Raw genomic sequence first — 72,089 nt, 5'->3', positions numbered from 1 at the left:
CCCCTTATGGGATTGTATCATTGCTTCCCTGTAATTACCTTAAGATATTAAAAGACACTTAGAATCTTGTTTCAATATTATACTACAGTCATTAACCCCTTAGGGCTCATGCAAACATTTGTGTTGCATCCTTGTGTCTGTTTTAACATCTTAAGTTGCTTTCACAACATGTTTTTCACGTCAGTTAAACGGATCCGTTATTTTAATAAAAAAATTGATGCAAACTGATGTCAATTCAGGCATCAAAAAGACTGATCCGTTAACGGATGTGCATCTATTTGCATCAGTTATTTGCTAAAAAAATCGGATCAGTTTTTTACGTTTACCTTGTGAAACACTAAATAAAGTTTGTTGATAAAAGATGGTGGATGTGGGTTTGGGAGTTTTGACATTTTGTCCGCTATGGTGTTTACCGTATAGAAAAAATATTTTTATAGATTTGTAGAGCGGGCGTTTTCAGACACAGGGATACCTAATGTGTGGGTGTTTCATAGTATTTAAGAACTTTTATACGTGTTCTAGGGAAAGGGGGGTGATTTGAATTTTTAATACTTTTTATTTTTAAAATTTTTATTTTTTGCATTTATTAGACCCCCCTAAGGGTCTTGAACCCCAGGGAGTCTGATCACTCATGCAATGCAGTATAATACTAATGCATTGCAAAAATCCGGCATTTCTATTGCAGGCTACATAGTAGCCTGCAATAGAAAGCATAGAATCACCGGTTGGAGCCTTCACAAGGCTTCCGGCAGTCATAGCAATGGGACGCAGGACCCGGAGCTTGCTTAGGGTGCCTGCGATCGCTGGTAAAATGGTGGTACCGGTAAAATGGTGCCTCGGTCAGCTTTGACCGATGCACCACAGGGGTTAATGCCTGCAATTAGTGCAGGCATTAGTGCATGGTGTCACTGGGGGCAGCTATGTGAAGAATGTATGTGTGGGGGGGGGGGGGTAGAGGAGCTGTCCCCCAAGCACTACAAGTCACAGCACAAATAACAAAAAAAATTGTGATTGGGGGACAGCTCCTATGCCACCCCCCACATGTGCTTAGCCATTAGGGGTAGCACATGTGGAGGAGGAGCAGTAATGGCTGCTACCCCTTCCCCCACCCCTGGTCCCAGCACTAGAAATTCTGCCATTGTGATCCCCTTAAAGTTAATGTCTGCCCTTCCCTTACCTTGTCCCAGTAGGAATCACTCTGCCATTTGTGACATCTCCATGGTATGGTTTCTTTTATCTACTGCTCCGAGTGCTGCCCCAGACCGGGTTCAGGGACTAGCAGCTGATAAAAGAAACAATACCATCGAGATGTCACAAATGGCAGAGTGATTCCTACTGGGACAAGGTAAGGGAGTGGCAGACATTATTCCCTAGGGATCACAATGGCAGAATCTCTAGTGCTGTGACCAGGGAAGGAAGGAGAGGATAGAGGAGGAGGAGTTCGTGCTTACCTTTTGAAAAGTTCCTCTCCTTCTCCTCCGGCTTCTCATTCTTTTTCCAACCATGCACAAAGGGCAGAGTTGTAGTTAATGGGGCGGGCTCGCTCTTCAGAGGAATAAATGGACTGTATAACAGGATGCATAAGCAGCTACAGATGTCTGGCAGCCGTTCACATAGAGAAGTGAAGGAGAATGAGAACGTTCCGTCACGGATCTGTTGTGGGTCAGGGCTCATTCACATCTGCGCCGGACTCCATTCTGCAGGTTTCTGTTTCCTGCTCAAAACTGGGCAGGAGACGGAGACCTGCTGGCATCTTTCAAACCCATTCATTTGAGCCATGAGCGCCAGTGAGCGTTTTATGCTCTCCGCGGCAAAACTGTTTTTTTTTTAACCGGACACAGAGTCGGACATGCAGTACTCTGTCCGGTTTAAAAAAAAATAACGGTTTCACCGCGGAGAGCATAAAACGCTCACTGGCGCTCACAGCCGGAATCGGCATGACAGGTTTCCGTCTTCTGCATGCAGAAGACGGAAACCTAATAACGGAGACCGGACGCTGGTGTGAACCCAGCGTCAGGGCTCATTCACATCTGCACCCGGGAGTCCGTTCTGCAGGTTTCCGTTTCCTGCTCAAAACTGGGCAGGGGACGGAAACCTGCTGGAATCTTTCCAAACCCATTCATTTGAATGGGTTTGAAAAGTGTCCGGCCGTGAAAGCAGGTAGCGTTTTATGCTCTCCGTGGCGAAACCGTTTTTTTAAAACCGGACACAGAGTCGGACATGCAGTACTCTGTGTCCGATTTTTAAAAAAATGGTTTTGCCGCGGAGAGGATAAAACGCTCACCGGCGCTCACGGCCGGACTCGGCATGACAGGTTTCCGTCTTCTGCATGCAGAAGACGGAAACCTGATAACGGAGTCCAGACGCTGGTGTGAATCCAGCGTAAAGGACAGAAAAGCGTAGTCGTATTTTTTTTTCATTGGAGTCAATGGGTCCGCTGAGTGACACGTTTTTATAAGGTAAACAGCTGTAAAAACGTGTCAGTCAGGCGGACCTACAAAACATGATGTGAAAGCAGCCTTTCACGTGTTTTTTACTGATCTACTAAGACTACACAGACCGTTTTGAGGGGAATAAAAATGGACATTGTATGACCTAATGTATTTCCATTGTATCTGATCCATGTGTCTGAATTGTGTTGTGTATTCTCTGCTTTATTTTACATCACCTAGCAATGAAACTGTGAAAAATGGATGAAGCAAGGACAGCACGGCACACGGATGGCATCCATTAGTAGTTGTATAATATCCAGAAATATCACTAGTGGAGAAGAAAGGGTTAGGATATTGATATGCAGCTTCATACCATAATCATGTCATAATCCCTACTCTAATCTAAACACCCTCCCTCGACTACTTTCCAAATGACATAATTTACAACAATGTATATTTACCCATATTCCTGGGGCAGTCATTTGACCGCCTCGGGGACATTTGCTGGTTATCCGGTGATGATCCGTTTCCCCATTTACGGAAATGGAACGTCCCTACTGCTCCCCCAATCCACTCCATTATACTTACCTCTCTCTCTTCCAGCAGGACAGCTCCTCCCGCTTTCCTGACTGCCAACGCGCTATAGTCCCAGTGCTGCTCTGTAGCTGATAATCCACCTATACTGTACAGACTTGCGAGCAGCTCTCATGCATGCGCAGTAGAGGGATGGGCCGTCCCGCAGGAGGAAGGCTGGAAGGAAGAGATGTCAGTATAATGGGGTCGGGGATTGGACTGATTAGGTCGTGAAGGGCTAGTAGTGGGCCAGATAGCTAGAGAAACAGGGAGGGGGTGTATGAGAGGGAGGGAGAGAGGAAGGAGGGAGTGAGGTGAGAGGGAGGTAGTGTGGAAGTTACATAGTAGGAAGCTGAACCAGGTAAACAAATGCAGAAGATCCCAGAGACACCCAGAGATCACTCAAAACACTGCTAAAGGTATTTTGCTTTTTATTCAAATGTTTATCAGAGGCAAAATATCAGCAATGCATAAAACAGCCACCATACCAATGAATGGCGGACAAGCTCGGGGACCAATAGGCTCCCAGCTGTCACGGGACATTCATTCTTTAGGTGCCTCAGTCAAACGTGACCAAGTAAATCAATTACCCATCAACATGTTTGTGACAATTGCTGTCCCCCGGAAAGCGATCTTGGGGATCTAAAACGATGCATCCGTGAATGATGATCAAGCAGTATTTTTTTTTTTTTTTTGGATCAAGCAGTATACTTATTTTTAACAACCAAATAGAAAACTATAGTAGCATGAAGTGCCCTTTGGCTTGTGGCCACGTAGATGCCACAACATGGCTGCATTACATCTGGTCTTATTCTTACCATCATCTGATACATAGTAACATAGTGAATAACAGTGGTGGAACTATACTGCAGAGGCTACCACAAGGCCCGTAACCATAAAGGCGGCATGGTGGGCCCCTGCTGCTTTTTTTTTTTTAAATAGGCAAGGTAATGGGCCTTATTTATTTATCGATCCCCGCTACTAACCACGACTACTTCCCATTCAGTGCTCCAGCGTTCCCTGTGTGTCCCACATCACGTCTGTGATGTCAATGACAGCGAAGCAGGAAGGAAAGGGAAGCGGAGGCTGCCATGGGCAGGAGCAGGGATCGGTAACTAGGTTAGTGGGCAAGGTTCACCTAGCAACTTTGTTTGGACCGAATGGGATCCGAAACTGCTATTATAATCTGGGGTCTCTTCAGACCCAAAGTACAATGATCTGAGGCCCACAGTAGGTTAAAAATATAAAAAAGACAATGTTACTCACCTCTCCTGGGTTCCAGCACAAAGCCCTGATGCCTTTGGGCCTTTTAAATGACATCAGACTGTCATGGGTCAAGCCAGCATCCTGATGCATAATGATCCTGGTGTAACCCATGTCTGTGAAGTCATTGAAGAGGGCTGAAGATATCAGGGAGTCACGCTGGAAATATACAGCATGGAGGACGCTATGGGACATTATACTGTGTGGAGGGGCTACTATTGGACATGATACTGTGAGGAGGGGCCACTATGGCACACTATACTGTGTATTGGCCACTTTGGGAGATTACTGTGTGTAAATGGGGCATTACACCACACAAACACGAGTTAATACAATGTTAAGATACACAACCAGTGCTTTAGCTATAGAACCCCTAAGATATAAGTGCCGTATAAAATATACCATTAGGGAGGTAGGGGACCCATCACAGATTTTGCTTCAAGTTACGCCCCTGGCAAAACTCTGCAAGACTACCATTTATCTGAAATGTTAAAGCTTTGATGAAAGAAACCATAAATCTTAAAACAACCGTTCACTTAACCAATTATTTACTCCAGATGACATGCTGCTCTAGGCTCAAGGCTCTGTTTTTGATTTGCTGTCAACCCTACTGAGGAATCCAGCAGTGCTTGTACTTTTTGTAGATGTTTTTTCTAGTCCTCTCTAAAAATGATAATATAGTCCAGATATACAGAGGTATACTGATGATAGGACTAAGAACCTTATTAGAGATGAGCGACTACTATTCGAAGCAAGGAAAATGTTTGTTCTCGTACCGTGTTAGCCAGTGGGTATGAAATATAAAAAACAAAAGACTTGCGAGTCTTCAGTTGTTGATACCTTTTTTAATGGCTAACTCATAATGATGACAGAATATAACATTTCGAAGCTCCCGTCTTCTTCTTCAGATAGATCTAAAAACACTTTCTAAAGGCTGCATATTTATGTATAACTGGACACATAGGGGTAGGATTTCAGGAGGGAGGGGGAAGAGGCTTATCCCAGGTATCTTTATGGCTGTCTTAGTTCAGTGATTTGTATAGAATGACATGAACCCATGTGAAAGGTTCATTCCATTATCCAGAGTGTTAAATAGGGTCATGCACCTGTACTCATAAATCCGTCTCTGTTTCCTTGATTTAAAATTCCCTCAAAATCAAAATTTTCATGTCATTGATGATGTTATGATCTTCCTGGCAGAAATGTTTTGGCACGGGAAGGTCCATTCTTTGTTGTTTAATTGTATGGTGATGTGAATTAATTCTCATTCTGAGCTTCTGTCCGGTCTCTCCAACATACAGACTTTCGGTGGAAAATTTGGTGCAAATTTTTAAATACACTACATTAGGTGTGTTACAGGTGAACGTACCTGGGATTTGATATTCCCTGTTAGAGTTTGGTATCTCTATCCTGTCAGTGGTCAGTATGTGAGGGCAGGTTTTGCACCTTTTCTGTCAGCATGGAAATGTTCCTGTGTTAGTTGGAGGTGACAGTGAGCTGCTAATAACCATATTCCTGAGGTTTGGTGGCTGTCTGTAGCACAGGAGAGGGGGGGTCTGGAAATATGGATTTTAGACAGTTGCCTTTTTGTAGTAGTGGATGTAATTTGCGTGTGATTCCTCTCAGTGTCTCCAGATGGGGGTTATATGTGACGACCAGGGGCACCCGATTGTTTTCCTGTTTGGTATTGTATTTTAATAATTCTGATCTTGGTATTCTGGTGGCCCTGGTGATTTGGTTTTCAACTGTTCTTGGATGGTAACCCTGCCTCAAGAATGTGTTTTTGAGGCCTCCAAGGTGTTTGTCTCTATCTGTAGGGTTTGAACATATGCGATGATATCTGATGGCCTGGCTGTACACAATGGAGTTCTTTACGTGTTTCGGATGAAAGCTATCCCATCTTAGGTAGGTAAGGTGGTCAAATGGTTTCCGATACAGTGATGTCTCAATTTTGTTGTCCTGTATCTTGATGACTGCATCCAGGAAGTTTATTTCAGAGAAGGAGTGATTGAGCGTCAGGTTGATGGACGAAATTTTGATCTGGATAATTACATAGACTGTTTCAGACACATGGTCAAATCAACTATACTGGGTACAAACAAAAGACTGCCGTCTAACATCAGTGCCCAGATATGAAGGGTCATACAATCCCTGAGAAATAACAAAGACATCATCATTAAGCCAGCCGACAAAGGTGGTGCAATAGTCATGATGAACACATCAGACTACTGAAGACTCGCAAGTCTTTTGTTTTTTATATTTCATACTATTCGAAATGGCAGTTTCGAATAGCACGCACCCATAGCATTGAATGGAGCCGGCCGGCACGCGGGGGGTTAAGCGGCAGGACACCGGCTCCATTCATTCCTATGGGTGTGTGCTATTCGAAACTACCATTTCGATTAGTACTTGCTCATCTCTAAACCTTATCCATCAGGAACTGGAGCCCCATGCAACCCAAAAGACATACTGCAGTTTCGATTTGTGCCAGGAGAAGCAGTGGAGTCCATTGACAGCAGGAGTTGTCACAGCACCTTCTATTAGGTAACCATACTCCTGTCAGAACTACCCTGATCTACAGCCCCCCGTATCTGCTGCTGGAAGAGGCACTGGGCATCCTCCCATGACCAAGGTTGTTGTTACCCTGAACTACAGCCCCCCTGTATCTGCTGCTGGAAGAGGCACTGGGCATCCTCCCATGACCAAGGTTGGGGGTGTTGAACACTGGAGAACTACAAACCCCATTTGGAAGCTTCTTGTTGTATTGCTGTTCAGTTCCTGAGTAAATTAACACTCTGTTTCAACTGCACAACTGCTTGCCTGAGGCGTTCCTGTCTCACCATTACGGCACATCTGAATTCCATCACACCAGCACAGAGAGGATCCCTCTGCAACTGAAAGCGTCCCAGGGAAAACTGCTACCACCAGCATTGGGCAGTGCTGCAGGACCCCCCCCCCCTTCCTCAATGGTTTCCAGCCAAGGAGCAGAGTGGGGAGAGTGGTTGAATGTCCTTAGCCTACCTGGTGCCATGTCATCCACCACTACTAGTTCCATCCCTGGTTCCCTCCATCTGAGCTGCCGCACCATCACACGACTAAATATTAAACATCATGCCGTGACTGGATAATAACACATTAGCATGACTGGATGACACCGCCATAATGTCACATACTATGACTGGGTAACATCACCATACATCGATTGGGTTATATCCCCAGACTATGACTAAATACCACCATATAATTGCTGGATAACATTACTATTCTGTGACAGTTCATTTCTTACTGTATGCATCTTGTCAGAATCACAGCTTATCACCTATCAACAGGATCAATGATGTGTCAGAACACAGTGGGTATCTCTGTGTGATCCCTCACCATTCAAGATAATACAGTAAATTATTGTTAGCATTGAATGATCAGATAGATAAATAAATGGAGCATTTGTATTATATCATTTAGCCCTCTAATATATACAGTACAGACCATAAGTTTGGACACACCTTCTCATTCAAAGTCTATAAAATTGTAGATTCACACTGAAGGCATCAAAACTGTGAATTAACATATGTGGAATTATATACTTACCAACAAAGTGTGAAACAACTGAAAATCTATCTTATATTCTAGGTTCTTCAAAGTAGCCACCTTTTGCTTTGATTCCTGCTTTACACATTGTTGGCATTCTCTTGATGAGCTTCAAGAGGTAGTCACCTGAAATGGTTTTCACTTCACAGGTGTGCCCTGTCAGGTTTAATAATTGGGATTTCTTGCCTTATAAATGCGGTTGGGACCATCAGTTGTGTTGTGCAGAAGTCAGGTGGATAGACAGCTGATAGTCCTACTGAATAGACTGTAAGAATTTGTATTATGGGAAGAAAAAAACAGCTAAGTAAATAAAAATGAGTGGCCATCATTACTTTAAGAAATGAAGGTCAGTCAGTCCGAAAAATTGGAAAAACTTTGAAAGTGTCCCAAAGTGCAGTTGCAAAAACCATCAAGTACTACAAAGAAACTGGCTCACACGAGGACCGCACCATGAAAGGAAGACCAAGAGTCACCTCTGCTGCGGAGGATAAGTTCATCCAAGTCATCAGCCTCAGAAATCGCAGGATAACAGCAGCTCAGATTAGATACCAGGTCAGTGCCACACAGAGTTCTAGCAGCAGACACATCTCTACAACAACTGGTAAGAGGAGACTTTGTGCAGCCTCAGGCCTTCATGGTAAAATAGCTGCTAGAAAACCACTGCTAAAGACAGGAAACAAGCAGGAGACTTGTTTGGGCTAAAGAACACAAGGAATGGACATTAGACCAGTGGAAATCTGTGCTTTGGTCTGATGAGTCCACATTTGAGATCTTTGGTTCCAACCACCGTGTCTTTGTGCGACGCAGAAAAGGTGAACGGATGGACTCTACATGCCTGGTTCCCACCATGAAGCATGGAGGAGGAGGTGTGATGGTGTGGGGGGCCAAGCTGGTGACACTGTAGGGGATTTATTTAAAATTGAAGGCATACTGAACCAGCATGGCTACCACATCATCTTGCAGTGGCATGCTATTCCATCCGGTTTGCGTTTAGTTGGACCATCATTTATTTTTCAACAGAACAATGACCACAAAGCTGTGAAGCTGCTGCATGGTGTGTTCAATATATTGCAGTTTACATGGCCATTGCAGGAGGTAAATGACCAAAAAAAGACAGGAGGATTTAATCAGAAAAATGTAATTGGTTTTAGACAAACATAATAACTCTGTGAGAGAGCAGCAAGCAACAAAGGCAGAGTGAAAAGAAAGCTTTAGCTTTATGTGTTATGCCAGGTTCACTTCAGAGTAAGTTCACACAGGGTTTTTGAGTCAGGATTTTGAGGCCGTATCCGCCTCAAATTCCTGACGAAAAAGACGACTCCCATTGAAATCAATGGCGACATCCACCTGAAGACACTCCCTCCCGACTAGGCCCATTCATTTTGGCCTAATCCGGAGTGGAGTGCGCGACTGCTCTGCATGGATGTCTACGCCTCAGGTTTCGCACCAGAAAACCCCGTTGAACTTACCCTTAGTGTTTGGCTTCTGTTCTTTGGGTCTGCTTGGGACCTGAAAGAAAAGGTATTTTGGACCATTCCTCTTTACAAAACAAGTTCTGTTCAGTTTGATGGTCACTGAGCATGGACAGCCCGCTTCAAATCATCCCAAAGATGTGCAATGATATTCAGGTCTGGGGACTGGGATGGCCATCCCAGAACATTGTAATTGTTCCTCTGCATGAATGCCTGAGTCGATTTGGAGCGGTGTTTTGGATCATTGTCTTGCTGAAATATCCATCCCCGGTGTAACTTCAACTTCGTCACTGATTCTTGAACATTATTCTCAAGAATCTGCTGATACTGAGTGGAATCCATGCGACCCTCAACTTTAACAAGATTCCCGATGCCGGCATTGGCCACACAGCCCCAAAGCATGATGGAACCTCCACCAAATTTTACAGTGAGTAGCATGTGTTTTTCTTGGAATGCTGTTTTTTTTGGACGCCATGCATAACGCCTTTTTGTATGACCAAACAACTCAATCTTTGTTTCAACAGTCCACAGGACCTTCTTCCAAAATGAAGCTGGCTTGTCCAAATGTGCTTTTGCATACCTCAGGCGACTCTGTTTGTGGCGTGCTTTCTCATCACTCTCCCATACAGCTTCTCCTTCTCAAACCTTTGTTCAACTTAGTAACTATGTTAATAGTATGTAACAATGGAGGGGAAACAGCAGAATGACACATCTCCTTCAAGGCAAAAGTTGGACTCCTGTAATTTTAAACCAATGGCCTATATTATCCGCAAATATTAATATTAATGGGCAGCATGATGGCTCAGTGGTTAGTGCTGTAACCTTGCAGCACTAGGTTCAAATCCAGCCAAGGACAACATCTGCAAGGAGTTTGTATGTTCTCCCCATATTTGTGTGGGTCTTCTCTGGATACTCCAGTTTTCTCCCACACTACAAAGACATATTGATAGAGAATATAGGCTCCGTTCCCACGGAGTAACGCGCCTTGCATTCAGACAAGTATACACGTGTCAGAGTGTGAGCGCTCAAAACAGATCCCATTCACTTCAATGTGTGCCGGCTCACGCACGCTACACATTGAAATCAATGGGTTAAAAAGGCTCCCATTGATTTCAATGTGTAGCGCCCGTAAGCACAGCCTAGAGAGAATTGATTTTGTAGAAGTGAGAGGCTGAGAGACCAGATTATGGGGATAATGTCCATCCTTAGGGAGAGACCACCTTTTCAGGTGTGTGGAGACTTATAGTCCAATCAGACAGAAACAGTGCTGTCCGTAGCTGAGAAATTGATTTGGTTATAACCCTGCATTATGCAGTAAAGACTTCTGGGAAAGTAGGGCATGATGTTCAGGGTGCTTCCCATAGAGGGCGGCATAACAGAGGCACTGTCTCCCTGCTTACATCTTAGGAGACAGATTTGCATATTCTTTCTATGTAGAACCACATACCTCCCAACCGTTCCGATTTCCGCGGGACATTCACGATTTGGGTGACATGTCCCGCAGTCCCGGGTGGAGGGAGGTATGTCCCGATTTCAACTCAGATCTGCGTCCAGAGGACGCAGATCTGAGTTGAACACATATGCGGCTGAAGCAAGGAGCTGACACAGGTCAGCTCCTCGCTTCGCCACTGCGCACCTCTCTCGCTGACACATATACGGCTGAAGCAAGGAGCTGACCTGTGTCAGCTCCTCGCTTCAGCCGCATATGTGTCAGCGAGAGAGGCGCGCAGAGAGCGGCGAGGGAGCGGAGGAGAAGGTAAGTGTATTGTGGAGGTGGAACGTGAAACTGGGGGCAGATGAAGGAGAGGACGGCATGACACTGGGGGCAGAGATGGAGAGGACGGCATGACACTGGGGGCAGAGATGGAGAGGACGGCATGACACTGGGGGCAGAGATGGAGAGGACGGCATGACACTGGGGGCAGAGATGGAGAGGACGGCATGACACTGGGGGCAGAGATGGAGAGGATGGCATGACACTGGGGGCAGAGATGTGGGGACATGAATCTGGGGATAGAGATGGAGAGGACATGAATCTGGGGGAAGAGATGGAGGGACATGAATCTGGGGGCAGAGATGGAGGGGACATGAAACTGGGGGCAGAGATGGAGGGGACATGAATCTGGGGGCAGAGATAGGGGGACATGAATCTGAGGGCAGAGATGGAGGGGACATGAATCTGTGGGCAGAGATGGAGGGGACATGAATCTGGGGGCAGAGATGGGGGACATGAATCTGGGGCAGAGATGGAGGGGGGACATGAAACTGGGGGCAGATGAAGGGTGTATATGAAACTGGGGGAGAGATAGAGGGGGGACATATAATTTACGGGTGACTGTAAGAGGAATATACTGTGTGCGGGCACATGAAAAATAAACGAGTGGGCGGAGTCAACACAAAAGTGGGCGGGGCTAAATTTGTTGCGGCGCGCGTAGCATTTTGTCCCTCTTTCAGTTCTTCAAAAGTTGGGAGGTATGGAACCATGTGAACAAAACTTAGACCACTTCTTAGTACATAGCTGCGCATCCATTTGTGTTCTGCTCCATAGAAGCATATGATAAAAAATGCCACTCTTTATGTTGGCTTTGTACATAAGAAAACAGAGGCATACGGCATTACAGGAGCGGCGTCATGCACCTGTATGGCAGCCATTTACATAAACCAATACAGCTACTTGCGCCTGTATCTGTCCTGTTTGTTTAATCTAGCTTCTACAGTAGAGGAATATATTATTTAGTATCAGAGCTGCTTTATTATAATGTGCCATTAAAGGGAAAAACGTCATTGCATAAATGCATCAAATAATCACTTTATGTCCCACCAATTCAGCGATAAGAAGGTCAGAGCAAACACTCAGGAACTGGCAACTAATTGTCAGTAATTGTATGTATAATAAAAACAAATGGATTATATAAAGATCCGCATCTGTAATAGCTGAATATTACTATGAAGAGCTGTTATTGTATACGGAGATTCTTCATTCATTGAGCGTCAATGAACTCATCTCTGTTAAATTTGTTTTATATGTATCTCTGAAGAATCATTACAATAATTCTACTGAATAGCAATTGTTTCTATTCTCGTCAATGAGACAATACAAATAAATTACTTTGCACCGTTGAGCTGTAAATCAATCTGCTTTATAATAGGAAGTTTCTGTCTTAGATAACTAATGTAGGTTTGATGGAGAATCTTATCTGAGCTTGTGCTAAGAGCAGGAAATAATAGAGAAGATACAAAAAAAATAAATATGTATAAATAAGCAGATTTCCTCCATAATTCTCAGATTGTTCTTTTTCTTTTACATCTGAGAGACACTGGTGAGAGTTAAATGTATTAGTAGTAGGGTTGAGCGATCGGGATCGGGAAAGATCGGATGCCGATCGGCGATCGAGCAAATTTCACGATCGCGATCGGGATTGGCTGGAAAATGATCAAAAATCAGTGTATAGCATTCTAAGATCGGACCACAGCAGTCTTCATTGTGGTCCGATCTTAGACTCCGCCTCCTCACAGACGAGCCTCCGGCAGAACCAGCGTTGATTGGTCGAATGCTGTACACTGGCCAATCAATGCTGGTCAATGCATTCCTATGAGAAAAAGTCAGCTCCCACATAACGCAAGCTTCCAGCTCTCCCGACTAGCAAAGAAGACCCTGCTGCTGAACCCACGTTGATTGGCTGAATGCTATACACTGTATAGCATTCGGCCAATCAGTGCTGGTTTTGCAGGATGAGTAAGTTCACATTAGCACTTGCCTCCCGTTTGGAAGGAGTCCACAGGAGGACCCCCCTGAACGGAATATCAGCACAACTGCAAGCGCCGTTATAGTCTATGGGGTCTGTGTGTTTTAACTGCACAGCGCTCCTCCTATACACTCTCCTCCTGCTACTCATCGACTTGGTGACTCTCCTTTAGTCAAATTGTGGTTTCCCCTGAAACGAGCATTTTTTCCCATAGACTATAATGGGGTCTGTATGCTTTCTGCCAGATCTCCACAGGGAACATGCAGACAGGAAAGTAGTTCACAATCTACTTTCCTGTCTGTATGATTCATGAGGGCAGCACGCGGCAAGCACACAGTCCCATTTTGGTCTATGGGATCCATGTGCTTTCACTGCACAGCGCTTGCCAATATGTTTGGTATTCCATTTGGGGAGAGGGTTCCCGTGCGGATCCCCCTGAACGGAAAACAAACGCAGATGTCAATGAGGGGTAATTGAGGGTCCAAGTATATAATTTGCATTAGGGCCGAGGAGCCTCAGCTTACGCGTCTGCTGTTTATAAATTTTTTGGGAAGAATATGCAAATCTGTCTCCCAAGATGTAAACAGGGAGACAGTGCCTCTGTTATGCTGCCCTCTACAGCAAGCACCCTGAACAACATGCCTGACTTTCCCAGAAGCCTTCACTGCATGATGCGAGGTTATAACCAAATCAATTTCTCAGCTACGGACGGCACCGTTTCTGTCTCTTTGGACTTCATCAGCGCAGCCTAGAGAGAATTGATTTGGTTTAAGTGAGAGGCTGAGAGACCAGATTGTGGATAGACGTTATCCCCACAATCTATAAATTTTTTGGAAGATGCAATGTTATACTACTTAAGACATGGCATACTGTTACAGGAGTACACCAAACTTATAAAATGCAAGGGACATTTTCCATGAAAATAAAGTGTATAAATGCAAAGTCAAACTCATAATACATTGTTGAAGGATTTCCCATGAAATTGTTGCTGATACTGCATTTTATTTTGTGACTAAAGTGTAACGTAACGCAAACAAATTGGTGATTTGCCTAAAATGTTCTTAGATGCTTTTTTTTTTTTCATGCAGGGGCTTTGTTAATATTTTGTATACGCTCTTCTATTTGCCAAGGAGCCTTAACTAGGAATTACTAATCTTAGCAGAATTGCTTGATTATGATATTCAATTAATCGAAAATTCTATAATTTCTCTGCATTTTTACATGAACATGTTCTGACTATACAGAACTTTTTGAATGAGAAAAAAAAGAATCTTTCACTTTTGAGTCGTGACATTGTAATGAATATCTTACTGTAAGTCCGCACAGTTACTAATACAGCTAGAAACAGAATTGATCTACACACACTCCGCGCCCCAATTCACAGCAATCAGATACTTCTCTGTCGTGCTACATATTCATTTACACTTTGATATAGTTATCAGGGGCGACTCTGCCGGATACCTACAGTATATTATCATATAGCAAGGTTATAGATGAAGATCAAGAAGTCGGAGTAATATCTGTAATATTGATGAAGCTAACAGAATACCTGCTCCTTAGTCATCAATAAACCGCTCTACACCCATGTATTGTTAGTGTGTTATTTTGTAACATTGCTAGATATACAAGTGGATTCTACACATCTTTATTTTAACACCCTATAAATTTTTATTTCAAAATTCCAGTTTCTTTTGCACTGCTTAATATACCTATTGGTATTCTGGTCATTACTTGTAGCGCACATGCAATATGGATTCAATGACGTATCTGTTGCAGTATTGCTTTGTTATAGAACCACCTTCTTAAGTGCAAGAAGAAAAGGTCTCATTCACATCTGTCTTCGGTATTCCGTTCAGGGGAGTCTGCATGGGGATCCCCCCGAACGGAATACCAAACGCATTTGCAAGTGATGTGCAGTAAAAGCACATGGACCCCATAGACCAGGGGTGCCCAATACGTCGATCTCGATCTACCGGTCAATCGCAAAGGACGTATGGGTCGATCGTGGGATTCAGCCAGGGATCCCCGGTGTCTGCTTGTTCACAGTGCAGGCTGAGAGTCGACTCTCAGCCTGCACTGTGAACAAGCAATTCGGACACTTGCAGGCCGGGCAGGAGCAGCTCCGGGGGATGACACGCTCCCCGCTCTTAGGGATGGAGGGAGCCGGGGTGCTGCTTATTCACAGCGCAGGCTGAGAGTCATCTCCGGACACTGGCAGGCAGGGCCAGTGTCCAGAGATAACTCTCAGCCTGCGCTGTGAACAAGCAGACATCGGGGATCCCTGGGTGGCCACAGAACGCCGCTGTCTCCTGCTCTCATGCTCCACCCGACCCCGCACACATGCCCAGCCCCACCCGCAGGCCCGGCCCCGCCCACAGGTGCGTCCCGGCCCCGCCCACAAGAAGTGGGTAGTAGATCTTTTACCTTGGTCAGTTTATAAAGTAGCTCACATGCTGAAAAAGTGTGAGCACCCCTGCCGTAGACTATATACTATCCGTGTACTCTCTGCAGGGAACATGCGGACAGGAAAGTACTTCACAATCTACTTTCCTGTTCGCTTGACTCGTGCGGAGATCTGGCGGCAAGCACACAGACCCCATTATAGTTTATGGGGTCCGTGTGCTTTTACTGCACATGCGTTTGGTAGTCCATTCAGGGGGGTCTCCATGTGGACTCCCCGAACGGTTTACCAAATGCAGATGTGAACCAAGGGTAAGAGATTGCAGTTGTTTGGAAAACTGTAGAATAATTTCAAAGGCATTGTCTGAGTAACAAGAAAGTAAAGTACTTTCTGGAAATGTTATAACAAAAAAAATATAGATATCTCACCTGTTAATTCTCCTGTCTCTCCAATACCTATGCTCATGTGGAATTTCCCTACAGCCATTTGACCACTGCAGCCAATTACTGGTATCAGCGGTGATGTTACCTTGTAGTGTATGGCACGCGTGTGTTGAAGCGGGTGATTGACTGTAGTGGTTATGGGATATATGATATGTTACCAGTTCAGGAAAATAAAGGAAATAAAGACAGCACAATACATGTTTGGACTATAGAGTCAGGCCGAGGTTCACAAACTTCAAAATCACAACAGCAACATGAAACCACTTAAAACATATCTTTTAAAAGAGGATCTTACACCACAGTTACCAGGATCATTCATGATGTTTCGATGAAATCAAAGGTCAGTTCTCAGTGAGTGCTACAAAAGTTGAGCTAAAAGCATGTAGCCAGCAATATAGCCAAGATAATTAGACATGCTTAGAGAAAATCCTTCTATTCTCAGGATGTTACGGGTGATGAAACATGGGGCCCCTACCATGATCCTTGAGACAAAACAAGAGTCCATGCAATGTAAGCCTAAGATCACCAACTCCAAAGGCATTTTATATACTGAAGTCACCTAGTGAGGTCATGGCAATCCTTTTTGAGATACTGGAAGTGTTATATTCCTAGAATTCTTGCCACACAGAAGATGTCTTGCATTCACTTTTGTAACCTGAAGAGAGTTCTGCGTGAGTAACAATTTCCCGATGATAATGTAGACAAAGAGGTGGTAACAGGGTTCATGTAGCAGCAAGGAATCTCATTCTTTTCTGAAGGCATCTAGTCACTGGAGCTAGGGTTGAGCCGATCTTGAGATTTCAGCATCGTTTTTAAAATCCGATTTTCGATCATTTTCCAGCCAATCGCGATCGTGAAATTTGCGCGATGGATGATCGGGATCTGATCTTTCCCGATCCCGATCACTCAACCCTAGTTACTTTATGTTTATGGAGTATGGTTGAGATGATCTTGAGATTTCAGGATCGTTTTTAAAATCTGATTTTCGATCATTTTCCAGCCGTGAAATTTGCTCGATCGATGATCGGGATCCGATCATTCCCGATTGCTCAACCGTAACTGGAGGTGAAGTGGAATAAATGTGTTGAAGTCAAGGGGGATTACACTGAAGAAAGTAGAAAGTTTAATTTTCATAGAAAATTTAGTTTTCCTATTCAAGTAGATAACTGATCACGGTTCACAGATCACATTGGACACGTCTTGTAGGCCTCCAAACTCTAAAAAATATCAAGCTGACCACTATGGCACAAACACTACCTAAGACGACTAAAGCCTCCTTGTGAATGGGGTGCCGGTGTGTTAGCATGATTGGTGCTCCAAAACCCCATTCCCTGTACCCTGGTGAACAAGAAATTCACCAACACTATAAACATTGGATATTGGAAAAAATCAACAACTCACATACTTTATCATACGGTGAGAAGAGGGAATGGTCTTACCAACATCCAAATAGTCGACAGGTATTCGTTTTCAAACCTGGATTCTCCAAGGGTGAAGAGGAGAAAACCATCCCTCAAAACTGACCTTGGATCCCATGAAGAATAACTTCCACCATTAGGCTCCATTCCCACAGAGTAACGTGCCGCTCATTCTGACAATGAGAGGCTTTTTTAATCCATTGATTTCAATGTGTAGCGCGCGTAAGCCGGCACCCATTGAAGTCAATGGGATCTGTTTTGAAGCGCCGCGCTCTGACACGTGTTTGCGTGTCAGTATGAGCGGTGCGTTACTCCATGGGAACTGAGCCTTACAAGGATGGTCCCCAATTCTCAAGTTAACCCTGCTGTTCTGTTCGGGTCAATATGACCCGAAATGATTTTTGAGACCCTGCAGATTTTTTTAAATGAGGATTTGAAACTAGTGGTTCCTTGACTTTTCCTAATTTGTGGAGCTCTACATTTTTTTTTTTGTTTTTGACTTTTTTTTTTGTTTACTTTTTGCTACACGCTGATTGTTACATTTGTACTGTTCGGGTCAATATGACCCGTAGCATTTTATACTGTTCTACAGGTCTCTGAATATTTCTGACTGCAAAAGTTATGTTTTTTATGCGTTCTTCATCTCCAAATGGTGGTGGTTTCACTGTTCTTATCAGTAAGCAAGTAATTATCTAGTCTGTTTGTGAGAGAGGAGACTGGTTGTCTATCATTCAAAGGGTAAAAGTTTGTGGAATTGCGAAACCGGTCGCCACATATTTAGAGCTACAGTGTGTCTTGAAAGGTTTCATGACATTTCGAGAGTACTGCGGTTTGATTCTAAAACAGATAGAATGGAAAGAAGAGCTAAAGATAAACTAGCCCCTATTAGAAATGTTTGGAATCAATGGGTAGAGCTTCTACCAAAATTGTATAACAGTGGTGAAAATGTAACTGTTGATGAGCAACTGGTGGCATTCCGAGGTAGGTGCCCATTCAGACAATATATACCAAGTAAGCCAGCAAAATATGGCATCAAGATCTGGACACTTTGTGACAGAAAAAGTTCATATGCTCTAAATGTTCAAGTGTATACAGGAAAAGCCCCTGATGAAAGACCTGAAAAAAATCAGGGTATGCGTGTTGTTCTAGATTTGACTCATGGACTAAAAGGACAAAATGTCACATGTGACAACTTTTTTAGATCCTATCAACTAGGCCAGATGTTGAAGAAAAAACAACTTACCATGCTGGGTACTGTGAAAAAAAACAAACCTGAACTACCGCAAGGTATCCTTAGCAAGAGAGAGGTGTACAGTTCAACTTTTTATTTTTCTGGAAATACAACTGTTGTTTCTTATGTTCAGGTAATTCTCCTGAGCACAATGCACCATGACAATGCCGTAAGTGATAGAGAAGACAGAAAGCCGGACATTATTTTGGATTATAATGCCACAAAGGGAGCAGTTGATACTTTAGACCAAGTAATATCAACATATACATGCAAACGCAAAACCAATCGGTGGCCAATGATTTTATTTTATAACATACTGTACGTTTCTGCATACAATGCATTTGTCTTATGGAGAGAAATCGACCCCGATTGGAACCGGAATAAGCTGCATAAAAGAAGATTATTTCTTAAGGAATTGGGAAAATCCCTGGTGAGGCCATATATTGAGAGCAGAAAAGTGACCCCCAGAAGTGAGGGAGCGGCAGCCATTGTACAAAGTGTCCAGCATGCTCAAGAAAGAGACTCCACATCCACGGCCTCCACCAGCACAGCTACCAGCAAAAAAAAAGGAAGAGATGTCGCTTCTGTCCATCTTCCTGTGTCAATAAGACTAATCTGACATGTGCTGGATGTTCAAAATATCTGTGTAAAGGACATGTGTCTTATTATTGTGCTCAGTGTAAAAACGCATGAACATGTTCAGTTTTTTCTTTTTTCTTTCTAAAATGGTTGAAGTTTTTATGATTTTTCATTTGTTGATTTATAAAATTTGTTTGAATTTAAATTTTTCTTTTGTTTATGATCAAACATGTTCACATACAGTATTTCAATGAAAAAAGTATTCAAATAAAACCATTAGAGTAGCTAAAAATCAAGAATTAATAGGTCGGGTCATATTGACCAGGGAACAGTACAAGTGTATAGCAAATGCAAACAGAACAGCAGGGTTAAAGTATCTGCCTAATCTCACTATTCCAAATCCGGTTTGTTCCAGGGTTCCTCAGGGTATCTAAAAAGCAAAGTGTATAGATTGGAACTATCACCATACTGCACTATTTACAGGATGATTAAAGAGTGTCCTATTGCTGAGGGCTCAAATACCAGATTACTCAGCGATCAGGAGGACAGGCGACTGTAAGTCACCCTAAAACTTCCTTGCGAATGGATCCCCAAAGTACTTGTGTGACCGGAACTCTATTCACTTCAATGGGGCTGCCACAACTGTAATCTCCGGGAGCATCTGCACTAGCGCCCGGAGACCGTTCTGACCATTCAGAAGACGGAAAGCTGTCAGACCGGGTCCGGCCGTATGCACTGGTGAGAGTTTTATGCTCTCCGCCGTGAAACCGTTTTTTTAAAACCAGACACAGAGTACTGCATGTCCAACTCTGTGTCCGATTTTAAAAAAACGGTTTCGCGGCGGAGAGCATAAAACGCTCACCGGCACTCACAGCCAGACATCTTTCAAACCCATTCAAATGAATGGGCATGAAAGAGTCCTGCAGGTTTCTGTCTCCTGCTCAGTTTTGTGCAGGAAACGGAAACCTGCATGAATGGAGACCGGGCACAGATGTGAACGAGCCCTTACTGGCATAGCAGAGATGTACTACTCAGGTCGGGTTCACATCTGCACCCCAGTTTCTGCTTTCAGGTTTCCATCTTCTGCCGACAGGAGACGGAAACCCGGAAGACAGTGTCTGCCCCTGAACGCCTGGGAGCGTTTTGTGGTCTCCGTGGCAAAACGTTTTATTTTTTCTCACCGGACATGTCCTGCATGTCCAACTTTGTGTCTGGTTAAGAAAAAAACGCTTTTGCTGCAGAGACCAGAAGACGTTCACGGGTGGACACTTTGCAAACCCATTCAAATGAATGGGTTTGAAAAGTGACTGCCGGTTTCCGTCTCCTGTCCAGTTTCTTGGGAAGAAGACGGAAACCTGAAAGCGGAGACCAGGCACAAGCGTGAACCCGGCCTCATAATGGTAGTTGACAAGGCAGAAAAGAAAAAAGCATTGTGTAAACCTCGCCTTATTAAGTTTCTTTTATTTGCAAAACAATAGAATTTCTTTAATGCATTATATGTTATAGACTGGAATTTGCTAATTTTGCTTCAAGTCCACCGCCCCTGATGCCGTATACTTCCATTTAAGTAACTAAATCCCGCACGTCAGGTAACCATTTGGCTTGGTGTGTGTTATTAATCTCTCTGTACACTGCTTTGCTTTCTTATGGCTTATAAAACCACAATTTAATTAAATGCCCGTCAAGCTGATCCTGCCTGTGGTTCACACTGTGCGCAGCATCACTAAGCAGGATTTTTTCACTATCTTCAACGATTTAAAGACAGATTACATGCGCGGATAATGGTTATTTCTATTTCCGGCAAGACGAGATCTGACACTATGTACAGTATATGCTTTTATCTCATGCACGTATAGAGCGCTTGTGAATAATATTCATGGAACTATTTTAGTATTGTTGTTCTTATAGATTAGATTTACAGAACTTTACACTGATATTCAATGCAATATGATAAAAGAGCCATACTCAGTGCTTCTAGATACTTACACAGCTGTAGATTATAGAGTATTATAAATGACATTAGGTCTAGGCATTGGTCAAGTCTCCAATTCACATAGAACAGTTTGAAGTCGCCTGATCCTTCCAACCCCACCATCATTTCCATACAACTAAAAATCAGGTATTAGTCCCACTCTGACCTCTATAATCGAAAAAACGAATATGAAGTACGCATATGAATATATACATGCTCAAAACTGGTTTAAACTTCAGATATTCTTCTACCTCACCTTTAAATTGGTCCTCCATGCCGTCATCCTCCCTTGTGATAAGGGGTTTCAGTGCTGAAATTTAAATCCATATGTACTTAGCACCCCCTAGTGGTGGCTGCGATCTGTCAAAAATTTATCATATACAAAGTCAAAAAACAAAGGTTCCCTACATAGATTTTTGTGAGCACTTTACGATTAGAGATGAGCGAGTAGTACTCGATCGAGTAGGTATTCGATCAAATACTACGGTATTCAAAATACTCGTACTCGATCGAGTACCACTCGCTATTCGAATGTAAAAGTTCGATGCAGAACCAGCATTGATTGGCCGAATGCTATACAGTCAGCCAATCAACGCTGGTTCTTCTCCTACCTTTAGAAGTCTTCTCTGTGCAGTTTCCCCGCGGCGTCTTCCGGCTCTGAATTCACTCTGCCAGGCATCGGGCCTGGGCAGAGCCGACTGCGCATGTCCACTTGTAATGCAGGCATGCGCAGTCGGCTCTGCCCAGGCCCGATGCCTGGCAGAGTGAATTCAGAGCCGGAAGACACCCTGCGGGGACGCTGCAAGGAGAAGACTTCTCGGAGGATCCAGCCCAACCCTCACTCGTGGACTTGGTAAGTATAATTTGATCGAATGTTGCCTACCCCTGAAACGAGCATTTCCCCCCATAGACTATAATAGGGTTCGATATTCGATTCGAGTAGTCAAATATTGAGGGGCTACTCGAAACGAATATTGAACCTCGAACATTTTACTGTTCGCTCATCTCTATTTACGATCATTCCTACAATGGAATGATTGACCGTGGACAGCAGTCCCATTATTTTGATCCCTATGAGGTTACATGCAAAAGTGCACCAAGTCCGCACTATATTGACATGGTTTCATTTCATTTGGAGTCCATAAATATTCGCCACCGACGCGTTTTCACGATCTAAGCTTTTGCTTCTTTTCTCATTTTTTTTTTATCCTAATTGACATTGAATGTAGCCGGTGATGACATCCGTATTCGGCTTTTACTATAATTACTTAAAACAATTATCTGACTGTTAAGTATAGAATAATAGTAATAAAACTGTCGGAATGAAAGGCATCGGTGGGATTGTGCTTCTTAATAAAAATGGTTTCAATATTTTTCTATAATTATACTTAGAGATAATATGTAGTTACAACAAAGCTCTCTTCATCTAAAAATTACACAATTAATGCCAAAAATGGATTAAATTGTCAGGTATGGCTTGGTATGCTGGAAAACAGCCGCAACTAGTGCGAGGTCCATCTCAGGGCTGAAGATCCATGCTGCAGAGATTCTCCTTTTCTCCCATTACCCCACTGCAAACCTTCAGAGAGATACCGATGGCTGGACTGATGCTGTATCCAACTGCTAAGTTTTAGCAGTTTTCTGGGTGCTTGGGCATCAAGTACTACAACTATGTTAATATCATATGAACTCAAGACCTCCTCAACCACTTCCGGACCGCCCATAGAGTATAAATGTCTGGGAAGTGGTTGCCTAGTTCTGACAGGACGTACCGGTATGTCCAATCAGAACACAGTAGCTGCACGGAGATCGTGCAGCTACTGAAGCTGGGAGCCGGCTGTAACTTCAACCGGAGCTCCCAGAGAGATGGCAGGGAAGATTTATTACCTCCCCTGCCTTCTCGATCGCTGTGTATAGTCCTCATCACTAATGACTATGTAATTCATTCTTGGGCAAAGGTGGTGATCTCGCATCAAACCGATCACTCAACTGGAATCACCAACTACACTTCAAGAGAACGGTACATGGCAGACTTGCCTTCATTTGAACAAGCAGTCAGTGTACTGAAAGTCATTTAGGTCAGTCACATCTGCGCTAGAAGAGATTAAAGAGACTGTTAGTTTAATGTAATGATCTGGAGAACAGAATCAGGAACAATATCAGGATCACATGTCTTCCATAGGGTACGTTCACATGGCGGAAAATGGATGAACATAACGCACGGCTAGCCACGATGGAATGCATCGACATCCCATCATGGCATTCTGCTTTGGATTAGTCCTGAATGAATGGGCCTAATCAGGGGGAAGTCTCACACCACGGACGCCATAGCTGAGTCAGCCGCGGAATCCGCGGCAATATAGGTCATCTCACTTCTTTTTTGCGCTACAAGCTAGCAGAAAAAAGATGTCAATGGGAGCCATTTTGGCCGAGGTTTTTAAGGCTACCGTCATGAATCATGCTGAGCTTGAAGAACTTCTTCAATACCTTTCCTGAAAATCCAGTGGACCCCTGCATCGAAGTTGAAGCTGAGTCCATAGAGTACTAAGGGCTAGATGCAATGAGGACTCCAAAACCTATGGCGCACGTTTAACACTTCTCCTTAGATGTTACTACGCTATATAGTCCACTCACTCACTGAAATTAGATCGTGGCATTTTGTTAAAAAGTTACAGTTGATAATTCTGTTGTACATTTAGCTGGACAGGCTAACCAAAGCTGAAGCTGAAATAAGTCGTGAAAAATTTTGTACATTTTTGTCCAAATGGCTGCCTTGGGTGAAAAATGGTCATGAAAAAGGCTGGTTTTCACCCATGGTCATCTGAATGTAGGTTTATTCAAGTGAATGGGACTGACTATTACTACTATGCACTGTGCAATGAAGAGACTGTAGCATTCACCCAATGGCCCCAAACCCTTCAACCAGCTAACATTAGGTACACACCTGCTTTTCACAGTTTTCATCGGAAACCAGGTGGATCCCATTATAGTTTATGGGGTCCGAAGATAACTACTTTTTTAAGCAGATTGGGTTTCCATTGAGGGATCCCCCAAGTGTACCCACCCAAACGGAAACCCAAATGCAGGTGTGAACCGAACCTAGTGTAAGTAGAAGTTCCAGTAGTTGAATTTTTACCAATCTGATAAATATAACACAGACCATTCATATCTAAATCTTACAAGTAAAATCCTGTTAACCTGTTTGTCCTTTTCAAGATTTCTTCTTTTTCTTTCGGAGACATTCCGGAAATCCTGCAGACCAGTGTGGATTACCTATATATCCTCTTTACCATTCACTTCTAGATATAGTGTTCTTTAAAAGATGGAGAAATACTATGAAGAGTAGGTCTAGTGTTACAGAGATTTGTTTTATCATTCCAATATTTCTAAGAAAGAAAGAAAGAAGGAATGGAACTTGTCAAATATCCTATCACTTAATCTACAGCTCATGGGAAGAATATGCAAATCTGTCTTCCATGATGTAATTAGGAAGCCAGTGCCTCAGTATGTGCACACCAATAGAGGGCGCTAGCTGAGGATGTGCAAGTCTGTCTTCCATGATGTAATTAGGAAGACAGAACCTCAGCCATGCAGCCCTATAGGGAGCGCTCTCTTTAACATCATGCCTGACCTTCCAGCTCTAATAGTTACTGGATAGAAAATAGACCACATAGACCACTATAGCATGCAAGTTAACGTATTTGCTGTAGTGTTTCGTAAAAAACATATCATTTTCAAGAATCATCTTAAAGAGGACCTTTCATGTCCTCGGATGCATGCGGTATTATATATTGCTAGAAGGCCAACAGTGGGCTGAATTCAGCTTTCCCGCAATGTGCCCCTGGTGAAGAGCTATCGGTGCCGTTACTGTAGCTCTTCATTGTCAGAAGGGCCTTCCTCCTGACAATAGAATCCATAGTTCTGTACTGTCAGAGTCCCCCAGTACTAGTCTATGGATGAGTAGTGTCGGGGAGAGGTGGGGGAATCCTCATGGGTCAGCCTCATGGCTGGGCGGTAAGGAATGGCCCCCTGACAGTACAGCGCTATGAACTCTACTGTCAGGAGGGGCGTTCCTAGACTGTCAAAAACGCCCTTCTGACACTGAAGAGCTACGGTAACTGCACTGATATCTCTTCACCAAGAACCATACCAGGAAAGCCGATAGTGAGCTGAATTCAATGCACTTGCGGTATATTATACCGCATGCGCCAGAGGACCTGAAAGGTCATACAGAACCAGAGTAAGGAACCGATACAAGTCTACGATACCTCTGTATTCTTCCAACTTCATAATGAAGCATTGAGAGATTATTTTTTTCTGTTGGACACCTACATGATGTGACGTGTACGACTGGATAGCGTATTTCAGATGTATGCTCGTATTATAGCATTGCGCCATACACCGATAATAAAGCGCCTTTACATTAGCAACATTTTCTTCTGCAATTCCAATCTATGAAGTGAATCGGGAATAGCTCTTAATGTAGTTATTCCACTCATTGCCTGAAGTCAACAGAAAAGGAATCCAACCATGAAGATGAGTCAGGGCATATCTGTCCCTGAAAATAAATGAGAAAGGGATTAAAAAGACTGAGATTCCATTCTGCATTGTTTTATCTCTTCTGTATATTCTATTAAATTTGCATAGTGATTAGGGAATGAACCTAAACTGATCGCTGTTAGAATTTACATATTTTTTCAAAAAAATTATGAAAAATTCTATATTTTTTTATTATTACGTTGCAAATATTGATCTGTTATACTATCATTGCATTGGCAGAATGGCTTCATCTAAAAGACTAACATATTATATTGAAAAATAATATTAAATTGTTATTATTAATATTCTGACATTGAGTGAACAGAATGATCATTATCAGTCAATATTTCTATTATCATGATCAATACACAAATCATCTCTTCTATAAAATCACAATTACTAATGCAGATATTATAGCCTTCTCCAATTGACAATGGTGACAAAATGTTATAAGAAATGCAGTCATGAGGCAGAGGGAAGAATTGTTCATCCGAGGCACAAAGTAGCAGCAATAGATTGCAGACACAGGTCTCTATTGGTCGCTAGGGGCGCACGTCACTCCCATTTTACTATATAATAGAGGAGCGAGCTTCAGTGTTGAACATGACACTTGTGCTGGATGCATAGAAGGAGGGGAGAGGAGGGATTCAGCCTGCAATACCGGCTTTCTTCTTCTGCTGCGATGATCGTTGACTTTGCTGAGACAAAGTTGTGATTTCTTTTGAGTGGCAAGTTAGGAAACGTATCATCCAGGTGACTTACCTGAAGACAAGAAGGACTTGCGAGCTTCACTGTGACGTTGGATAGGATCTGTACACAGTGGGATGAGCTCAGGCATCCAGAAGGCATCTACCCAACCTTTCTACATGGTAACTTGATGGACTATCAAACCACCTAAGTGACCTAGTGAGTCTTTGGGCTACCATGACCAGGCACATGTGGTTCTCTTTACCATACGCTTCTAAACCATTTAGGAGAACTGATTTGGTGAACTCTTCTGATCTTTTCTCTGCATTTTATGGCTTTCCTAACATCTCGTCACTTTTCAAAGGGGGTCTAAATATTGATGACATTGGAGACTTTGAGAACAACACCAAGTATGAAGCAGAGTCCCAGAGCTCCACTGTGAAAGCCTTGCTGATAGTCGCCTACTCTGTCATCTTTATCATCTCTTTATTTGGGAATATTCTGGTCTGCCATGTCGTTATTAAGAACAAGAGGATACAATCGGCCACCAGCTTGTTCATAGTTAACCTGGCAGTCGCTGATATAATGATAACCCTCCTCAACACCCCCTTCACCCTGGTGAGATATTACATTGCAAAGTTGTCCATCCTTGTCTGTATAATGGAGTTTGTGTGTGCACCACTGCAAAAAAATTGTAACCGTGCACAAGACAAAAAAACAGGATAACATTGCATGCTTGACTTTACTAGTCTGTATAAAGTTATACAGTGCACAACCCCCCCTCCAAAAAAAAGAGGATAACACTGCATGCCCATCTTTACTAGACTGTATAAAGTATACAGTGTACAACCCCCCTCCAAAAAAAAGAGGATAACACTGCATGCTCATCCTTACTAGACTGTATAAAGTATACAGTGCACAACCCCCCCTCCAAAAAAAGAGGATAACACTGCATGCCCATCTTTACTAGACTGTATAAAGTATACAGTGTACAACCCCCCCTCCAAAAAAAAGAGGATAACACTGCATGCTCATCCTTACTAGACTGTATAAAGTATACAGTGCACAACCCCCCCTCCAAAAAAAAGAGGATAACACTGCATGCTCATCCTTACTAGACTGTATAAAGTATACAGTGCACAACCCCCCTCCAAAAAAAGAGGATAACACTGCATGCTCGTCTTTACTAGTCTGCAAAAAGTTATACGGTGCACAAACCTAAAAAGTGGATAACACTGCATGCTCGTCTCGGAATATTGTTCATAAAACTTGAAAAGGGAATACCATTGTAGGCTATAAAGTTGTACTGTGTGCAAGCCTGAAAAAGAGGATAACATTGTAAACTCATCTGTACTAGTCTGTATAGAGGTTTACGGTGTGCAAAAGTACTGCAACAATATGTTCTTAGTCAATAGGTGACTCATTCAGTTCTGAATCACATAGCTTACAGATAAGGCTTGTGGGAAATATATTGTTATAAAGTGGGCTGTTGTCTTAGTTATTACATGTAGCAACTGCACAGAAGCTGCTGATATAGGAAGTACTATCATAGAAAGCAGATTGTTGTACAGTATATACAATGTAGCACCATAAACAGCACACGGTCCTATATAGTATGTAATACCATGGACAGCGCATTGTTCTAATATATAGGGAATGTAGTAACATGGACAGAGCTTTGTTGTACAGTATATAGAATGTAGCACATTAAACAGCACATTGTTCTACCATATATAGAATATAGTGCCATGGACAGCGCTCTATTGTTCAGTATATAGAATGTAGTACCATAAACAGTGTAGTGTTGTACAGTATATACAATGTAGCACCATAAAAAGAACACGGTTCTACCCTATATATGAATTGTAATACCATGGACAGCGCATTGTTGTAATATATATATAGAATGTAGTAACATGGAAAGTGCTTTGTTGTACAGTATATACAATGTAGCACCATAAACAATACACTGATCTACCATATATAGAATGTAGCACCATAAACAGCACATTGCTCTACCATATATAGAATATAGTGCCATGGACAGCACTCTATTGTTCAGTATATAGAATGTAGTACCATAAATAGTGCACTGTTGTACAGTATATACAATATAGCACCATAAACAGCATAGCGTTGTACAGTATATACAATGTAGCACCATAAACAGTGTAGCGTTGTACAGTATATACAATGTAGCACCATAAACAGCGTAGTGTTGTACAGTATATACAATGTAGCACCATAAACAGTGTAGCGTTGTACAGTATATACAATGTAGCACCATAAACAGCGTAGTGTTGTACAGTATATACAATATAGCACCATAAACAGCATAGCGTTGTACAGTATATACAATGTAGCACCATAAACAGTGTAGTGTTGTACAGTATATACAATGTAGCACCATAAACAGCGTAGTGTTGTACAGTATATACAATGTAGCACCATAAACAGCGTAGCGTTGTACAGTATATACAATGTAGCACCATAAACAGCGTAGTGTTGTACAGTATATACAATGTAGCACCATAAACAGCGTAGTGTTGTACAGTATATACAATGTAGTACCATAAACAATACACTGATCTACCATATATAGAATGTAGCACCATAAACAGCACTCTGCTCTACCATATATACAATGTAGCACTATGGTCAGCTCTCTGTTCTACCATATATACAATGTAGCACTATGGTCAGCTCTCTGTTCTACCATATATACAATGTAGTACTATGGACAGCGCACTGTTCTACTGTATATTGGTATCATGGACAGCACAAAACATGTTTGTGGTTTTTATGTGTTTTTTTTTTTTGTACAGCTTTTTAATGCTGAAATATGTTTAATAAGTTTGTTTCACTTGTAAATTGGCAAACCTCACCAATACCACTTCATAACACCATGCAGTTTTTCAATGCAGTTTTGATACAGTTTCAATTACTCCACAACTGCACAAAGCTACACAATCCTTTACTTCCTACCCAGTATGTATAAAAATTCACCTTTTAACATCATCACGCTCCTTCATTGGCCCCCACATAGTATCATGTATCGCAGTGGCCTAACACACAGAATATGGCTCCCCAGTGGCTCAGCCAGTATAATTCCCCCTTAGTGTCTCCCACATAGTTTTATCTTCCCCAGTGGCCTCACTTTATAATGTTGCCTGGCCGCCCCCCCCCCCATATACCTAATAATTCTCCCCAGTGGTCCCCCAACACATAATAATGCTCTCTAGTGCCCTTCAAACATTCAATACTGCTACATAGGGTCCCCAGACACCTAATATTGCTTGCTAGTAGCCGCAGACTCCTACTAATGGTCCTCAGTGGCCCCAGAGACATCAGTGACTCACAGACACTTAAAGGGGTTGCTCAAATTGATTTTTCTTACTGATGACCTAACCACTCAAGCCTCACACAAATCCATTGTTTCGGCAGTATCTTGGCTTTGACAGCTATAACAGTGGATAGGGAATACATACAGGCTCTCATATTCAAGTAATAGGAATGGCACTGTACTTTCTGGTAACCCACACTATAGATTGGATGGGGTATATTATGATAGGAGAGCCTATATGCACTTGTCATTGACTTGTATGGTGTCCAGACACTGTCAGAATAGCTGATCTGTGCATGGTCCAGGTGTCAGAGTCCCACAGATCACATGTGAAGGTAAGTCATCAGTATGAAAAATCACTTTGGGGCCAGATAACCTCCATTATGCTCTGCAGCGGCCTCATACATTAGTTGTAACATACAAATAAATAAATCAAGCAACGTTTACCCATCCTCATTCCCACAGAGCTCTTTGCAGCTCTCCTCCTCTAGCAGATGTCTGACTGGTAGAGCAGGAAGCTAAAGGCTTCCTGTTCTACCATTCTATTCAACTATGGTCGAATGAAAACATGAGCCATTTTCCCTGTGAATTGTCGCGGCACCTCTGGCGGGTCTCCACTGCACCCGATATAGAATGTAGTACCTTGGACAGCGAACTATTCTATAGTATACAGAATGCAGTACACGTATTGTTTTACAGTGTACAGGATGTAGAGCCATAGATATCAGACTGTTCTACAGTATATAAAACGTAGTACCATAGACAGCTCACTGTTACATCTGCAATGAGTGAGATGAAAGTTTTGTGTGACAGTAAACTGAAGGCCATTCAAGTCTGTGACACTGAACAGTTTCTTAATAGTGTGTCATTTTGTGTTCTATATAACTGAATTTCAGAATGTAGCTGTATACACAATGAAAGTGACTTTCCTTGTTGGTGAACTGACATGTTTATAAGTCTCCTTGTTACGTGAGTATTGCCATACACAGTTGCTAAACAAAACTGCAATATATCTCTATGATGATAATATAACGTTGCTATACCCGTAACATAACCTTCTCTCATACCACCATACAATAATATACTGTATTTCTATATCGCCTACAATATAGTTCTGTCTTGTTTTTATACAGTCCTATGGTACAAATAACAATGATGCCTAATATACAAATAATACCAGTACTCCCAACTGTTTTGCCCATGTATTATTGCCATACAGAGCTTGTATATTATAGAGGTGTCTACTGTTCCTCTGGACTGGACATGTTCCGATACGTGTCTCACCAAATGAGGAGCCTTTTGCGATATGCTCTCGCAAAGTGATATGTTGTCTATCTTTTGTGCGTATTTGTTATTGTATTGTTGTTTGCTTTGTGTCACCATGTTATAATGTTACGATATTGTATCAAATTTGGATTTAGGAGAAATTGTAGTTTCTATCCAAATTAGAGCTAAGTTAAAGGTGATATTTCACCGCCACTCTAGTTCTTTGCATTCCTTAATAGGTGCTTTTCTCTAGACCTCACTATTCTTGAGCAATCATTTGTTAATTTCAGCAGATGATATGCTAATTTGGCTTTCTACTGATGGGTGGTCATGGGCTGTCAAATCCAGCCACGTACCGCCCACCTGACATTAGAGAATCTAATTATCCTATTGGGTGCTGCTGAAAATAACAGAAATAATTGCTTAGGTGTTAGGAACCTGATGCAAGAAATAACTCAGTAGGTTCGGGGCAACTAGAATCCCCAAGTGCTGAGGCAAAAACAGTCCTTGGTGTGCTATGTTCTCCTAACCGGAGCACAACCAGGCTCCACAGTTCTTCACCAGAGCTCCTGATGATGGAGTTGGACTTGGTAAAAGTCTGAGGCCCAGATCCGCAACTGCCTAGAGAGCGACACACACCCAGCGAACCGCAACAAGGAGGAACCAGAAGGACCAGGACATTAACCTTAGAATAAAGTCCAAGAGAGCAAGCAGGAATGGAGTCGCAGATGAGCAGAAGGGTAATCCAGGGAATACACACAGATATCCGAGGAACAATTCCGTGGTCAAACAAGCCGGGTCGATAACTGGAGGTCACGTGCTAGCAGAAGGCAGAGGCAGAAGCGTAGTCAGGGAAGCCAGGTCATACACAAGATGGACAAAAGTCAATGGAGTAGCCAAATCAGGATCCAAAAGGGAGGTCAGGTGGAAGCCAAAGGTCATACACAGGAGGTCAGGAAGGTGCCAAATCAGGATCACGGAGGAGAGGCCGATAAGGAAAGCCGGGTCAAACATCCAGGGAATCCAAGAGCAGGGACAGGAGGCAGGAGACAGGAAAGGGAGCAGGAAGGAAGCAGGAGAAGCTTTGATACTGGGGAAGCTGATACCGTAGAGTAACGAATAACCAGCGGTGGGACAAGACCAGAATGAGGCCTAAATAGCCTCAGGCATGCTGCTGATCCCCCTGACCCCAGAAGTGCTGGCTCCGGCGCCAGGGGAAAAACCGGAACTTCTGCAAACCCCAGTGGAGGCTTCTGGCCTACCCTGCGCTGGAACCAGACATGACGTCTCCCCTCCCAGTACCCACCCACACTCTCCTAACCCGCCCACACTCTCCTAACCTGGGAGGCAGGGAGCAGCGAGGTGAAGAAGAACGAGAACACCGGGCACCGGACCAGCCACCTCTGCAGGTAAGTGGACACCAAGGGGGACTAAGTAGCCAGAGGATTAAAAAAAAATCTTCTGGCTGCTTAGTGATTTTAAAAAATCACTACACAGCGTGGATTCTAACAATTAAAGCGTTCAATTGTTAGATTCCATGCTGTATAGTGAATAGCATTGTTTTTAAAATCTGATCTCCGATTAGTAAAAAAATCCCATTGACTTGCATTGGGATCGGAATTGGGATCGAGATCAGATTCGAATGAAAAATGATCGGAAATCAGATTTCAAAATCGATCCTGAAAATTCAAGATCGGCTCAACCCTAACTGTAACCTTTCTTTTGGGGAAATATAACAAACTCTGCCTGTTCAGAGAGGACGAGACAACTTGACCTGTTTCCATAATTTTTTTCTTAACATTGTTAATTAACTTATCATTATTTTCTTTTTTAAACAAATAATTATCTTCAGAAATCGTCAGGTCTGAAACTGATTCTGATGTCTGAAGTTTGCCCTCTACAAATGGAAACATTCTGCTTGACTTTTCTGGATTTATTTTTGCTAGATAAAAACAATTTTGACCAAGAAGAAAACTTTTTAGCCTCCTCATCAGTCATCTGCTCATCCTCAAAAACATGAGTGGAGACACTGCAGGTATTGGGGGGGGGGGGAATAATCCTCTAGAAGTTGTTGGAGACAGCTAATGCAGCGTTCAGATTTAGTTTTCTGCTTAGTTTTTGAAGATGCATAAGGACTGGTAGGAGAGGCATGACCCTGAGTACAGATTATACATATGTCAGATACATGGTCATCAGGTAACAACTGCATCTAAGTACTGGATCAAAATACACAGCTGTAACATCTCTGCCTGTTTAGGTCACTGCGCCACCCTCTTCTCGCATGTGGCGGTGCAGGAGGCGTGTGCAGTTTCGTTCCTTGCTTGGAGTGTTGGGTTGCACTGTGTGAACACGGCTCTAGTTCTGTAATTGAATTTGCACCACTCCCGTCTTCTGCCCTTGTCTGCCTCAGTCCATGAAGTAGTTAAATTTGGTCTTGCCCTGTGATTGATAGTCTGCTTTCCTTTCAGGTCCAGGGCGGGTTCATCCTCTCCTATTTAGTCTTGGCTCACATTCACACTGGTGCCTGTTATTACCTCATGCTTGCTGGCTTTCTCTTGCTGTTACTTGTATTCTTAATCCTTGACCTCTGGCTTTTCCTATTGACTATTCCTTTGGACTCTGATTTGGCACTGCTTTGCTCAAGTGTTACCGAACCCTGGCTAGCTGACCTCCCTTTGTTGTTGTTTGTCTTGTCTGCGTTTTGTGTGTCACATATATAGGAAGGTATCGTCTCCAAGTTGCCGTCTATTACATAGGATAGGGCCTGGCAAGAGGAAGGGACAGTGGGGGCTTCAGTTTCTGTCTCTTGTGCCCCTTCCTCCAGGGTTCTCCAGCAGCTACTGGGGAATTGTCACCTCAGCAATTTCCTAACAACAGCATTCCGGACCTCATACATCAGAAGCTTTAAATTGCCAAGCCTTCTCTAGGAGCTTCGCGCCCTCCATAACGTGACGTACCTAGCTCATCGGGGAATCCTTTTCCTGAGGTAGAGTACTTGCTCTGTCTCTCAGCTTCACCTGCCGTTTGCTCCTTCATCACTGTACTTGCTAGTTACTAGATGGACCCAGTGCCAGCAGACTGGCGGCTAAAGCCACATTATGCGCAGTATCCTCAGCTTCTTTCTCCATCCACCAACTAGCACCATAGAGATAATGGATGGGGGGGGGCTCTTATACCATCAATTATGGTAATTATCTGTCTCTTTGCCAGGTTTTTTGGGTCGGTCCTGGGAGGGGACACAGCAATCTTTGGTCTTTTATTCTGCATAAGATGTCATGCAAATGAAGGTCATTGCGGACCGAAACATCCAATTATTGACATTAAATATCATGTGAAAATTTCACATTTTTATATTATGGCTGTATGAAAATTTTGTGAAGGAATTATGTTTGTTGATATTGAAAATAATGTATTTGGAATGCCAAAGTATTTTCCAGTATTTTCCAATATCTTCCGACACAGTTTGGGGATTGGAGTGCGGGAATCATGGAGTGCAGATCTTTTTTTTTGTATACTAGGAGGAATGAAAGATGTAACTACGCTTATTATAGAAAAACTTGGCCCTCCACGGATTTCATGTGTAATCACCTGAAACATTTATTGTGAAATACAATCTGAAATATAAAGGTGACATTTCGTTTGGCTCAATGCAAGCTTCATCAGACACAACAATAATGACTCAAATGCAACAATAATGACTCAAATGTTCCATATAAATACATGTAATACATAAAGCAATCCAATCTGCCAGCAACTTGTGTACATGGAAAATGTCCTTTTATTTGGAAAGCCGAACATTTTCCATCTACGCAAGTTGCTGGCACATTGGAACCCTTTTGGCTGGAGAGGGGTTTCTGCTATGTAACTTATGGGATGATACTTGGATTTGCTGGTGCTGCTACAATTGCTTTTTTGAGATTATATATAGACAGCGAGGGGTATGGGGGAGTAATATATACAATTCATGAAAACATATCACCCATTGGACAATCCAGGTCACTAGTAACTCTGTAGGTATTTGGGTGGTCTAGTATGGGGTTAAGGAATAACAATGGAACAGTGCTAAATAATTCTGTACAACAGGGGATATAAAGTAATCCTAGTTTGTGAGTTTGGATGTTTGTGAGTTTGGATGTTTGTTCCGCAATCACGCCGCAACGGGCGCACGGATTTCCCAGAAATTTTGCACATACCTACAGTGGCACCAGGAATAGCACATAGGCGCCTCACGTGAAGTCCCCGGTTGAGCCACCGCGACCACCGAATTTCCGGTCGGTGTTGGCTGAAGGACCTGCGCTGATGTCACAACGTCAGGCGCGGCACTCCTACTGGACCAGGCAACAGAGGGGGGCGGAGCTACACAGCCACAAGCTGGCCACACAGCCCCAGGGAAAAAATGGCGTTGTGCGTGCCGGCAGCCGAGAGCCGGCCGCGAGGCACAAACCTCCGGAGCATCCTGACAAAGTCGCTGTGGTATGGAGCCGCGAGGAGTTCATCAGCTGTCAGCAGTGTGCACACTGGGACACTGAACGCTGACACTCAACCATGTCCACAGGTTTGCTGACTACACCAGCCATGGGAGGGAGGTGGGAGGGGGGGCTTGGCCACGGGAGAGGGGAGGGGGGGCGGGGAGTGCCAGACAGGGTGGATGGGGCGGGGGGCCCCTGGGGGAAGAGAGGTTGGTGGGTGCCTTGAGAGGGGGGGCTGGGAAGGGAGGGCCAGGGGCCCGTGGGAGGGGAGGAGGGTGTGGGGGCCGCAATAGGGGAGGTTAGGGGTTGGCCGCTGAGGGAAAATGGCGCCTGTGAAGGGGGGCCCCGGGATGGGAGGTTGGGCACCAAAAGCACGCGACACAGAAGGGAATTCGGGGGCGCCAATGGAAGCAGGGCCATAGACACGAGGACGGGAGGGGGCGGGTGCATGGGTGACAGGGGGGAAGGCAGGAGCAGGCGGTAGGTAGAAAAGCCGTGCGGCCCGGCGAGGGCCAAGGGAGGTGAGGGCACACGGCGGATCGTAACCAACATGACTTGGCTAAATAGAAGCGGCTCAGCGCCAATGCCAACCTGCAGACGAAGTTGCGGGCAGATGCTAGTATGTAATAAAAATGAAGCAAATACACAAGCAGGAACAAAATTATAGGTGTTCTAGATAGTAAAAGATAGGCAGGTTTTGTGTCAGGTCCAAGATGGTAGGGCTAGGAAGAAAGACTGAAATAAGTCACAAAGCAAGTTCTTTAAAGGTCTTTCATGTCCTCAGGCAGAATGCCCCCCCTCCCCTGACAGTTCTCGTCCATAGACACAGTGTCATGGCTGGGCAGTAAGGAATGCTACCTCTGACAGTAAGCACCACACACAGTACCATCAGGAAGGATGTTCCCAGATAGACAGTCAGGAATGCTTCATGGTGGTGCCCATAGTGGTGTATACAGCACTCATTGAGCGTTGTGTACGCAGCAATCGGGAAGACATGAAAGGTAATAAACTTTCTTTGCTTTCCTTCTTGGAGCTCTAGCTGAAGTTACCAGTCGGATGCCCATTTCAATTTTGTGAAGCTGCTGAATATCCTTGGATATACTGGTACATCCTTGCAGAACAAGGCAACCACCTTCCGGACATAAAAACCCAATGGGTGGTCCAGAAGTGGTTAAAAGAGATGAGCTTAATGTCAAGGATCTAAGCAATTTTTGACTGTTGCTGTTTAGGTGCATTTTTGACACCAGTTTTCGATGTAGTTGCAGATTTTATAGATCAACACAAAACAACGCCAAAAACCATGCAAAACTCCATGTGTTTTCCAATGTGGTTTTAATCCCTATGCATGAACTTAAATTTTCCTACAATAGGTTTATCCAGAAGCAACGAGCCATCTGATGGTGAACTCTCAGCAACAACATTGCAGATAATTAATCATAGTAGATACCTGCAATGGATTACTGAAGATAAATGTGAAGTTAAGCCCTTTTACTATATTATTGTACAACAATTATGAACTGGTTGAAAGAACTGACCTGCATAATATTACATCCTTGCCCTGCTAATCCAGAACTCTTATACGACAGTGTTCTGTTGGCCTTGGCAACAATTGTTTGATGTAGTATTCCGTTATTTAGTCTGTGATCTTCAAGTACACCCTACAGATTTCTAAAGGGCATCCTATAGGTCTGAAAGAGAGAAGGTCTTCTACGCTAACATAAAAGGGGGGTCTTTATTGTAAGAGCAGTGATATTATGGCACTCTCGGAGGAAGATGCCAGAGTGATACAATTGAAAGAGTTAAAAGAGGGTTCGAGTTCCTTCCTTTCGTGCAATGTTATTACAATTACAAAAAATGGAGGCAATCCTGGAGGAAGGGCTGGGTAGGAAGAGTGTGAATATGTAGTTTAGAAAGAGGGTAACAAAGAAAATAACCTGAAAGGTGGGTGGAAAGAGTCTACTGTGGGTGTATGTGGGAAATATAATAGCATAAATCATACTGTTTATTGCTAAGACTGCATATGAATGTCAGGACAAGGATAATTGCCGTTAATTTCTATGAGGTTGTATGTGGGAAGAAGGTAGAAGGGTATGGAAGAGATCATAATAACAATGACTAATCTGTATTGAGGTACTAAAAGAATGACTGTAATGATGCCGGCGGGAATAGAATGACTCCAACTGGACCGTGGAAGAAATCTAAACAATTCTGGGTCAGTTTCAGATCTGTATATATTGCAGAACTTGCATAAAGCATACATTACACATGTCCTCATTAGGGTTGAACCGATCTTGAAATTTCAGGATCGTTTTTAAAATCCAATATTCAATCATTTTTCGCCGATCCTGACCCTGATCGCAATCGTAAAATTTGCTCGATCGCTGATCGGGATCGGATTGCTCAACCCTATTAATGATATACACTCAGCGGCCACTTTATTAGGTACACCATGCTGGTAACGGGTTGGACCCCCTTTTGCCTTCAGAACTGCCTCAATTCTTCGTGGCATAGATACAACAAGGTGCTGGAAGCATTCCTCAGAGATTTTGGTCCATATTGACATGATGGCATCACACAGTTGCCGCAGATTTGTCGGCTGCACATCCATGATGCGAATCTCCCGTTCCACCACATCCCAAAGATGCTCCTCTATTGGATTGAGATCTGGTGACTGTGGAGGCCATTGGAGTACAGTGAACTCATTGTCATGTTCAAGAAACCAGTCTGAGATGATTCCAGCTTTATGACATGGCATTGCATTATCCTGCTGAAAGTAGCCATCAGATGTTGGGTACATTGTGGTCATAAAGGGATGGACATGGTCAGCAACAATACTCAGGTAGGCTTTGGCGTTGCAACGATGCTCAATTGGTACCAAGGGGCCCAAAGAGTGCCAAGAAAATATTCCCCACACCATGACACCACCACCACCAGCCTGAACCGTTGATACAAGGCAGGATGGATCCATGCTTTCATGTTGTTGACGCCAAATTCTGACCCTACCATCCGAATGTCGCAGCAGAAATCGAGACTCATCAGACCAGGCAATGTTTTTCCAATCTTCAATTGTCCAATTTCGATGAGCTTATGCAAATTGTAGCCTCAGTTTCCTGTTCTTAGCTGAAAGGAGTGGCACCCGGTGTGGTCTTCTGCTGCTGTAGCCCATCTGCCTCAAAGTTCGACGTACTGTGCGTTCAGAGATGCTCTTCTGGCTACCTTGGTTGTAACGGGTGGCTATTTGAGTCACTGTTGCCTTTCTATCAGCTCGAACCAGTCTGGCCATTCTCCTCTGACCTCTGGCATCAACAACGCATTTCCGCCCACAGAACTGCCGCTCACTGGATGTTTTTTCTTTTTCGGACCATTCTCTGTAAACCCTAGAGATGGTTGTGCGTGAAAATCCCAGTAGATCAGCAGTTTCTGAAATACTCAGACCAGCCCCTTCTGGCATCAACAACCATGCCACGTTCAAAGGCACTCAAATCACCTTTCTTCCCCATACTGATGCTCGGTTTGAACTGCAGGAGATTGTCTTGACCATGTCTACATGCCTAAATGCACTGAGTTGCCGCCATGTGATTGGCTGATTAGAAATTAAGTGTTAACGAGCAGTTGGACAGGTGTACCTAATAAAGTGGCCGGTGAGTGTATACATGAGAAGGGTTGAGCTGATCTTGAGATAACCTTCAACCTCGATCCCGCTGGAAAAGATCTGGATCGGAATTCCGATTGTGATCGTGAAATTTACTCGATCACCGATCGGAATCCGATCTTTTCCCATAACGATCGCTCAACCCTAGTCCTCATTTAAGAGGTTGTCCAGGATCATTTTTATTTTTTTGTACTAGGCTGGAGAAAGTGAACTTTAAAAAAAAAAAAAAAAAAAACCATACTAACCTGTCTCCGATGCCTCCCAGCTGCTCCTTGGTCTTGTTTTGCCAAAAGTCCCTACCACACCATGACATCCAGTATTCCTTTCCTTAGACCATTGTGTGGACTTTGGACAACAAGAGATTTATACTCTTTATTTGAATTTATCTGAAGCATGGAGGCTATGACTTATAAGAAACATCCCCCCCCCCCCCAGAACAGCTCAGATTCACTCATAGGGTCTGTTGTTCCTGTACACTAGGTATGCACATAATGGCCAACTTCATAGCACTTACATGTTGCACATTACATTGTACCATGGTAGGGAGTTGTTTGCTTCCCTTTGTTATCCTATTTTTTTATCATCAACTTTCTTTTGATGCTACAATATGTAACATAATATAGATGCTGTTTCGAAATCATACCGATATCCCTCCACTGTCAGAAGGGCAGGCCTTCAGTTCTTCTATAATACTGAGCAGTAAGGCTGTCCTTCTGACAGCAGAGAGATATAGGCGCTGAAACTAATGCTACTGATATCTCTGGCCCCGGGATGATGGTGAATTCAGCATATATCAGCTTTGTCGGTGGTATAATACTGCTGATCTTTGAGGACATGAAAGGTTCTCTTTAAATCCTTTTGTCTCTTCATGCAAACCCAGACAAACCTGATGTTGAGATTAGGATTCTATGAGGGCCATCACTTCCAGGACTTCCCTGTTCTCTCCTTCCAGGCTGGTCACACCAAATATGGATTTGATTTAGATTTGTCTTTTGTTCATCCACATAAACTATTAACGCTTCTGTTTTCAAGAGCATTCTTATTGTTGCATGTTTTCTTATTGCAGCTGTTGAATTGCATAATGGTATACAATAAATATAATAGCCTTAACAATAATGTATTACATAACTTGGCAATAGTATGCTGTATATAGGAGGCACTGAAATGGCTTAACAAAGCTATATCTGGATTAGCATGTACAATCACACAGTAAGGTTCCATGCGCAAGCATGTGTGCTTTGTTAGTAGGGGGCTGTAAACTAGAATATTCCAACTGCGCTGGAATCAGTGGTGTTACCCCTACTAACATGCTAAGAGCTTGAATTGGTTGAGATAGGGGGATATCGTCACTCCTTGGGGAGAGACCACCATATAGGTGTGTGGAGACTTATTAAGCCTTTAGCACTCCACTTTGCAAGGGACCATGGGAAGAATATGCAAATCTGTCTTCCATGATGTAATTAGGAAGTCAGGTGCCTCAGTGTTGCAAACCAATAGAGGACGTTCACTGGAATGTGCAAGCCTATCTTCCCTGATGTGATTAGGAAGACAGAATCTCAGTGATGTGGCCCAATAAAGGTTGCTCCCTTTAACATCATGCTCGACCTTCAAAGAGGCCTTTGTTTTGCAATGATGCTGGGATTATTACCAGGTATAGTCTCTCAACCGAAGACGGCCGTTTCGATGTTATTGCATCTCGTCAGCCCGGTGTAGAGAAGACTAACCTGGTAGAGGTGGTTGGTTGAGATAGTGATAGGTCCTCTTTAAGTTACAGATGTTATAGATGTATGTATGGTAGTATATGAGTTGTATCGATTACCAATACAGTATCTAAACTTGGAGATAGCTGGAACTTCAAAATTGGTAATTCATTTATGAGCACACAGTGGATACAATAGCTCAATATAAATAGATAGATGAGGCTATTTTGGTAAAGCCTGAATTATGATTCATTTAAGAACAGCTATGATCTTCTCGCCATGAAAAAGGACTCGAGAAATCTGTAATTACAGGCTGTAGGGGCGTTCTTCTGACATGAGTACCATACATTTATTCATAACCACTTATAGATGAAAGAAGAGTAGATTCCCGCATCAGACAGTAGCTACACATAACTAAATAACTCTTTATAAAATGAAGACTTGATAATGCTTTTAAATGTGTGGGGGAAGGCCACAGCTTTTGTTAGAAGGGTCCATCAGTCATGTACCATACCTGGTGTTTGCAACCAGACTCTCATGTTGAGCTCTGTTGAAGTCATCAACTAGAAATGGACGAACCTTTCAAGGTCTGTTTTGGGTTTGGGTTCTGCAGCTTGAGTTCTGATTTTGAAGCAAACAAATTTGGTTTGAACCATTTTGAATTGGCTTAAAACATAATGTAGAATGCTCTCAGTACTCCTAGGAACCTGTCTGCTATAAATACCTGCAACCCATTCTTCTGTAGGGTGGTGCTAAACCAACTCCAGAAGTGTTCCTACTCTCCTTATAAGATGTCAATGGGATCTCTTCCACCAGATATTGTAACTGAATGGTATAAAAACAAAGGCTTTGTTAAGTCCATTTTGAAAGGGGCTGCCAATTATAAGACCACTTGTAAAATTTCCCTCTGATGGCATTGCAACTCCTCTCAGATGGGTCCTGCTTAATCCAACCTTTGCAGGAGAGGATGTGGGACTGCCCTCCAATTTTTACTTTTTGGACAGCCACCTTCATATTTATGTCTTCTATTACCAAGACTGACATCCCCATGTTCTCTGGCTGGCACTATATTTTTTAGACACAGATAGCTTTACGAATTATGTAATGGTGGTGGCCATGCGATTAGGGTTGAGCCGATCTTGAGATTTCAAAATCAATTTTAAAATCCGATTTCTGATCATTTTCCAGCCGATCTCGATCCTGATCATGAAATTTGCTCAAATGCGGATCGTAATCCGATCTTTTCCGATCCAGATCCTCAACCCGAATCAATGCTTTTCTATGGAAAAAATCACTTTTAGGGTGCATTCAGACTACGTAACGCCGGGCGTGTATGAGAGCCGTACACGCCGGCATTACGGCAGACTGCCGAACACTTCCCATTCACTTCAATGGGAGCGCTCGTAACAGCGGCGTTTACGAGCGCTCCCATTGAAGTGAATGGGAAGTGTTCGGCAGTCTGCCGTAATGCCGGCGTGTACGGCTCTCATACACGCCCGGCGTTACGTAGTCTGAATGCACCCTTAGGGTTGAGCTGATCTTGAGATAACTCCGACCTCGATCCCGCTGGAAAAGATTGGGATTAGAGTTGAGCCGATCTTGACTTTTCAGGATCGATTTTAAAATCCGATTTCCGATCATTTTTCATTCTAACCCGATCTCGATCCCAATTCCGATCCCAATGCAAGTCAATGGGATTTTTTTATTAATCGGAGATCGGATTTTTAAAGCAATCCTATTCACCATACAGCATGGAATCTAACAATTGAACACTGTGTAGTGAATCACTAAGTAGCCAGAGGATTTTTTTTTAATCCTCTGGCTACTTAGTCCCCCCTGGTGTCCACTTACCTCCAGAGATGGCTGCTCTGGTGCCCGGTGTTCTTCTTCACCTCGCTGACGCTCCACACTGCTCTTCTCGCCTCACTTCCCCCTGCCTCCCAGGTTAGGAGAGTGTGGGCGGGTTAGGAAAGTGTGGGCGGGTACTGGGAGGGGAGACGTCACGTCTCTGCGCCCTGTACCCGCCCACACTCTCCTAAGCCACAAGCCCCGCCTTCCTAGCTCTTTAAACACTAACCTGGGAGGCGGCAGCAGCGAGAAGAGCAGTGTGGAGCCGCAGCGAGGTGAAGAAGAACACCAGGCACTGCAGACCAGCCATCTCCGGAGGTAAGTATCTACTAGAATGAGTGGAGCGTATACTCAATGTGAAGGCTAAGCAAAGCATTGTGGGAAATAGTACCGATCTCGATCCCACCTAAAAAGATCATGTTTGGAATTCCGATCGCGATCGTGAAATTTTCTCGATCGCCGATCGGAATCCGATCTTTTCCGAACACGATCGCTCAACTCTACGTGCGATCAATGATTGCTCGCCAGTGGATATGGCCAAAATTTCTGTCTGTTGCTCATCCAACATGTACATTTAGCCAATACTAAGGAGAGGATGCTAGCTGAAATGGACAAATGCTTTGCTAAACTGTTGCTGGGCATTGTGGAAGACATACCAAGGTTTGCCTTAGCCTGGATCTTCATTTCGGGACTGGGAACCCTTTACTCCTTTTCTTACTATAAGTCAGACTCTTTCACATCATGAGCTTACACTTCTGTTTCATCTATTTTACATTGCCTTATGTTTCTTGTTTGTTTTGTTCCCCTACTCCCAATATATTTAGAGTGACCCTTGTCTTATGATCATCTGACATTCTTGAATTGTGCTTTCTCTGCAATTTAAAGGCACTCTCGCTCTTGTATACTGTCATATAATAGGCTTTTAATAGCTGTAATGTTATCTGGGCATGTATCACTTGTATGGTTTGCTTTACTCATGCACTGTATGCACGCCCATGTTTTGCTTATGCACAAAAATTTTATAAAAAATTACTTAAAAAAAAGGTGGGCTAATGTACAAATGGAGAAAATGCTCTCTGGCATTGTGATGAGATATAAGTAAATTTACATATCAGTTGTACATTATATTGTTACTCATATTAATACCTGAAATCTTTTGTTTGTCCTTAGGTTCGGTTCGTGAGCAGTACCTGGGTTTTTGGGAAGCTCATGTGCCACGTGAGCCGTTTTGTACAATACTGTTCAGTCCACGTCTCTGTTCTTACCCTCACAGCTATTGCTCTGGACAGACACCAGGTAAGTTATAATATTAAAGTATGCAGATTGGTAAAAGAGCCGGTATTAACCCTTCCTATTGTGCCAAATATTGGATTCTTCATTTTTAGTTTTTTTGCTTCCCACCTTCCAAAAGTCATTGCTTTTATATTTTTCGGCTTACATGGCCATATGGATTGTTTTCTGCAGAAGAAATTGTACTTCCTTTTGCCAATCTTTACATTTCCATATGATGTACCAGGAAGCCAGATGAAAAATGTAAATTTTAAAATTGAAAAAAAATACCTCTCCAGTTGCATCAGTTTCTTAAGGGATTTGCTTTTACGACGTTCATCCTGCGATAAAAAAGGTTGGACACACTTAGCGCTTGTTCATCGATTCATTGATGCAGTATCGGCATCCCACTCCTGATTAGGACCGAATGAATGGGCCTAAACAGTAGTGTGCCTCGAGTTGCGGACGCCGCTGCTGACTCAGCCGTGGAATCTGCGGCAATAAAGGTCAATTCACTACTAGCTAGGGGACCAAAAAAGGAGGGAAGAGGAAAGAGGACCTAAGTGCTGGACATAAACAGGATTAGGGCGGTGGCATCCTGACACTCGCGAGCCTGATGAAGGGCATTCATAGCCCGAAACACTGCTCAAGCTCCAGGATTATGTAGCTTTATACTGTGTATGTATTCAAATAATACTGCAATACAACTATAATAAAATAAGCAAGCTCAGCAAATCCGTTTGAAGTACTGTCCATCCTTTGGGCTTTCTGTCACTCACATACGTCATCTGTGACGTTCTGGGTCATTTCTGTAGGCCACTGATAGACTTCCACCGAAACAAGCCCTACTGAGCCCTGGGTCACTGAACAGCAGTGGGGCCTGGGACAGCGGCGCACCCGGGACATGTGTGTATGTTAATTTTTGATTTTTCACTCCAGAAAAAAAAAAAAATTACTGGACAACCCCTTTAACTGAATTGAATTCTAAAAACAGATGTAGATACACACAGGATACGGAACATAAAACACACGGGTCTCCTTTGTAAGTCTTTTGGAAGGCAGGAGGAGTAAAAAATGCAACGGGAATGGGTTAAAATACTCTGTACGAAAACGAGGTCTGAATGACATGCCTGGCACTTGGTATTGTGCTTGAAGCTTCCACTTCAGGAAACACAATGAGTTGGTTTTGCTAACCTTCAGATTTGTTTTATCAGATTTTTTTATTTGAATATCAATTTCTCTCTTGAAAATCGTAAACTTGTAGTAGATGCTCATTTTGTGATTACTTATCAATCAACAAGGATTTTACTTATACCTCTGCCGTGGCATACCCATGGCTCTTTTCTCTAGATTCAGTGTTCAGATGGGACCTAGGGTTAGTTTGGTATGGATGCCATTCTAGTATGCCGATTCCGATTACGTTTGTTTACATTTGTATGAAGTTGGAATGTTAGAGAAATGGACACCTGAGGAAAAGGGCAATTTTTGCCTCCTGCATCATCCACCTTTTGTTCCAAATATAGCGCTTGTACCATATTGTAGTTAGCCAGTGTGGGGGGGTGTATTGCAAACACGTAGGAAGAAACTTCAGATCCCATCTGCAGGTGTTCTGGACTGCACCAGGTTCCAATAAACTATGCAAAAACAACCAGAGTAGAGTTAAAGGCTATTAAATTCATAGTAAAACTCTTCCTGGCATATAGTTCCCAATTTACACACAATGAGGCGCATCTGCTGCTGCAGAGTATTGGCATCCAGATTCTGGCTACTACCAATTCACCACCAGCTATTATACAGATAAGCCTGCAATGCCAGTCTTTATTTCACAATGGCTAGTGACACTCTCCTGCTTATAGATTAAAATTCTCTAAGACAAAGCCCCCCTGAAAAGGATCCTCAGGGGTATTGAGACCACGCCAGTTACACAGAAGGAATATACCTCATTGCAATATGAATTTGGTGCAGAGAGTGTAAATGTTACATTTTAACAGCTGCATTATTTGCACACTATAAATGTATGTGCAATTTAGACATTAGTTGCCATTGACAATTGTTGAGGACGGATACCCCAAAAGGTGTATGAGCGCTGGTGTGAATCCAACCTTACAGGGTGATAAGTGATGACTGGTTTACCGTAAGGAGATATAAGTTGGACATTAAAACCTGTCGTTTCATTTAAAGGGATTCTACCATTAAAACATGTTTTTTTCTAACGACCATGTCGGAATAGCCTTAAGAAAGGCTATTTGTCTCCTACCTTTTGATGTGGTCTCCGCCGCGCCAGTCATCCGAAATACCGTTTTTTCCCGGTATGCTAATGAGTGTCCGGCAGCAATGAGGGCAGGCCCCAGCGCTCATACGCCGATGGAGGCGTCCCCACTGCTGCCGGAACTGGGCAATCCAGCCACGCCTTCTTCCTGATCTGCCTCCTCCCCTTCTGTGTCCTCTTCTTTCGTTGTCATGGGTGACGCATGCGCAGTCGGCTCTGGCAGCGAGACCCTGTTAGAGCCGACTGCGCATGCCGACCGGCGGCCATATTTGCGAGGCCGCAATTGCGCGCATGCGCAGTACACTCCTCAAAGTATTTACCGAACAGAGTGTAGTGCGCATGCTCAGTAAGGTCCATACAGCCCTCCGACGCCTGGATGAGTTCACTGTTATGGATCAGCTGTTATGTATGTGTACATGAGGAGTAACAAGGTTTTTGGTCATTATATGACTTATTTTCTGCAATTTTAAGAGTAAGAATAAGATAATCCCTTAATAGTCCCTCCATGGGGAAATTCAGCGTGTTATAGCAGCATGATAATACAAAAATGCAAAATACAGATATGAATACAAAAGCTCCATGGTAGAGGCCTTACAGTGACAGTAGGCACAGATAAAAAGATACAGGTAAAGAAAATAGTAGGAGGGATATCACAACTTCAGGATCATTTAGTTCTCTGTATGGAGTGATCTTCGCTTAGCCTGGTGTTGGTTGTACAGCCTGACCACAGTGGGGAGGAAAGACCTCTGATAGCTCCTTCTCACACTTGGGGTGCAGCAGTCGGTCACTGACAGTCCTGCCCAGTGTTATCATGGTCTCATACATGAGATAGGATTTATTTTCCAGCATGGAGCTCACCACAGACCATGTCCTTCTGTCACCCACTATCTGTCCTGGGCCCAGGGGTCTCCCCAGGACAGAGCTGGCTTCTAATCAGCTTATCAAGTCTATTCTTATCCCTGGTTATATGCTACTCCCGCAGCAGGCCACACCGAAGAAGATGGCTGACGCCACTACAGAGTTGAAAAAGGCCCTAAATTCTGAATACACTGGACCTGACTGAAATGGGTTACCTAATATAGAGAATAGAGATGAGCGAGTAGGTATTCCATCGAATACTATGGTATTCAAAATACTCGTACTCGATCGAGTACCACTCGCTATTCGAATGGAAAAGTTTGATGCAGAACCAGCATTGATTGGCCGAATGCTATACAGTTGGCCAGTCAACGCTGGTTCTTCTCCTACCTTTAGAAGTCTTCTCCGTGCAGCTTCCCCGCGGCGTCTTCCGGCTCTTCATTCACTCTGCCAGGTATCGGGCCTGGGCAGAGCTGACTGAGCATGTCTGCTTGTAGTGCGAGCATGCGCAGTCGGCTCTGCCCAGGCCCGATGCCTGGCAGAGTGAATTCAGAGCCGGAAGACGCCACGGGGACGCTGCACGGAGAAGACTTCTCGGAGGATCCAGCCCGACCCTCACTCGTGGACTTGGTAAGTATAATTTGATCGAATGTTGCCTACCCCTGAAACGAGCATTTTCCCCCATAGACTATAATAGGGTTCGATATTCGATTCGAGTAGTCGAATATTAAGGGGTTACTCGAAACGAATATCAAATCTCGAACATTTTACTGTTCGGTCATCTCTAATAGAGAATACTACCGTAATACTAATACTAATGTTCCTTAATTTTCATATGACATGTCTAAATTTAACAGAACAAGTCCTTCATTCATTTTGGTTTCCCAGCAACAATATTACTTGTATAGAAATAGAATTTGTTTAAAAAAAGAAAATATGTTCCTGTCATGACCGGGAGCTTTTGGTTTTATATTACTTATCTTTCCGAAAAAAACAACCATAATCAGCAGCTAAAGTGCTTCCAAAATACATCAGGCATTTTATGTTCCAAGAAGCTGGGCAGTACAAATGCATCCAAACTAACAAAACATGTTCAATCCTCGTATTATATTGATCGCTTTAAAACAAATATGTATTATTTCCTTTCCCCTATTCAGTTATGTTTTGCTACAACTAATTAATTGAATAATCCGAGAGAGCAATTTATTTAAAAAAAAAACAAAAAAACCAATGTTCTTTCCCAAACCATTCTTGGCCGTCAAAGAGCAGTAATCTCTTATCATAGTCACATATTTAATACGTGAAAAAAATGCATCAACCTACTGTATAATCCACAGATAACAAAATAACAAAAACCTCATATAAAACCAAACTCCTTCCCAACTTCAAATTTAGCAACCACAATAAATCCCTGGATCAACCATTCAGCTCCTAAAATCTAGTCGATACTTTGTAACTACAACATGAGTTCCCTCCCTCGTCTCCCCTCCAAGTACCCGCCCACACTCTCCTAAGCCACAAGCCCCGCCTTCTTCCTAGGTCTGTAACACTAACCTGGGAGGCAGGGGCAGCGAGGCGAAGAGGACCGAGAACAACAGGGATCGGACCAGCGATCTGTGCAGGTAAGTAGCTACTAGAGATGTTAGCTAGTCTCCCATTAGAATGAATGGACGCAGCCGGCGCGCAGGAGGTTAAGGCTGTGTGCCGGCTGCATCCATTCATTCCTATGGGACCTAGCTAACATTGTTAGCTTTTCCCACAATGCTTGGGCAGTAGCAAAGTATTGTGGGAAATAATCCTCGATCTCGATCCCACACAAAAAGATCATCTTCGGAATTCCAATGGCGATCGTGAAATTTACTCGATCGCCGATCGGAATCCGATCTTTTCCGAACACGATCGCTCAACCCTACTTACAAGGGATTTATGGAGATGTAGTATTACATTGGGATCATGAGTTTTAATGACCCTAAAATTGTATTTGCTTTTGCAAATGCAGTTTGACACTAACTACTGCTACTTGACACTTAGCTTATCCCTCGTTCACATCTGCATTTGGTAATCTGTTCGGGGAGTCCGCATGGGGACCCCTCCGAATGGAATACCAAACGAATTGGGTAAGCGGTGTGTGCAGTGAAAGCACACGGACCCCATAGACTATAATGAGGTCCGTGTGTTCTCCATGCCACACGGAACATGCTGACAGAAAAGTAGATTGTGACCTACTTTCGTGTCTGCATGATTCGTGAGGGTAGCGTGCGGAAAGCACATGGACCTCATTATAGTTTATGGGGTCCATGTGCTTTCACTGCACACTGCTTACCGGTGCGTTTGGTAGTCTGTTCCCCAATACAGGGACCCAATGCAGATTCCCCGAACAGATTACCAAACGCAGATGTGAACGAGGGGTTACTTGTAACCAGAATACCTAAGTCATTCTGTTTTCCCCAGTGCTGTTCCATTTACCCTATATGTAGCAATGTCATTACTGTGGTCTCAGTGCATTAGTTTACATTTGCTGACATTGAATTTTATCCACCGTCTTCTTGACCATGCTGCCGACTTATCAAGGTCTTTATGTACTATTTTAATTACTGTTAGATAACTAATAAAGAGATTAAACAGAATACTTATAGGTTCCTACAACGAACTTAATCACTTTTTTTTTAGCTATTCCCAGAAAGGAGAGATGTTGGCCATTGCCACATTACATGTGAAGATAGCCATACACCTAAGGCCTCATGCATACAACCAGAATTGTACATAAAAGTATGTTTCCATTTATTTCTATGGACCAATTTTTGTATCCGTGTGTTCATTGTGTATTAAAGGACGACAAATTATGAAAAGTATCCCATCCCAGTGTAGGGAATCAGACATGATCCGTGATTGAGGACGACATACTGAGGAAATGTGGACATGTTTTTGTGTGGATTGCGGATCAGTATTTGTGAACCTTAAATTCACCACGGTAGGGTGTAGGTCTTAGCTGTCTGCTGAGTAAGTTTGTAAGTTAGTAAGTAAGTTAGTCGAAGCTCTCTTCATAGACATGTCGCTGGACCCAGCAGGAGGTCTTAGTATTTCTTTCATGAGAGTCGGGATCCAGCTGACAATGATAAAGCCTCCTTCTCCAGAAATACTTTACACATATCAAGCGGAAATCGAAACCCCATGTCACGCCCCCCCCCGCACGTTTAGAGATCAGCTATATCTTGGCAATAACTAATGCTTTATCATTGTTACACAGTGAAATGTGGCTCTTTTCGGTTTTTACATTATTTGTAGTTCTTTATTCCTACCAATTAAGCCGTTCCTGATTCATGTCTTATCTTATAGGGTCAATGCACACGGAGTATTTGAGCATGGATTCTGATGCAGAATCCGCATCAGAATCCACGCTGCAAAAAAAAGCCTCCCATTGACTTCAATGGTTCCTGTTTTCCTCTTGCGGCCTCAGCCAGAATTGTAAACATGCAGAAAGTCAAGACGGCAACACAGGTTGAAGGTGAGGCTTGTGAGATCAACAGGATCAGTTTAGGACTAGAGATGAGCGAGTAGTATTCGATCGAGTAGGTATTCGATCGAATAGTCGAATATTAAGGTCTACTCGAATTTTCGAATATTTCACGACTCACTCATCTCTACTCTATACATTATTTTTTAATGCCTACGTTGTCCTAGTTCTTGTCCCACCTCCCCTGCATAGTTATTGGTGTAAAAAGAAGCACCAGGGAAGGTGGGAGGGGAATCAAATTTTTACTGTTCTTACCGCGTGGTATTCGACCCCGTACGAGTATTTCGAATACCGTAGTATTCAATCGAACACCTACTCAATCAAAGACTACTCGCTTATCTCTGTTCAGGACCAAAGATAAAATCAGGGATAAACCAAAGTCAGTACACAATCAATCAAATAGAACAGAAGAATGTCCTTGCAGGAACTATCATGGATATTGTTCAGGTATCAGGTGAACCATGTGCTTTTTATAAAACATTTTGGGTGTCAGGGATTGTCTCGGGAAGTATGCTTGGGTGTGCATGTTGGCTCCCTTAGCAGAAGCAACCCTTCCTCTATTGGGAGGCTTTTTTGGAGGCTGATTTTGAGGCAGATTCAGGAACAAAATCAGCGCCAAAAAACTCTTTGTACACTGACCCTGACAGGAGAAGGAGAATGAACACAGTAGTTTGATATTTGTGGTCCAGATAACTTTTTTGGGGAAGGGGAGGCAAACTGTAACATAAGCCTGTTTAAGGCCGCACATATCGAGTCACAGCCAAAACGTAATAGAAATGCACTTTTCAGGAATAATTTTCTGCTTTAATTATATCTATATGGAAAACGGCAGTGTTTCAGTAGGTATAATTGACATGCTGCGTTTTACAAAAACGCTGCACATTTTTGAAATAGCAGCATGCATATTGCGGATATTTTTCTGCAATGTGTGGATTGGTTTAGCCAGAATCCCATCCACTTTGTAGGGACTGTAAAATGCTTAGTGTTTGCCGCTGGGTTTGCGCCACGGCATAATCACTGCATGACACTGTGTGGGGCCCCAGCCTAAAACACACTTCACTTTTGGATTTTTTATGCTGTGTGGTGGTGTTAGCCGTAACAGTAAAAGGAGTGGCAGCAACAGCAACAGTACAACAGGGTGGAACATAATAGACAAGCATACAGTGGCAGTGGTATCATTGGGCAAGTGATAAACAGCAACACCTTCAAAGTCAGCAATGACAGATCTAATCAGTGATATCAACCAATGGTATATATGGAAATCCTCTTTGATCCATGCCCATTTCATTTTCAGAATATAAGTTGGAGATTTGTCAGTGTAAGGCCCCGGGTTGCAAAATGATTCTGTCCAATTTTTTTTAGCCAAAGTTAGGAGGGGACCATCTAAGTCAAACTTTTTACAAAGAGATTTGTTGAGGTGAAAATACGTGGGGGCTGACCATTCAGCTTGACATTTTTTAAGAATTAACAATATTATTTTCTGAAATTTGGATTGCAAATTGAATGCTTTTCATTTCACATAGAACACAAATAAATCTAAATAGATAACTTACCTGCACTATGTGAAGGATGATACTAAGTGTGTAACTGCAGTAAGTAGGTCAGGGTCTGGCTAAAAAAAATGGTTTTAATGCGCAAGATGTCACGCAGGTGAGTCACTTAGGCTTGTCCTCACGCGTTTCTTGTTAATGTTCATATCTGAGACCTTCTCCTCACACGATTATGTCAATCCAAGGAATCTCAGCATTTTCTTAGCAAATGGTTGTATTTCTTGCAACCTGTCTTTAGCTGTGAAAGTTGACAAGAGGGAACTGTTGGTGCCGACTGCGAGACTGCGTCACACTCCAGCTCATTGAGCTCCAGTTGCAGGTCTGAAATATTATCAGGGTCTATAGAGAAAAGAGGGGAAATAAGAGTCATCTCCTTTAATAGCTGCAAAATCCTGATAGCGCTGTGGAAACTCCTCAGCCAGAGACGAGATGTCTGCGGTGTTCCTCCTTATTTGCACACTGATATTGTTCTGTGGAAAACTGATCATTATTTCCTACAGCGATAGGAATTGTGTGGTGTTGGGCTACGTTTATTGGGCCGACATAAAGTCCTGCATGTCCGACCTTGTGTCCTGTTATAAAAAACAATTTCGCCGCGGAGAGGCAGAAGACGCTTACAGGCGGTCACTTTGCAAATCCATTCAAGTGAATGGGTTTGAAAACTGACCGCCGGGTTTCCGTCTCTTGTCCAATTTCTCTCAGCAGAAGGTGGAAACCCGAAAGTGGAGACCGGGCAAAGATTAATGTCTGTTATGAAAGGTGTCCGTTTATTGGGGGGAGGGGGTTAATGGACACCTTCATAATGGAACGATAGTGTAAACCCTGCCTAATAGAGTAGGAGCCCTGCAGTGCAGACTCTTGAATGAGCCATCTTACGTTATTGTTATACACATCCCCATATTCATCCTATTGAAACTGGCGCTGGCGCAGGACTTTGGAGCGAATATAATTATGAGCCTTTATTACCGGCTTTAGACGTTTGGCACAGAGAACTTGTTGGTGAATAATACAGTGCAATTTTAAAGCTTTGCCTCCTTTGCTGACTTTGTTACTAAGGTTGATAATCCCCTTTGCTCGCCAGCCATGGCAGGTGCGCCATCTGTAATAATCCAACCAACTCTATTCCACAGTAGTTTCATATCATCTACTGCAAAAAAAAGAGTAAGATATAAATCTGTTCCTCGTTTGGTCCTTAAGGCTCTGGAGCTCAAGTAGCTCTTCACTAACCTTCATTTCATTGTCCACTCCAGTAACTAGGCGGTGTCAGATGTGTCTGTGCTTTTGTCGCAGGCTAACGAAAAAAGGCAAACTCCACTCCTTGTGCCACTAAGTACCAGCGCCTCTTGATATTGAATTTCTTAAAAGCAGTTGCAGTCTCATGGCAAATTAGGCAGACACAGTTGTTTTGTGTTTCAGGCGCCGTATGCTGACTAATGTCCGTAGCGCAAGCATCAGGAGAGCGTCTGAGCGCCTGTACATCTAGTGATGAGATATCAGGAAGTGGACAGGCTGTGCCGCATATTATCTGTGACCAAAGCCGTGGGCTGGTTGAAACTGGAACACGGACCACAATTGGCCTGTGGGCTGGACTTGGGACATGCCTGATCCAAGAGCTTCCGGAATATGTCCATCCTTTTCTAGCTGACATTGGCTTAAAAAGCACAACAAAATGTGCAGCAAAAACATTGTGTTCGCATGATATGGGGCTAATAATGTCCATTTCCCCAACTTGCTTGCAGGTGCTGAACATGTTAATGGGATTTTCCCACCTCACTGTTTCAGCAGTCTGCCTGTAGGCTTTTCTTCCCACTTCCTGTATCCCCCCCACACTCTTGCTGAATGGGACAGGCCACTGAGGTATCACAATACTTATGCAGATCAGATAATATGCAGATGCTTGTACAGAATGGACTCAGTGTTATCTGTGTGTGTACATAGAGAGATAACAGACTTTATCAGACTTTATTTTACTTTATCAGCAAACTGCAATTAGCTGAGCTGATTGTCCTGCCAGCACTGAGTAAGTCAAGTCACTTGTCCTATCTCACAGGTCCGTGGTTATAACGCTGTGTAAACAATGGGAGGAATAAGTTCACATAGCAGGCAAACAAAGCAGCATTTCTAAAGCAATCTATTTAGGAAAAGACTTCTATTTACATAAGCTACCTTTAGATGGGAATACCTCTTTAATAAGTAATCATAAGGGAACCTATGATTACTTATTATGTCCATTCTGGAGTCATCATGTCTGAAATGTTCTATCCAACACAAATCTGGTAAATAAAATAAAGGCAATTGTAGCCTAACACATGCCTAACCCGATATCTCTATAAACTAAGTGAGTAATCCAGAATATGTGCGTTTGGCTGATTCCCTATTGCCTCTAATACAACTCTTTTGTTGTAGGTTATAATGCATCCGCTGAAGCCCAGGATGTCCACGGTGAAAGGAATCATTTGTATCATTGTCATTTGGTTTATGGCCAGCGGATTCTCATTACCCCATGCTGTATACCAGAAGTTAGAGCAGTTTTATATCGGGTAAGATTACTTTACCGTTTTTCTTTCATTGAGCATGGTCACATTTCTATTTAGCTCTGGCTAGCTGGGTCCTTTTATATTCCTCTAATAGGAGCCATCATGGTTGGAGTTTTATTTCTAAAGACCATACACAAACATTATTCTCCAGTATAATTGCAGCTAAAAGCAAAGTGTTTCTGCAAAGTAACAATAATGTTAGAAATTAACAGAGACGTTTGTTCTACAAGGAATGTGGGAAGAACTTTGAAGTTCTGTCAAGTGTTATGCAATATAAAAGACTTCCATTTTCAGATTATGAACCTGGGCTCGCACTTATTTCCAGGGGGCATTTCTAACTGCAAATGAATTTCATGTTATGTACATGACAGCTACAATATCGGGACAAAAGGAACTCGATGACAAGTCATAATTTCAGTTCTCTGAGATCCGAAGGGACTCATTTTTATTAGATATTGAGGTTGGATTTTAATGTATAATGTACATTTTTTCTCATTTGATTTTTGAGACTTTGCAAAGATAAAACTATTAATTTCCTATAAGCAGTGGCGTTACATAGTGTGACATGACACAGTATAGCACCGCACTAAGAGAGCACTGAATGTGTCCACATTAAATAGCATGCCTCCTAAGGGTTGTCATTGTTTGTATAATGGAATATTACATGAGTTTCTAACTTACACTTTATAGAAAATGAAGGGAACACTTAAATATTATATTACATGTCGATGAACAATGTAAGTTGGAAATCTGTAAGAAACTGAAATAACAGAAGGATCTAATTTGTGTGAATTCCATCACAATAGGTCATAAGGGGAACTGGAATTAGTAGTGGCAGTGGCGTAACTACCGTGGTAGCAGCTGGCACAGGGCCCGGGACATTAGGTTCCCGTTACCGGCTGGAGTTACTTACCGGTCGGGATCAGTAAGTGACGGCGTGGGCCCCACAAGCACTATTATACTCTATACACTATTATACTCTTTTCGGACTCCCGAGTATAACAATGGGAGGCCCCGGAGAGGTAAGATAACATAAAAAACGGTGTTACTTACCTCTCCAGGCCCCGGGCCTACTTCGGCTTACTTGCATGACGTTATATGACCCGCGACACAGGAACTCAGAATGCAGGGGAGTTGAGAGATAGGTAAGTAACAGTAGTTTGTTATGTTTATATCTTTCTGGGTCTCTGATTATTATGCTCTGGGGTCTGAAAAGACCCCAGAGTATAATAATTGTTCATGTGTGTCCACAATGGGACATAATACTGTGTACTGGGGCCAGTATGGGGCATAATACTGTGTACTGGGGCCAGTATGGGACATAATACTGTGTACTGGGGCCAATATGGGGCATAATACTGTGTACCGGGGCCATTATGGGGTATTATAGTGTGCGCAGAAATGCGCGGGGGAAGGGGCGGCGTCAGTAGGGGGTCAGTTGGTCGAGGTCTTCAGCGTCGGTTGGGGGGGCGGCAGAAGGGGTCAGTTGGTCAAGGTCTTCAGCGTCGGTCGTGGGGGGGGGGGGCATGTCAAAAGTTCACCACAAGGTCCCACCATTCCTAGTTACACCGCTGAGTAGTGGGCATGGTCCCCATGTGCCAACAACATCTGGGCATGCTCCTGATGAAACAGTAGATGGGGTCCTCGGGAGCTGCCTATAGATTTGGGCCACATGAGGCTTTCATCTGTGCCAGCAGGAATCCAGGTCCTCCTGGTGTAATGGCCTTTGCACAGTATCTGCTCCGGGCTCCTGAGACTGTGCTGGGAGATGCAACTAAACTTCCTGCACAAGTTACTGTGCGTGAGCCATCGTGGAGGAACTGTATTCTAGCTGAGCAATCTAAATGGGCTGCAGGTACCGCCTCATACCACCAGTAGTGGCAAGAACGGTATCAAAATGGAAGGAACAGTCAGGAATGATAAGGAGAGAGTAACAGTCTGTGGCCACCACCTGCAAAACACTCTCATTTTAGATATTGTCTTGCTTTTGCCTCTCCTGTTGATACTTTCCTTTGGACCAATGCAGGTGAAATTGATTCCTCACTGGACAGACTGATATCCCTGAAGTTTAGTTGACTTGTTATACTGTAAGGGGACATTCACACTAACGCCGCTGTCCGCCCAGAGGTTTCCATCCTAAACTCTGGGGAAACTGGACAGGGGACGGCTTGCCGGTGGTCAGCTTTAATACCCATTCATTTCAATGGGTTTTTAAAGATAACCATCAGTGTCTGTATGCAGCCTCTTCGCCTGGAAACCGTTTTTTTTTTTTTTTTGCACAGACGCGAAGTCCTGAATCTATGACTGTGGGTCTGTGCAAAAAAATCGGATTCCAGGCGAAGAGGCTGCATACGTTCACTGTCCAATTTCCCCGGGGATTAGGATGGAAATCCCGGGGCGGACAGTGGCGGTAGTGTGAATGTCCCCTTAGTTTTTGGACTGTGTATTTGTATGTGTCAGTACCTCATAGTTTTAAAGATTTCAACTTGCTGTAATTCAATGGCAAACTGCATCACTTTACTGCATTGTTTACCTGTAATTGGTAAAAAAAACAACCTGTCCTGTTCTTGTGATCAAACGGGCGGGTGGTTTGTACAGTCATCAGAGCTATCTTTATATGTGTGATTTCCTATAGAAGTTCTGAGAAAATCTTCAAAATCTATAATATAATGATGCAAAAAATATACTAGAAAATACTTCAATGATTTATTACCCAATGAATATGATTTATTGGGTATTATTATTATTATTATTATTATTTTATGTTCTGATTAGAGATGAGCGAGTAGTATAAGGCCGGGTTCACACGGAGTTACGTGCCGCGAGATTTGGCACGTAGACGCCGCGTGACCCTTTGCGTGCCGTACACGCTCCCATTCATTTCAATGGGAGCGGGGAGCGTATGCGCCGCGCTAGTTTGCGGCCGTGCATTTATTCACGGCCGCAAACTAGCGCGGCGCATACGCTCCCCGCTCCCATTGAAATGAATGGGAGCGTGTACGGCACGCAAAGGGTCACGCGGCGTCTACGTGCCAAATCTCGCGGCACGTAACTCCGTGTGAACCCGGCCTTAGATCGAGTAGGTATTCGATCGAATACTACGGTATTCGAAATACTCATACTCGATCGAGTACCACTCGCTATTCGAAGGGAAAAATTTGATGCAGAACCAGCGTTGATTGGCCGAATGCTATACAGTTGGCCAATCAACACCAGTTCTTCTCCTACCTTTAGAAGTCTTCTCCGTGCAGCGTCCCCGCGGCGTCTTCCGGCTCTGAAATCACTCTGTCAGGCATCGGGCCTGGGCAGAGTCGACTGCGCATGCTCGTGCTACAAGAAAATGGCCGCTTTGACTGTAAGCGGCCATTTTCTTGTAGTGCGGGCATGTGCAGTCGTCTCTGCCCAGGCCCGATGCCTGGCAGAGTGAAATCATTGCCGGATGACACTGCGGGGACGCTGCAAGGAGAAGACTTCTCAGAGAATCCAGCCCGACCCTCACTCGTGGACTTGGTAAGTTCAGTTTCATCGAATGTTGTCTACCCCTGAAACGAGCATTTTTCTTCCATAGAGTATAATAGGATTCGATATTCGATTCGAGTAGTCGAATATTGAGGGGCTACTCGAAACGAATATTGAATATTCATCTCTAGTTCTGATACTTTATACTATAGTAATGTAGTATGGCTTCTCAGTACATCTGTCACATTGAACGTACTGTACTATTGCATGCTGCCAGAGGAGGGGTCCATCTATGATATTTACTCTAAGGGTGCATTCACACGGAGTAACAATCCGCTCATTCTGACATGTAAACACGTGTCAGAGTGAGCACAGTAAAACAGAATCCCATTGACTTCAATGGTTGCCGGCTTACGCGCGCTACCCATTGAACTCAATGGGAGGCTTTTTTACCTATTGCTTTCAATGTGATACACGCGTATCACATTGAAAGCAATAGGTAATAAAGCCTCCCATTGAGTTCAATAGGTAGCGCACGTAAGACCGAACCCATTGAAGTCAATGGGATTCTGTTGTACTGTGCTCACTCTGACACGTGTTTACATGTCAGAATGAGCGGAGCGTTACTCCATGTGAAAGCAGCCTATTAATATCCTAGTAAAGGATATTAAGAAGGTTGCTGAAAAGGAAACCTTTATTATCCTATGACTTAAAGGGTAATTGTAGCAGAGAGTAAATGGTTGAACATGGTACCCGACTGCCAGCAGCATATTATAGAGCAGGGTGAAATTAATAGAGTGATACATTTTTGTGGGGATATATTCTGTATAAATTGTATTTTATTAAAATATCAGGTTTTTCTGTGCTTAGTAAGACCACCCACTGGATTTCTAAGCATAGATAGAGCAGGGATTTCAATAGGAAAATTACAAGTTATACAGAGTATTTTCCCACAAAGCTATACATCAATCTGCTCGACTTTTTGTGCTGTGTAACAGTCTGCTAGTAGATTGAATGTCAGGGATACATTTATGATACACTAGCAGTTACCGGCGACTTCGTCTGCGGGTTGGCGGTGGCGTGGAACCGCTTATATGTGTTGTCCCCCCATCTCTGCCTCCAGTTCCTTGCCCCCAGTTTGTTGTCCCCCCATCTGTGTCCCCAGTTTCTTGTCCTCCCATCTCTGCCCCCAGTGTCTTGTCCCTCTATCTCTGCCCACAGCTTCATGCCCCCATCTGTGCCCCCAGTTTCTTGTCCCCCATCTCTGCCCCCAGTTTCCAGTCCCCCATCTCTGCCTCCAATTTCTTGTCCCCCCTCATCTCTGCCCCCAGCTTCATGTCCCCCCATCTCTGCCCCCAGCTTCATGTCCCCCCATCTCTGCCCCAAGCTTCATGTCCCCCTCCTACATCGGCCCCAGTGTAGTAGCACTCACCTTGGCCACGCTCCCTCGCCGCTGCTCTCTCTGCTCGCTCAGTGCATATAGTTGTCGGGCTGCTGCCTGTGTGCGGCGTCAGGTTGCTATGATGCCGGGCCGCACTCTGCTGCATGTACGCAACACACAGGCAGCAGCCCGAGAAGTATGTGCACTGAGCGAGCAGAGAGAGCGGCGGGGGACTGTGGCCAAGGTGAGTGCTACTACACTGGGGCCGATGTAGGAGGGAGACACATGAAGCTGGGGAATGTGGTTGACCCCTGGGGACCTCCCCCTGGGTATACCCCCTCCCCCCACTGCACTGACCTGTATGTGGAGTGTCGGGTGCAGCAGCCTCCTCCGTCCACGATGTCTGCAGGTGTGCGGTGGCCTAGTATAGCTGCGGCTCTGGGACGATGTTCACTGTGTCCCTGCTCAATCGGCACGCCCACATTCAGCCCCCAACCTATGGTGCCGCAGCCCTGGCTCTATAGCCCGCCCACAGCCTGCCATGCACCAATAGGAGGTGCGTGGACAGACCAGCGCCGGAGGGGTCTCTGGAGGGTCAGGGTGGTGATTTGGGGTGAGTGACCCACATTTTAAATAGCCTGCTACCTTTTCCTGGCAAGTGTGTGTGTGTGTGTGTGTGTGTGTGTGTGTGTGTGTGTGTGTAATTTCCCCAAAATCCATTCAGCCGTTTGGCTGTGATTGAGGAACAAACATCCAAATTCACAAACTTTCACCTTTATAATATTAATAGGATATATTTATATAGGTGACACTAGCAATGTAATAATGTTATCAATTGGTCAAAGGTAATGTGAGAACTAGAGATGTTGTCCATATCAACCATTGAGGTGGCCACTGGTAATGGAGTAGGATTGTAATAAATGTGCAGATTTATTAATGTCATTGTCCAGTGTAAGATTTTCCTGGTTCCATTAATCTTTCCATTTATTCTTTTACAGAAACACAGTAAGAATGGTCTGTCTTCCTAGCTTTCCATACCCAGCTGACGTCTTCTGGAAGTATTTGGACTTGGCCACATTTGTTCTTTTGTACGTCCTGCCCTTGATTGTAATATCGATCACCTATACCATGGTGGCAAAGAAACTGTGGCTTAGGAATGCCATAGGTGACATTACAATGGAACAGTATTACGCTCATCGACGGAAGAAAAAGATGACGCTCAAGATGTTGATGCTGGTCGTCGTGGTCTTTGCAGTCTGTTGGTTTCCACTGAACTGCTACCTTGTTCTGATGTCCAGTAAAGTCATCAGCAGCAACAATGCTTTATACTTTGCTTTTCACTGGTTCGCTATGAGCAGTACCTGCTACAATCCATTTATTTACTGCTGGCTGAATGAAAGCTTTCGCTCCGAACTTAAGGCATTGCTTTGTGTGTGCAGGAAGAGAAGTGCTGGCCAGAGCCATGCCCTACAATCCATCTCGCCCCACTTTCGCCATGCCTGGACTGAAAATTGTAACTTTAAACAAGGTAACAGCTCTCAGACTGCAGAATCTGCTACAAATGTTACCTCAGGGAGAACCGACATCTCTAGTGTGGAACCCATTGTTGCAGTCAGCTGAAGACGTATGTAGTTGATGTCTTGATCAGAAGGAGCATAAGGATTGGGCCATTCTCAGTTATTTTCTTAAATTTCCTACTTACAGATGTGTCCATCCTTATCTTTCCTCTTTGGCTGGAATTGTAACGATATGTGTGTTACATGATGAGCAGCTTTTCAAAACCACATTATATTGTGTTATGAAATTACCATCCTGTACATGTATATTGTGTTGTGAATTGAAGCCTATCAAGGGTTTTGCTGCAATGCAATATTGTATTGAATTGGTTTCATGACAAATAAGCAAATTGGAGATAATGTAAGGGTGGACACATCTGTAAAAAATACATAGAAAGCGCATACAGATGTAGCAAAGTTTAAAATCACACGTAGGTTGGACCCCACGGGATGGAAACTCTCTGTGTTTTACAGTACGGGCAAAGTGGATGGGACTCTAGCGAATCCCATGCCTACCTTGCGGTAAAATCCGCCGCGTGGACACGCCACAATTTCCAAAACCGGCCCGGGTTTTGGAAATCGCAGCTTGCCAATTATACCTACAGAAATGCCAGAAGTTTCCCCATAGGTATAACTGTAATAGAAAGTCCATGGAGGAAAACTCCACAAACTTTCTGTTTAAAGCATTGCAGGAAGAACCGCGATACGTTGCCACTACAATTTTTGCTAGGAAAAATATTTATTCTCTTTCCATAGGATAGACGATAAATTGCTGAATAGTGAGGGTCCAACCGCTGAGACTTGACGGTGATGCAGGTGCCACCCCCGTTCCATTAATTTCGCTATGAGTGCGTGTACTTTGGCTATCTTTGGTACATTAACTGAATTTAAGGGAGCACGGATTCGTCCTCCAATGCTAGATTCACAACGGGAGTAAAACCCCCGTTAAAATTGTTATTAGGATTGGTGAGGGTCTCAGTGGCACAACCCCCACCAATCTGCAATGTATTTGTATAACTCCATTAATGAGTTACTAACATTGTAGCACAGAGTGTTAACACAATTTTTTCAATGACTTTCAATAAATATGACGCCGGGTTCACACCAGTGTTCGGCACTCTATATTAGGTTTCCGTCTTCTGCCGGCAGAAGACGGAAACCTGTCATGCCGCGTCCGGCCGTGAGCACCGATGAGCATTTTATGCTCTCCGTGGCGAAACCATTTTTTTAAAACCGGACACAGAGTACTGCATGTCCGACTCTGTGTCTGGTTAAAAAAAAACGGTTTAGCCGTGGAGAGCATAAAACACTCACCGGCGCTCATGGCCAGACACTTTTCAAACCCATTCAAATGAATGGGTTTGAAAGATGCCAGCAGGTTTCCGTCTCCTGCTCTGTTTTGTACGGAACGGAGTCCCGGGCGCAGATGGGAACGAGCCCTTACTCTGCAGAAAGTCAGGTTAACTCTGCTCCATCTGTAGGCCATTTTGTTGTTGCTGCTATTTGTCTAGCTTGTTGCTTCTCATACTGTTAGGCAGGCCTCATTGGTGAGGTGCGCCCAAGATGTTGGGGGAACAAATCTGGGAAGACAATTTTGACCGAATTTATTATATGCCGCTCTGGCCTTTTATAGTTGTACCAGAAAAGTAAAAAATTTAGAAATATAAAAGTGCTAGTGTGCACATTTCATTGTTCCACGTGGTCCAGTGTTGAGCTGTGTGAGTACTTGTCATAGTAAATAATCTTCATTCAGGCTTTGGGAAACATTGTTCATATGTATTGTCAACTGCAAGGCACAAGTAAAATAATAACCCTAGCCAGGGGAACTATATAGGTTAAGTAGGAATTACTATATAGCATCAAATAGCACCCCATTGCTGGCGCCCACATTCTAACTACAGTTGTCCAAGATACCTTTATACGCACAATGTTCAAGTCCCACAGTCTTAAAAGGGCGACCATTTGGGTTAAAATTTCAAAACCGAAAGTGGAACTTGCTAGGACACATTCACATCACTAGAGATACAAGAACAATATATACCAATGCCAAAACATTATTCCAACTTGTGATCATTGAAGGAACAGTGATTTCAATGGCAGAAGTAAATCAAGAAGAGAATAAAATTTGGGTTTTGGAATGGCTGACCTCATTAAGATGCCGAAGACTGATGTTCACACGAGACATACTAGGAATATCGATGAACTGTCAACACATTTTCAGGGACTAATTATGTAAACTTCCGACACAATGTTGTGCAAATCTTATTTGCAGTGACAGAAAAAGTTTTGTGAAAGTAATTACAGTTGTCAATTTATTTAGAACATTATATCAGGAATAACACACGGTAGCAAAGATGTTCCAGAATTATTATTTAGGAAATACATTCATTTATTGACATAGACTTACTGAATGACCTCACCAGCATACACCTAAGGTTAATTGAATAGTAGAATTGATGCGTAATGTCATATATTGGAATGTTTCCATGTAAAAGTAACAGCAAGACATCATTCCGTTCATAGATGATGTCACCAACAGTGATAGGATTTTATTTCTTCATGCGATCTCTGGTTTGTACAGCGCTGTACCAGTGGGGGTCTACCGTACCTCTCTTTTCTTATTGATTTCATATAAGACCCAACAGGAAAAAAAATTGTTGCAACTCTATTGGATGTCTTACTATGGAGACTTGCGTCCCTAGAAGCCACACCATTTAATACGTTACAGATATAGCAGTCGTTAACTTGACAGACGGTTTCCTAGGCTATAAAAATAATGCGCGATTGTAATAGTAACTGTATTAGAATAGATCATCGTGTTAACCCTTTCTCAGTATTTGACTTACTTCTACGTGAGGATATGGAGAGGGCACAGGAGCTAAGTCCTCTCCTGAATATATTATACACCAGGCACCCGCCAGTAACAGCCATGAATGGCACCAATTGCAGCTGTTAACCATTTAGATAAGACTGTTACAATTAACTGTAGGCATCTAAGAGGTCGCCACTGCCATATTTGATTCCATTGATGCCCTCTACGTACAAGTTCAATCTATAAAAGAAGGGACCCTATAGCAAGCTTTTGACTGGGGTCTCTCTACTGCCCAAATGATATAATACCCCCTTTACTGTCCCCCACACAGAACAAAGCCCTCTTTACCGATCCTTTCACACAGTACAGTATATTACCCCTTAAGTAAGTGTCTTACTATATGGGGCCAGTAACAGGGACCCTTATGGTATGGGAGACTGTAACATGGGCCCTTACTGTATGTGGGGCCTACAATAGGGGCTCTTACTGTATGGGGGCCTGAAAAACGCCCCTTAGGGCTCGTTCACAAGGCGGAAAATTTCTCCGCCGTGTGTTTTTTTGGCGTGGCTAGCCGCGACGGGATACTTATGCAGTGCATCGGCCTAAACAGGAGCGTGCCTTGAGCCCCAGACACCGCGGTTGACTCAGCCGTGGAATCCGCGGCAAGATAGGTCACGTCGTTTCTTTTTTCTACTACTAGCTAGCGAGGAAAAAAAGCAAGCAACTCCCATTGAAGGGGAACATACCCTAATTGTATGGAGATCTGTAAGGGGACTCTTACTGTATGGAGGTCTGTAAATAAGAGCCCTTACTGTTTTGGTGCCCAAAGGGGTTTCAGGACCCCGTACAGAAAGAGCCCCTGTTACTGGATCGCCATATAGTGCTTCCCATCGTTTTGTTTTCCAACTGTTTTTTAATTTTTTAAAGGTATTAAAATATAATAAAAACTACATTTGTTTGGTATTGCTGGGATCTAATATGTCTTTTTATAGCACTTTATAACAAAAATTGCACCTCTGAGGGCTTTTTGTTCCAATTCCTATAGAATTTGTATAGGTAGTAGAACTTGGACCACAAAAAAAATAATCCAGAGGCCTTTCTGAATGGAAAATTATAAAATGAAATATTGGAAATACACTGTACGGGGGAGTGTTAACATCTGCATATAAATATATTACAGTGCTGTTCCGCTTGTGTGTACCTGGCACCACAATATTCTTGATGCTTTAGATTATGGTCTTTGAAATGCTCGACACCTCCTCTTATTGTTAGGCACTTGAAGGTTTCTATCATGTACGTCTATGAATTGCTTGCTTGCACAAGGGAGCAGAGTTCATTTGATTTGACTAAACACTAATTTTCTTCCTTTGCTTTGCAGAATTAATGCCAATCGGATCATTTTTATTCCGGCCCAGATAAGGTTCCCAGTCAAGCACAAAAAAAAAAATAAAAAAAATTGCATTTTTACATTTGTAAAAAGCAAAACAAAAGCAGCAAAAATCTCGAGGATTCTTCAAGATGTAAAATATGTTTAGAAGAAGATTTCAGAGCACTTATTACATACGGATATGCAACTGAACCAAAAAACGATTAATACATGGTATAGCTTCATGTTCAGTAGATGAATAGTGTCATTCTCAGGGAAACTGGGGTGTGGACAATTCATTAAACCGTACCTAGAATAAGAAGTGAGTTTTCAGAATGAGCTTTGTGTGTGTAGTTCAGTAACAATGTTTCTGACCATTACAATACTTGTAGCCATGTGTTTTTTCGGAGGTTAGTCCACTCTATATGTTCCATTGCTAGTTGTCAGTGTTTGATGCACTCGGCTTTAGATGGGATAGGCACTACCTACTATTAAAGGGATTCTATCATTAGAATCCCGTTTTTATCTAAGCCCACGTCGGAATAGCCTTAAAGGGGCTCTATCAGCAAAATGATGCTGTATGAGCCCCACATATGCGTGAATAGCCTTCAAAAAGGCTATTCAGTCACCGCTAATCTTATTTTACACCCCCCCTGTTTTAAAATAAAACCCTAAAAACATATATGTAAATTATACTTATCGTGCAGAGTGGGCAGTGATACAAGATCCAACATGTCATCTACTGGGACACCTTCTTCTTCTTTCTTCTTCTTCTTTCGGTGACGCCCTCCGGTCCTGGCTCTTCCCTGGCTTCATCGTTGTCTTCAACGGCGGTTCAAATCCAATTGGTTCAAATCCGGCGCGTGCGCAGTAGCTACTGCGCACGCGCCGGATTTGAACCAATTGGATTTGAACCACCAGAAGAAGACGTAACAGTGATGCAGGACAAGAGGTGGAGAAGAAGATTGAGGCAGTGCTGGAGCGTTTTCAAGCAGCACAGGGAACACCCCCAGTGCTGTCTGTTCACTCATTAGTATAATGACGAAAACTGGGATATCTACTGAATGGTGTTGTGGAGAATAATTCTAAAGTTGGGGAAAAATAGTCTTTCTTAAAGGGGCTCTATCATTAGATTTTAGGGTTTTGAGATAAAGATATCTATTCAGGTGCTTCTAGTCGTTTTTAAAAAGACCCCTTCCCCCCCCGATTTTGTTAATTACCTTTGAAATGGATATGCAAAACAGTCTCTCCATGCATGGTGGATATTCCATGCACCCTCTTGTTTGTGCTGCAAAACTCCTCCGCCTCCTCTTTCTTATTCACCGCCTCCAGGGTTGTCCTTCCGGCAGTTTCTATTGAAATTTGAAAGCGCCACTGCACACGCTCCAGTGCCAGCTCGCAATGTTCTTTACAGAAAAATGGCGCTGGAGCGTGCGCAGTTGCGTTCTGGAGGGAGCGCTACTGCGCACGCGTGAAATTTCAATAGAAACCGCTGAAGGAAAATCCTGGAGGCAGTGAATAAGAAGAAAGGAGGAGGAGGAGTTTTGCAGCACGAGCAAGAGGGTGCACGCAACGCCCACCGTGCATGGAGAGACTGATTTGCATATCCATTTCAAAGGTAAATGGGGGGAGGGGGTCTTTTTAAAAACGAATAGCAGCACCTGAATAGCCTTTTTAAAGGCTATTCAGGCATATCTTTATCTCAAAACCCTAAAATCTAATGATAAAGCCCCTTTAAGGCTATTCCGATGTGGGCTTAGTTAAAAACAGGATTCTAGTGATAGAATCCCTTTAAGATCTCCCATACTCAGGAACACTGCACCGTAACTCCCTGCCAACAATTCTGTGCCTGAAAGTTCCGATTAAAGTCCTAGGTGCACTTCCCATTTGCTCCTAGTCTTAGTATTATGATCAATTATCTACTCTGTCATATGACTATTTCCTTGTACCCCAAACAGCAACATCAGAATGCTTAGGACTCTGAAAAGAATGATCGGTACTGATCTAGATTGTGTATGACATATGTTAGAATATGCCTAAGAGTAGTATATCCATAGGAGCTCATGTTTAGACAGTCTCTATGGTTCTCTCGCACAGTCTCTCTACAGCTGTAGAATGATGTCTCAGTGATAGGGTTGAGCGATCGGGATTGGGAAAGATCGGGATCGAGCATATTTCACGATCGGGATCGGCTGGAAAATGATCGAAAATCGGATTTTAAAAATGATCCTGAAATCTCAAGATCGGCTCAACCCTACTCAGTGAGACTAGAAATTCAGACAACTTTCGTAATTGAAGTTTTTTTTCGGGGAGTGCAGTTTCTGAGCAATTACAAACCCAATGTCCGGGTCATGGAGAAAAGCTGGCGAAATATATTTCATGTATTTTACAATGTTTGCTATTGTTAGATGCACAAACAATAAAGTCATCTTACACATTAATGGCGAAAATTCTGAATCTCTATTTTTGTAATCGATGGGATATGGTTTACAGTCATCCACTTTTTGTTTATAAAGAGAGTTACGATGAATTGTCCAATGACTGAATGTAGCATACGATGTAGGAAATGGTCATGGAATTGATATATGAATGTACTTTGTAATGTTTTTAGTAAAAATAACGTTCCGCTGTTCAAATGTTTTTGGCTTCTTGGTTACTGTTTGAAATTTTGTATATGATTTAATACTTACAAAATATATATTCGCAATGATGCTGGGCTGTGACATCAGTATTAATAAAGATGATTCTTTATAGGCTATGGAGACCATGATGGGAATCTTTTCATACTCGTCAATTAGATATAATGAGAGTTCCGTATAATTTCACTTCTCTTAGGCCTGGGTCACATCTGCGTTCTGTATTCGGTCTAAGGAGTCCACTTGGGGATGCCCCCGAATAGGATACTGAATGCATTTAAAAGCGGTGAGCAATAAAAGCACACGGAGCCCATAGACTATAGTGGGGTCCTTCTGTTTTCCGCGCAGTGTCGCACGTCTCATACGGAGAGGAAAGTGCTTCACGAACTACTTTGTGTATTTCTCTTCTCCTTTCTGGTCTTCAGCTGTGTCATGTACGATGGGTGTGCAACTGACAATGTGGGTCAGGTGCCTGGAAAAGGGAGGAGCCTAAGATGTCGCTGCTGTAAACTTTATAGAGACTAGAAGAAGAGGTCATGGTGGTCCAGATGAATGAGACAGGGAATATGACCGATTAGTCAGAGACGTCACCAGTAAGTCACTAAATGTTACTACACTGTATAGACTAGAGATGAGCGAACAGTGAAATATTCGATATTCGTTTTGAGTAGCCCCTCAATATTCGACTACTCGAATCGAATATCGAATTATATTATAGTCTATGGGGGAAAAATGCTCATTTCAGGGGTAGGCAACATTCGATCAAATTGAACTCACCAAGTCCACGAGTGAGGGTTCGGGCTGGATTCTCCGAGCAGTCTTCTCCGTGCAGCGTCCCCGCGGCGTCTTCCAGCTCTGAATTCACTCTGCCAGGCATCGGGCCTGGGCAGAGCCGACTGCGCATGCCCGCACTACAAGAAAATGGCCACTTACAGTCAAAGCGGCCATATTCTTGTAGCGCGGGCATGCGCAGTCCGCTCTGCCCAGGCCCGATGCCTGGCAGAGTGAATTCAGAGCCAGAAGATGCCGTGGGGATGTTGCACGAAGAAGACTTCTAAAGGTAGGAGAAGAACCAGCGTTGATTGGCCGACTGTATAGCATTTGGCCAATCAACGCTGGTTCTGCATCAAATTTTTCCATTTGAATAGCGAGTGGTACTCAATCGAGTACGAGTATTTCAAATACCGTAGTATTTGATCAAATACCTACTCGATCGAATACTACTCGCTCATCTCTAGTATAGACCTAAATGGTCTTTAGACTGTGTAGGGCTTATATATAGCACTGTATGGTCACCATATAGCGGTAATATCAGTATACCTAACTTGGGAGCCCACTTGGACATGTTTGATATTCTTTCTACTTGGCCTCACCACTATTCAAACTGTGTCTGGAGAAACTGGGAAAACCTTATTGCAATATTATGCACAAATATATAAAAAAATCTATACAAAATTACTTTGCGTTAACTATACAGTGTCAAGATGTTCCTGAAATTCCAGATGTTTGGGTATTTGTAGTCACCACCCTCATATACCCTCTTACCAATCACTTCCCCACTTTTCACCCCTTCTACCACTCTCCTCCTAGAAAAGGATTTCCATCGCTTGATGAACTTACACCACTACCCAAGGATAGAAGAACTTTTGTCATCATGTATAACCATAATGATACTGTTATTGCTTATTATCCCCTATATCCATGCCTGTTTATGGGATCGGTGTCTCCCATTAATCGTTTCCCCCATTCTCTTCCTCTGTTTTCATAGAAGAAAAATCCTTGAAGTATAAAATGCATTCTGTTCTGCACACGAAAACGACATGGCAAATATGATTTTACATACATTTTTGATCGAACGCTTAGAAAAATGAGTACAAAAACAGATGCAGTTTCAATGACTACTTGAAGCGTGCACTTCACCGTAAGTAGCAATTACAACAAGTACAGTAGTAAACGCGGTCATGCCATTCTTGCTCCATTGCACAAAGATTGTCTGCGATAAACAAGGTCTACGGTATTCTTTATATCCAGCAAATCTGTTTCTTTATTAAAGTGAACTTTTTCAGGAATAATGTCCATTATGTGTAGTAAAGGTTCTGCAGAACATAATCCTAAAATGTTTGCAACTATTTGAAACTGCTACCAAATCTCATTGTAGATGGAAAATATATATGTGTTTGGGCAAGTTCACACGTAGTTTTTTGGTCAGGATTTTGAGGCCGTATTCGCCTCTAAATCCTGACCAAAAAGACGGCCCCCATTGAAATCAATGGGAACCGCTCAGGTGTTATTTCCAGGAGTTCCGGCTCCCAGAAAAAAGAAGCGAGGTGCTCATTCTTCAGGCCGAGTCACCTTGCAATTCGGACTGAAGACACTCCCTCCCCTGGACTAGGTCCATTCATTGGGCCTAATCCGGAGCGGAGTGCGCGACGTTGGTGCAGTGCACCGGCTTTCAGTCACAGCTACCCAGCTTTTGGATAGGCCTCCACCTCAGATTCTGAACCAAAAAACCCCATGTGTACTTGCCCTTACATTGCACATCAGGGATCCCGGACAACCCCACACAAGCACATGTAACCTTAAAAGGGTAACTTCACGTCCACATCCACCTATCAACTAGGCTAGAAAGGAGTAAAGCACCGCGAAGATCAACACATCCCCACAAATAGCTTCCACCCCCTGCCACTTATAGAAAGTGAGATACCAATATACCAAGACCACTCATGTCTGCACCCCCTAGTACCATACAGTGATCCTCTCACACTCGAGCATATAAAAGCTAAAAAAAAGCTGAATTTTCCTCTTCAGATACTGATGTCTAGAACTAAGGACGATCTTATTAAATTTACTCAAAATCAATATACACAAAAATCCTGTACCCTGACCGGGCACACACATGGACCCGGACTGATGAACCAGTGGAACTACCATGAGTATTATTTGTCCACTACTTTATATTTCGTGTTTATGTTATTTCCTTGTTTTCTTCCCATCCCCCCCAACACTTGCGCGCTGCAGATCAGTGCATCCTATTACTCTACCCACTTCAATCCTTTCTATTGCTTTCAAGAACTACTTGTTGCGTGATGTGTAGTTCTACTGTTCTCGAGTAATAATGTTTATGTCTTGTGTTAAGATATCGTCTTGGAATGTCAAGGGTCTCAACTTTCTCACCTAGCGCTCCCAGGTAATCCATGTTCTCAAAAAAGATGGGCTCCTCGATTATATTTTTTGCAAGAAACACTTTTCTTGGACTGAAAACTCTTTATCTGCTTAGGTCTCCTTATTCGTCTTTGTTTTTATGCCTGACATAGTTGGAATAAGAAGAATGAAGTCAGTATAACTTTAAATGAGACATTCCTCTTTCTCTCACCTCTCACTTGAGTGACAACCTGGGCACATTCATATTTCTTAAAGGCCAATACCCAAGTCACGATTGACAAAATCTATGGCCTCAATGTAGACGACATCCCATGACTGCTGGACATCCTAGATATCTTCTCTACATTTGCAGAAGACTTTATACTACTGGGCGACAATTTATTTTTTTTTCCAACTGTAGTATATTTAAAAAACAAGCAATAAAGAACTTAGGTGTAAGACACTCCCGGTACTAAAGAAAAGTTGAAGACCAGTGAGAGTGAACGATTATTCCCAGAGAAGTCCAGATTTCAATGTGAACAACAATACTAAAGAATAAAGAAAATACAACAAAAATTAAAAACAGGTGGGGGAAAACACAAGACAAGAAGCAATGTGGTGGGGGGTGGAGTAGAAGGAAGCATTGGAGAAAGGTCAGAGTGTGGTATTAGAGAAGCAACATCTTAAAAGTATTCTTCTTGTAAGTAATGCAGGTCTTGGCCGCTCATTTCCAAATAACAGTCTAGTAGAGATCTGACAGAGTCCCTTCCATATAGCTCTCCCAATGCCTCATATGTAACAGTAGATATCCTGTCCAAGAAAGACCAAGGAAGGATTGAATAGGATTTGTTTAGGTAAGAGCCTAAATATTTTAGAGAAGAGTCCTGTCTAGGGTTGAGCCGATCTTGACTTTTCAGGATCGATTTTAAAATCCGATTTCCGATCATTTTTCATTCCAACCCGATCTTGATCCCAAATCCGATCCCAATGCAAGTCAATGGGATTTTTTTTACTAATCAGAGATCGGATTTTAAAAACAATCCTATTCACTATACAGCATGGAATCTAAGAATTGAACGCTTTAATTGTTAGAATCCACACTGTGTAGTGATTTTTTTT

The 72,089-nt window shown here is 43.2% G+C and overlaps 1 protein-coding gene across 2 annotated transcripts; it reads left to right on the top strand.

The window, feature by feature from the left end:
* Nucleotides 1-26,578: 26,578 nt before the first annotated feature.
* Nucleotides 26,579-65,277, top strand: LOC142184369 (G-protein coupled receptor 83-like). 2 transcript variants are annotated; one of them, XM_075259190.1, is made up of 5 exons: nucleotides 26,579-26,962; nucleotides 43,793-43,918; nucleotides 54,489-54,622; nucleotides 60,458-60,987; nucleotides 65,206-65,277. In XM_075259190.1, the coding sequence occupies exons 1-5, from the start codon at nucleotides 26,582-26,584 to the stop codon at nucleotides 65,244-65,246; spliced, it is 1,212 nt and encodes a 403-aa protein (XP_075115291.1). In that variant the 5' UTR covers nucleotides 26,579-26,581; the 3' UTR covers nucleotides 65,247-65,277. The 2 variants fall into 2 exon arrangements, with proteins under 2 accessions (XP_075115291.1, XP_075115290.1); XM_075259189.1 differs by lacking the exon at nucleotides 65,206-65,277 and having other exon boundaries at nucleotides 60,458-61,079.
* The last annotated feature ends 6,812 nt before the right edge of the window (nucleotides 65,278-72,089 follow it).

The sequence above is a fragment of the Leptodactylus fuscus genome, chromosome 11, assembly GCF_031893055.1.
Source record: "Leptodactylus fuscus isolate aLepFus1 chromosome 11, aLepFus1.hap2, whole genome shotgun sequence".
In the NCBI taxonomy this organism is placed as follows: Eukaryota; Metazoa; Chordata; class Amphibia; order Anura; family Leptodactylidae; genus Leptodactylus; species Leptodactylus fuscus.
Note: the sequence above shows the minus strand (reverse complement) of the source record. Positions and strands in the feature narration are given on the sequence as shown.

Excerpts from the sequence above, each read along its gene's own strand:
- LOC142184369 (XM_075259189.1), top strand. The coding sequence starts at position 26,582 with ATGACCAGGCACATGTGGTTCTCTTTACCATACGCTTCTAAACCATTT. Across the intron at positions 43,919-54,488 it reads TTGCTCTGGACAGACACCAG|GTTATAATGCATCCGCTGAA; the intron begins GTAAGTTATAAT and ends CTTTTGTTGTAG. Across the intron at positions 54,623-60,457 it reads TTAGAGCAGTTTTATATCGG|AAACACAGTAAGAATGGTCT; the intron begins GTAAGATTACTT and ends ATTCTTTTACAG.